The sequence below is a fragment of the Lycium ferocissimum genome, unplaced genomic scaffold (assembly GCF_029784015.1).
Source record: "Lycium ferocissimum isolate CSIRO_LF1 unplaced genomic scaffold, AGI_CSIRO_Lferr_CH_V1 ctg285, whole genome shotgun sequence".
NCBI lineage: Eukaryota > Viridiplantae > Streptophyta > Magnoliopsida > Solanales > Solanaceae > Lycium > Lycium ferocissimum.
The window spans coordinates 14,956-87,044 of record NW_026724299.1 but is presented as its reverse complement, the minus strand read 5'-3'; the positions used below and the strand labels follow the sequence as shown (position 1 = coordinate 87,044).

General features: G+C 34.7%; 5 protein-coding genes across 5 annotated transcripts; 4 read left to right on the top strand and 1 right to left on the bottom strand.

Annotated features, from left to right (window-relative positions):
* The first annotated feature begins 44,444 nt into the window (after positions 1-44,444).
* On the top strand, positions 44,445-49,079 carry LOC132043815 (glyoxylate/hydroxypyruvate reductase HPR3). The gene is made up of 2 exons (XM_059434284.1): positions 44,445-44,948; positions 48,469-49,079. Exons 1-2 carry the CDS (start codon positions 44,511-44,513, stop codon positions 48,991-48,993), a joined length of 963 nt encoding a protein of 320 aa, XP_059290267.1. The 5' UTR covers positions 44,445-44,510; the 3' UTR covers positions 48,994-49,079.
* A 139-nt stretch (positions 49,080-49,218) lies between these two features.
* Positions 49,219-50,934, bottom strand: LOC132043814 (leucoanthocyanidin dioxygenase). Its single transcript, XM_059434283.1, has 2 exons — positions 50,318-50,934; positions 49,219-50,117 (listed from the first exon to the last, which is right to left on the bottom strand). The coding sequence occupies exons 1-2, from the start codon at positions 50,824-50,826 to the stop codon at positions 49,334-49,336; spliced, it is 1,293 nt and encodes a 430-aa protein (XP_059290266.1). The 5' UTR covers positions 50,827-50,934; the 3' UTR covers positions 49,219-49,333.
* A 3,157-nt stretch (positions 50,935-54,091) lies between these two features.
* LOC132043758 (PGR5-like protein 1B, chloroplastic) lies at positions 54,092-61,030 on the top strand. Its single transcript, XM_059434224.1, has 11 exons — positions 54,092-54,416; positions 57,067-57,182; positions 57,352-57,448; positions 57,534-57,634; positions 58,097-58,153; positions 58,242-58,318; positions 58,810-58,861; positions 59,724-59,834; positions 59,916-60,013; positions 60,112-60,187; positions 60,740-61,030. The coding sequence occupies exons 1-10, from the start codon at positions 54,200-54,202 to the stop codon at positions 60,179-60,181; spliced, it is 996 nt and encodes a 331-aa protein (XP_059290207.1). The 5' UTR covers positions 54,092-54,199; the 3' UTR covers positions 60,182-60,187; positions 60,740-61,030.
* A 973-nt stretch (positions 61,031-62,003) lies between these two features.
* LOC132043783 (expansin-A18-like) lies at positions 62,004-64,154 on the top strand. Its single transcript, XM_059434252.1, has 3 exons — positions 62,004-62,359; positions 62,777-63,086; positions 63,571-64,154. Exons 1-3 carry the CDS (start codon positions 62,176-62,178, stop codon positions 63,881-63,883), a joined length of 807 nt encoding a protein of 268 aa, XP_059290235.1. The 5' UTR covers positions 62,004-62,175; the 3' UTR covers positions 63,884-64,154.
* Positions 64,155-66,497: 2,343 nt separating this feature from the next.
* On the top strand, positions 66,498-68,272 carry LOC132043800 (expansin-A7-like). The gene is made up of 3 exons (XM_059434265.1): positions 66,498-66,630; positions 67,106-67,415; positions 67,960-68,272. Exons 1-3 carry the CDS (start codon positions 66,498-66,500, stop codon positions 68,270-68,272), a joined length of 756 nt encoding a protein of 251 aa, XP_059290248.1.
* The last annotated feature ends 3,817 nt before the right edge of the window (positions 68,273-72,089 follow it).

Here is a 72,089-nt window from a genome sequence, read left to right as displayed (position 1 = left end):
GAAAAATATGTGATTTATACATAAATGTGAGCGCTCCATAAGAGAGTGCATCCTTTAGGCTGTATCTTAATCTAGCAGTCAAAACAGACCCTATGTTCGACCAGCTTAAGCAATGCATAGTATTTAGCTAAGGATCAGCTACTTTATACTATATTAACGAAATAAAGCGCTTGTTTGCCTAAAATAAAAGCATGATGAAATACAATAGACAATCAGGGATATATTGGACATCATCGCTGTATGCATATCAAATAAACAGAATCGCGGTGATAAGTTCACTAATCCCATTTACACGTTCTGAGGGTTTTGACAATAGTTTTATACAGATAGTGTATTTGCCGCTCTTCAAAGCCAGACCAGCCTATTGCTAATTCTCCATGAGTCTCATACTGCAATTAAACAACAAAGCAAAGACTTTTTATCTTAACCCAGTCACAAAATCTGGATTTTCCCAAATCAACCAGCGACAGACAGAGAGATGATAAAGAGATAGAGATCCTTACCTCTCTTTGCAGAAACCATGGTGAACTCAATCAAAATTTTGCAAAACTAAAATCCCTCATTCAACCACCAGAGTTCAGGAATTTGTTTATCTATCAAACCATTTACCTCTAGAACACAAAAATTAAAAAAATTCTACTTCAGTACGTCTCTGACTATACACCTAGCACTAAATGACGACTTATAAGCAAAATAGAAGCTTCGAGACCATTAAAAATACAATAGTAAAATGAAATAGTCTACAATATCAACTGTACATAGAAATGAAATTCAAGTATCTATTTGTGATGAAGCTAATCAACAACTAAGCCACTTGAAGAGAGATAGTCCAGTAGACATGCTTAGGTGTAGACGCGAGGTCACGAAATATAAGCAATCAATTCAGAAGAAAAAAAGATGTTTGGCAATAATTGTGACAATCAAACAGGCAGAAGTCAACCATTCAACAATCCAGCACTCAGGCGAGTTTTACGGGCTTGATGTTCAATTACCTTCATTGGTAATGAGAAATCAAACATAGCACGTAAATTTTCCAGCAAATCAACAAGGTAACATTGTTCATTTACATAAGGTTTCGGATGTTATAAATCAGTTTGATGACTATAATCAAGAACAGTTTGAAGAATCTATGCACCTGAGGCTGATATCTCTGAGACATTTTCCTGAATCATCCAAAAGGAACAACAGCTTTATATGTGGCTCTGAGGGCTCCTTCAGTAAGAATTCCAACAAGAACAAGGGTGCAACTTCAACAAAATCCAATAGGTTTTGATAATGACTATGTGCAACTCAAGGTGGACTTTTTATTTGATAATCTGCAACACAAAGAGCAAGATCATCAAGTTAGTTTTATGCAACAAGATTTGATTGGCTTAAATATTTTCACAGCTACAAGGAAGTGTGATCAAGTCTCCGTACACTCTACCCATAGTCATTCCGAATAATTCAGTATTTTATGTACATATCCCCTAGAATTGAGCTAATATTAACTCTTGGCACCCATGTTTAGACAGTGGTGGAACAAAGATTTTTACTAAGGGTGTTAAAATATAACAAAGTAAATATAACAAAGTAAATATACAAAGAAATCAAGGGCGTTCAACACATAATATATATACATAAAAAAGTTATTTTTACACAATATAATTTTTCAGCCAAGACACCCCTTTGGATGCATGTGGCTGTTTTAGGGGATTGATTCCCATTTAGTACTTTCTTTTTTCTACTTTAGTGGTGCACTCATGTCCCAAAATCCTAGATTCTCATTCTGCTCTACCCTCTTCAAACCCCCACTTGAGATTTCATTGGATATGTTGTGGTTGTTGTACAAGGAAGTGTGTGCACTCTGCTCCACTTTTTTCTTGCTTTTATGTTTTATTATTACTTTAGCTATTAGCATCATCATTTGTAATATCAGAATTCTGTGATGGTCATAAAATATTTGATACATTTCAAGTTGTTTTATACATGCTTGTCAGGAATTAGGCCTGGTGGTATATTAGGTAAAAAGAAAGAAGAAAAATTAAGGACTTACCTGAGATCGCCTCAAGGGAAACACTTGTGTGCCGATGTCCAATAGTGCATGAGAATTAATTGGAATGGAAATGCTGAAAAAACAATAACAGTAAGAAAGAACGGAATTAATTATTAATTATTAATAATAAAAAGGAAACCAACGGACAGAACTGGCCAAATTAGGAGAGGGTCTGTTTTCTAAACAAAGAAATCAAACCCGATTAAGTCCGTTTCTTTTTAAATAGTGATACCAAATCAAATCACTTAAGGCCTGTTTGGAAAGCCACTCAGGCAATTAGTATTGGATATAATTACACAGTTTAGTTTATTTATTTACCCAAGTAATTACTTGATTAGGTGAGAATTGTTGTAATTACACCCTGTAATAACATGATTACTTTCCTTTTTGTTTCTATTTTAATTTCTTTTCTTTTTAAATTTATTTTTATTTATATTCTTTTAACTTCTTCTTTTTAAAAAATTTTAATTATTTTTATTTTTGAAATACTTTTAGTTCTATTATTTATCTTTCATTTCCTTTTTTTTCTCATTCTCAACTTTTGCTTCTTGTGATTCCATGTAATTGCTCGTATTTTTTTCTTTGTTTAATTTATTCATTTAGCATAATCATATTATTATTCTAATTTTTAAAGCTACACCTCTTAGTATTAGAAAGAATGAATCATTAACAAATTTGGCATATAATGAACGATACTATAAGTAGAATTTTATTGTGAATGAGATTATAGACCTATATTTTTCCTTTCTTTTAAATTAGGGATAATTTCAGAGACCTCCCCTCACTTTTAATTCTATAACACTCACCTCCCCGTGGTTTGACATATTACACTTACCTCCCTTGTTTTGTATATTTTGTAACCAAACTAATTTATGTAATTTACTTTCTCTAATATCCCAAGATTACCCTTAAGTGGAACTTTTTCTTTTATAAATTTTAGGTTTTTAAATATAAACATCTCTCCAAAGTTTCTCAAGTTCTGGGAAGATTTCAAGCAAGTACTCTTTCGCTTCTGGTTGATAACCTTATACTAAACACAACTTTAATTTACATCATCTTGACCCTATCAGCCAAGAATTGCAAGAATTTTGCTGATAAATATTCATTCTGATGGGTTTACGTTCCTTTTTAAATATATATATATATATATATATATATATATATATATATATAAGTTAATTTCTACAGAAATATTATGTGCTTTTTTGAATTCTACATCAGACTAAAGTTTTATAATCTGTATAGTGAAATATTATACATTAATGATTGACTATAAGAATTCTTGGTGCTTTTGCATCTAATATTGGATGTAACTAATAACCAAGGCCGATTATATTAAGACCCAAAAAAAGGCTGGTTATATAATGTAGCAGACAAGTTTAGACAATTGTTTATATGGGATGATCTTCATCTTTATCTCCCTTCACTATTGAAGTTAAGATTTCTAATTAGTTCGACTATGTTCTTATTAATGAAACAAATTAAAAATTGTATAAACTGAAGTATTCATCATGGTTGAAATAAATAGGCTAACAAAGATGCACATTCAGGGGATAATGTAACTATCTCCAAAATATTTTTTCATTGTTGTAATCAATATCAATGTCACTTGATTTGTTATAAATTCAAATATGAGAAAGATATTCTTACGTTCTAAATTCTTCTTCTTACTTGAAGAGATTGCTAGTTGCTTTCAAGCAAATTATAAAGTATAAAGAGAATTTAGGTGAGCGTTCTGGTTGATAATTAAGATCACAAAAAGGTAATTTGGGAAGGTTACACTAATCTAGTCACTTAAATTAGTTTGGTTACCGAATATTCAAAATAAGGGAGGTAAGTGTAATATGTCAAGCCACAAGGGAGGTGAGTGTTATAAGATAAACGTGGAGGGAGGACTATGAAATTATCCCTATAAAGCTAGGCATAAACAAGGTGATATGACACCTCTCTATGGCCACCATACATATTTATCTTCTTTCTCATTTTTTTTTTTTTGGCTTTTCTCTATTTATTTTTTTTGTTTTTCCTACTACTCCCTCCGTTCACTTTTACTTGTCTACTTTGGACTTTTTACGTTATTTAAGAAATAATAAATGGAGTACATAATTTAGCTATGTACCCATATTAATTGATGCATATTTTTATTGGATTTGAAAAATGATTTGAAGTGAGTAATTAATACTATGGGTAAAACAAGAAAAAAAAATTGTCTTATATTGATATGTGAAAAATGACAAGTAAAAATGAAAATCTATTTTAAGAATAATGAACAAGTAAATTTATTTTAACGGCTCAGTAATAAATACTCCACTTTTCCCTTTCTTAAATTCTCACTGATGACATTTACACCTTTTTTAAACTTGGAAAGACATTTATCTTTTTTGTCAATTTTTTGCCTTTTCCCTCTCATTTTTTATTAAAAAAAGATTATTTTTCCCTTCTTCCAACATAAACAGCACATGCGAGATCTCCAACGTATGCTTAAACCTAGGGACAGATTAATTGGCATTATGATGGGTCATTAAATTGCATAAATGTCTTTTTCAATGTTTCAATTGCATACGTGTCTTTTCCATTGCAGCATGGAGTATAAGTTTAACTTCCCCAAAACATCCTCCATACATAAAATCCGTTCTTCCCAGCTTTTGAATATATTTGTGACAATTAATGCACTTAATACTAGCAATGACTCACTATATGTTACTGATTTTATTGTATTACCTCATACTCTCTCCGTTCACTTTTACTTGTCCACTTTTGACTATGCACGCCCCTTAAGAAATGATAAACGAAGTGCATAATTTACCAATATACCCATATTAATTGATGCATATTTTTATTGAATTTGAAAAATGATTTAAAGTGAATATTTAATACTATGGGTAAAACAAAAAAAAAGATTTTGTCTTGTCTTGATATGCTAAAAGTGACAAGTAAAAGTAAAAAATTATTTTTGAAATACTAGACAAATAAAAGTGAACACAGAAAGTAAGTTACAAATTGTATTGCTTACTCTAAATAATATAGCACAGTTCTTCGTTGCAGGCTAAAATTACTTTTCCTCTCCTCATTCCAAAATCTCTACTTATAAAGTTTTGTCTTCTTATTTTGTCAGCCTTCTTTCCGTTATTGGTATTTTTGTCAAATTAGGTACGCTATTTCTTTTTAGTAGTCTTATCATTGACTCTTCTATGATCGATATTAATTATTGTTCACTCTTCATGTACTAATTATTTTTGTTTTTGAAAAAAACAAATTGTATGTACTTTTTTATGTGCTACGGAAATTGTTGCAGGTAACAAATTGTATGTACTTTTTTATGTGCTACGGAAATTGTTGCAAGTTTACCGGGAGGGTAAATCACAAGACACTGAAAATTTGCAAAATGGAGATAAGAATAAGGCTGGGAATAAATTGCCGAAATCCGAATTACCGAACCGAATCGGGAGTTTTGGTAATTTGGGATTCGGTAATACGGTATTCTAGACAGATTGAGGAGTAAAATTTTGAAATTAAGGGATTCGGGTTTGGATTTGTTATGAAATATTAATACCGATTGGTACTCAGTAGTTCCCGAATACCGGATTATTTATTGAATAAAGGCCCATCCCAAATTATAACTCATATATCTAACACTAACAAGCCCATCAATAGACAATGGTCATCCTAAAGAGACCTTAGTCTTTAGTCCCCAAGATCGATTTCTGCAGTACTCTCACGAAGTTGAGTTTTTGGAATCATGAGAAGGTGGAGGGTATTTGGTGGAAAATGCTTCTTTTGTGGATAAATCTGAGGAAGAAGGCAAAGAATTGGTACATTCAGGGAATCTACATTGAGAACTAATTAATAGAAAGATTGAAAGAGTAAAGAAGATAGATTATTAACATAGTGATGAATAGCCAAGTTACAGTTTTGCGAAGATTGCTGAGGCCAAATGCTGGTCGTTGAGAAGAAGCAAAAGTCATATTATTGTTATAAAATTATGGATACAAAGATGAGTCATTAAGTTTAATTTGTGTTTTTGAGTTTCTGTGGTGCATGCCATGTTTTTGTGTTTAAAATTATATATTGACGGGAAGATTTGGAATTTGTGTTTACAAGTTATGTTGTCCAATACAATATTACAAATACCGTAGCGAACCGAAGTTTAATTTACCAATTACCGAATTACCAAATCGAACTTTTTTGATATTTACTTTCAATTACCGATTACCGAATCCAAAATTTAAAAATACAACCGAATACCGAACACCCACCCTTAGATAAGAATCTCTCGAGGTATTTTTTTCAAGGCACATTGTGGTAGAAGTTCTTTTATTTTCTTATTGTGTTTGATTTTAAAATGACTCTAAGTTTCTGATAGGAGGCAGCAACATATGACGCAAAGGAATTAACTCCCGAAGAGCTCGAAAAGAAAATAAGATAAATGTATATGTTGTTTTGGTAGTTTGATATATGTATATATTGTTACACGCACACGCATTCTCTTTCTTTTGTCTCTTCTTAAAAAATGCTAAAAAATGATGTTCATCTAAGTTCTATATCTAACAATAATTTTCATATTTATGATTTAATAAATTATAAGTAAATTATTTATCATGCAATTGTAGATGAAAATGTTAATCTATTTTATCTTTAATAAGTATATAAATTTAAATTTACTTCAATAGTACTATAAAAAGCTCGTTAAAAATAGCTTTATGACTCAATTATATCTAAAATTGACTATTGTCATTTTTCGTTCCAAGAACATGCCTATTTTGAAAAATCAGCTCTTTAGTTACCTTTTATTTTTTTTATTTTTTATTTTAAAAAAAAAACTCTTTAGTTAATATCTTCCAGACTTGAAATTTTTTCAAGAGCCGAGCAATTTGAGATGAGGCTCCTCTCCATTTCTCTGCTCTCCATTTTTTCCAAATTCTTATTTGGATGAGAGACACACGTCTTAGCTTCAAATCAATGGTTGAGATTTAGTAAATTAAAGCTAAGACTTAACCATGATTAGATAATAGATATTTTATATATTTGTTCCCAAAATAAATGGAAATCCCACAATTATAGCTACTAATTTTTTTTTTATTATATTGCCATTTACATTGTTCAAATATTCAAATATTTGTTGTTACAGTATTATTACATATATATCATACATGCACGACTGCCAAAAAATTATATAAAATTCTAGTAATGTTTCTCCAAACAGGAAGATTTAAATTTATCTACTTCTCTTTAAACTTTGAAATTTCTTTCCAAAGCATCCAAAACTAGGCTAAAAGCAATTTTTACAGGGATCAAATACTTCACCTAAAAAAAAAAAAATGCGCGACAAAATTCACTCAAGGCAAGTAATATATATAGAGAGAGAGAGAGGCAAGTACAAAGTTGCCAAAAAAAAAACATGCACGACAAAATTTACTCAAGGCAAGTAAGAAAAGTTTTTAATATATTCAGGAAAAATATAATGTACAACTAAAATAGTGGGATCGTAAGTATGTTTTGGGAACAAATATATGGTGTTGACACCCAATTTTGTCCCTCCTTTATTCCAATTTATTTCCTCGCTTTTAAATTAATTAAATCTAAATATTTTATTTTCGCTACTATTTTTACTGCTATTAATATCATTACTTTCATCTTCACTATTTTTTATCAACATTACCTTCGTTACTTTATCACAAATTTTAAATGATTCGTCATCGTTTCATTTTCGGATTTTGTACTCATTAAAATTAATTATACTTTATTTAAATCTTTACTTTCTACATACTAATTATTAATTGTTTTCATTGTACTAGTTATTAAATTAGAAGTGTAAGAAATAATTAAATTAAAGGAAAGGAAAGACCCACATTTTCAGCCAATTCATGGCCCAAACGGACCAGCCCATTATCTTCATCACCCGACCAGCCCACTACCTAAAACTACCCGACCCGGCCCACTCGTTATTTCCCCTAAAAAACCTAATGAGCGATAACCTCATCTCTCTCCTCTTTCCTCAGCCGCACAAGCCTCTCTCTCTTCTCTCCTGTCGTCTTCTTCACCTCCTCCTTCCCATTTCAAGTAAAAACAAAACCTACTTTCACCATGGCAGAGCCTTACCCTTCCATTTTCGTGCAAGCTTGTCCACATTTAGCCCGTACGCATCAAAACCCAGTGAAGCAAAACAAAGCAGACCTGTATTCAAACAAAATCTCACCATTGTGAGTAAAAACCTGACCGATTCACGTGGATGGGTTACACGTTCGTCCAAAATTCCTCCAACGTTCGATTTCCAACAGTTTTGGCCAGATTTTGAAACTTTTAAATTCAAAATCCCGCCCATTTTAAACCGAAGAAAACCCTAGAAGTTGACTATAAATATTCGTTTCATTACCCATTTGAGGAGGAGGATCAACAAGAACTCTTCAAAATACTTGCCCCTTTTAGTCACTATATCTGGAAAGGAACAGTCACTTATCATTTTTTGTTGGTTTGAAACTTTAGCTACTTTAATCGGGTTCGGGTTCATTCGAGTTCGAGCATAAATCCGAGACATCGACACCCTGTTCACTGCACCACCAACAGGTAAAAGTTTGATGCATTTGACTTACTGTTCTGTTAGGGATTCCGTTAGCATAGACAATCATGTTGCAATGTCTTGATTATCACCATTTCACTCGAATCGGGGTCTATTGGTACTGTTTGGATTCGTTAGATACTGTCGCACTTTATACACTTGTTATTGTTATATGACCTCGTTCCGGTATATGTGTGTTTGTTCGGTTTAGTCAGTTTTTTTTAGCATAAGTTTAAGTGTTGTTTGGTTTCAGTTTTCCCGTGAATCTGCGTGGACTATGTGTTGGTTTAAAATGGGATTTGCGGATGAGATCATTTTTGCGTTCTGTTGAAAGCAGTTAATGAATGCTGGGAGTCTTGTATGCATGAAACGCATTAACAGTACAGCTGGGTGTTAATCATGAAGCATGTTCATTTAAGCCAGCGTCGTTTAAATTTATGATTGTGACCATGAATGTATACTTGCCCTGTTAAGAATCAGTGGAGATTTTATTTGTAGTAATATCTAAGTGTGGTTTCAAATCTGGCTGCTAAATGAGGGATTAATTTAAGTCTGTGTATGTCATTGGTGATCTTGTTATCAATCTCGTTAATCTGGGATCATGACAAATGACTCCCATGATAGATAGGTGATATCATAGATAAAGATTAAATGTGTGAAAATCTTGTTTGAATCATGTCGTTGCCCTTCGATAAGTCGTTCTAGGATTGAAACTGTCACTCTACCCTGTAATGGCTTATGTTTCTTTTCGGCACTTCGAGGAATCTCAGAATTCTGTTTTGAGTTTAAATGAAGATTTTTATAAGGATGAATGTCAATTTTGGTTTGAAAGCTGTTTTACCTTTGCCCAGATTCTGTTTCTTTTTCTTGAAATGCCCAAATTCGTTTATTAGAGGTTGATTATTAGTATAGTATGGATAGTTTCGAAGGTCTAAATGCTTAGTTTCTCCTTATTTGAATGTGATGTACGAAACATTAGCTTGCTAAACATTCTAGTTCAATTAGGTAACACAAAATTCCTCATAAACAATTGGTTGCTATCTTGGTTGTTACACTCGATGAGCCTGCTGTTACAGCTGGTTGTTGCTGCTGAACTGCGAAGGGACAGAACACAGACCCGACTAAAGAAGGGCTGTTGTTCGACATATATATCGCTAGTGAAAATGGTTATCTTTGATGAGAAATTAGTTATTGCTTCGTTAAAAGGCTGGTCTTGCTTATTTCTTATAACCACTGATGTCCATGGTCGCTGCTTGACTGCGTCAGTTGTCCCTAGTTGTGTTTTGGTCGAGACATTCTTGTACTCCAAATAATGTGTCATGCATTGCTGACTTGGTCTGTCGTGAACTCTCCTTTTTGACATAAACATTGTTATCAATTCTGTCGGCAAACGTTATGCCTTAGTCTCTGTGATACTTCGCGTCACTATCCCTTGTTGTCCATTTCTTCCTTCTATACATCCTATGAGTGTGTATACAGGAGATATACTTTAAGTAAACATAGAATATACATGATTTGCTTATTTGTTTGAACTTATATTATATATGTTTAACCTATCATCCATCGATTGTACACTAATCCTTTTTCTTTCATTTTTATGCATGACATCGTATACGAGTCCCTCGGACTCCTCATCTCCCGCATTCGATGTTGGGCTAAAACCCAACATAATAGCCTCGGGTCGTCTCCCCTCAGCTCCGTTCGTAGCATAAATAGAAAACAAATCTGGGCCAAGGCCCAATAAACAGTGATAGCCGTGGCAGCAATACAAAGAAATTTACTGGGCTTAAGCCCAGTGACGTGAAAATCAGTGTGTGGGCCTTAATAAATGGGCCAGATCCATTTTATATTTTCCTCTCTCCTTTTGTTTAATTTGTTGTGTATTTTATTTGCTTTGTATGACTAACATCTTATCTTATTTTATTTTAGATGAACCTCTGGTAAGTTAATGGGTTTAGTGTAGTAATGGGTAGTTAATTCCACAAGTTACATTCACTTCTATTTTCTAAACTATTTATAGTATCTATAACATTTATTTGAATAATCGATTTTCAAATGGTATGCCTATATATTTTTGGGTTAAAGGGATCATCTTTTATTTTCGCCATCTTAGGAATTTCAAAACGTCATTAACACACAAAATAAGAATCCACTATATTTTATCAACATTTTCAAGATTTGCCCAAATTATACATATTTTAGCCGAAATTGGTTAAATAAAGAAGGACAAAGAAATAGAGAGAAACTTATAGTATATTTAAGAATATAAGTCTAAGCATTCCTACACCATCATATTCGTGTAACATCATTTTTATCCAAAGATCACATTTGTCAAATCATCCTTTAAAGGATTATTATTCATAGGTAAATTATCCTATTTTTACAAATCTCATTTTGAATAACATTATTATATTTTTAAGACTTTAGTAACATTTATAAACTATTTTACAAAACATTTTAAACATTTACACTTAGCCTAATTAACTTTAAGTCCGGTCGGTTAACCATTATTAATGGAACTTAGAGGATGCCTAATACCTTCCCTCTAGGTTAGTTGAACCCTTACTCAGATATTTTGGTTTCGTAGACTTTAAAAACAAATTAAATTTAGATAATTACTTTAATGATTTTAGGTGCCCTAATTCACCGTAAATAATTAGGTGGCGACTCCTTAACTTTAATTAACCCCGGATTACCGGATGTTGTAAAACTATTTTGACCCTGTTGAAATAGGGTATGACATTTAATAAATGCTACTCCGGGATCACTTAGATTAACCATAACGGACTTAGTTTAAATAGGCTTTGTATACTTGTTTTAATTACTCTATTTGCTACTAACTTGTTTTTATATCTATTAATTGTTTGTGTGATATAAATCGTTTAATCATTCGCTTTGATATAAATTGTCATCCCGTTTCACTTTTCTCCACATCCGGAAATTCACACTATCACACGTACACGCGAGGTGTGTTTTGCGCACCCGCAAATTTCTTTCAAAACCCAAATTTTGGTGAGAGTTGGCATATGCGCGCGGGGTGTCCGAATACCGTGATCGCGTAGCTTTCTCACTCGAGTAGTCCCGCTAACCTTGCGTCCACAAAACCAACTGTGCTACCAATGTACCTGGATGAAATTTAAACCAACACCCTTTATTAAGAGCATACATCTCATGACCTAGGAGGTTTAATACCCTTGCGTATTAAATCCGTTAGATGACTTTCTAAACGTCCAAGTGGGTCCACGACCCCAAGTGACATTAAATCATACTTTGTGTGCATGTTTGAAGGATAATTGTGCCTAAATATTGACTATTTGCTTTAATTAATTAAACTTTAGGAAGGAGGGAATGACTAACATTTCTGTGACAGGTATGAATCTACATTGGAGTATGTCCGTGATCCACAATCGACGAAGACCAGTGACACCACAAACTGGAGCTAGAAATTAGACGTGGGAAATTGTGTTTACTTTATTTAGATTAGGGAACATTTTATGTACTCATTTGATATGTAATAATATTACATTACTTTTGTACTTTATTTTGGGAAATAGAATTTGTTTAATTAATCAAAAGGAATGAAATGACGTATTATGGCACACTTTACCCTTCAAACAAACGTTAGGCCTACCTCTGGCACAAAGAGGTCACATGCATATTAGGACGCGTTATTGTTTGATATATTCGTGTGACGACTTGTTTGACTTTATTTGGAGACTTATTTGCTACATAACTTGCTTGATTTTATGTGATCACAAAACTAATATCATTTGCATTGTTTATGTTTCCTTATTTTTATTCCCAAAAAAGTTGATTCGTGTTGACATTCGAGATGGCTGATCATCCTTACCTTACAAGGTCAAAGACATCTTCGTTACCTCAGCCTTGGGTTGGATGGTTCAAGGAAAAGGAAATTACTATGTCCGATCCGTGCCACATTTTTAACCGTATTCGTAAACATCGTGCCCCTAGTGATCCCCTGGACTTCCGAACATAGCACTACGATTCAACAAAGATGAACATATCGCCCGCCTCGACTCAAGAGATCGAGGATCTACGCGGAGAACCAAATCGGTTAAAAACATGACCAACTTATCCGTTACACTCCAAAGTCCACCTCCCGAACCTATGACCGCCGCACCAAACCCGCATCATTTGGCCTAATATTTTCTCCCCGAAATAACGCACCTACCAACAACAACTTTCCTTCAATCACCCTTGCAAATCCACCACAATCAACTCACCAAATCAATCACTAAAGCCATACGCCTTACATTCCTCTACCCACCAACACTAATCCACCACCTACAATTACTCAACCCGCCAAACCGAGCCATTACATACTATAACTATCCACAACAACCCTTCGCCCTTACCATTACACCGAACTCTACCAAGCTCCACTAACTCCTTACCTCGCCTACAATACCCAAGCCAATTACTACCAATCCCGAGCACCTCACTATCAAAACCCACGTCCATACCAACCGTTCAAGCTCCCGTTTACCAAAATCGACCACATACCACACATAAAGCCCGTCCAAACCCGAACATCAAAAAATACCCGAAATTACACTCGGCCGCCGAACCTTTGGCTCAATTATTTGAAAGACCGAAAGCGGCAGGCGTGGTACAACCTATTGGAGGAAGATTCCCGATCCTATTCCAAAATGGTTTGATGGTTCCAAACGGCTCGTGCTTACCACTGGGAGTCGTTGGGCACGACAACGAGGGCCGCATGGCCTCAAAAACAAAGTTGAAAGCCTTAATTAAGGAAGGAGCAATCCGACTCAACGGAACTCGTCCTAATATGAACAACAATCCTTTACTTACTCACGAAAACGCCAACGTGAACATGACAACTATCGAAGAAGTTAAAAATTTGAAAGGGCCATTGCGCCAATTGGAAAGATGGAGAGGCATGTCATCAACTTTTGTTGCTTCCGTGGGGACAATCCCAAACTAGTACCAGTGAAGATTGCTACTCGCAACACCGAGACATACCGACCGTCCGGAAATGGTGCCCGAACCGGAGAGACTCAAGAATTGGACTTGTACTCATCACCGGTTCGCCGGGAGTCTTGGTAGATTTGAACATGTAGTGAACTTTTGAGATAGCACGAATCTTAAAATTGAGGCTTAAATTGTGCCTACTAAAACTTTTGTTGTTTCGCCTCATCTTTTGGAAGCTTAAATTGCAAAAACTATGAATGCATTTCTCGATTTTCCTTAATCATCTATTATTACTTTCTACTTTATTTATCAAATCTGCCGACTCTATGATTGTGACATAAACAAATAGACAACATACACCACAGAGAGTAACAAAGAAATTAGAGGACAAGACGAGATTCCATTTGAAGAAAAAAAAAAGGGGTTCTTTTAGCCATAGCCTTACTCTAAAAGATAGTCAACATATTACTTTACGTTCATCTTACATTTGAAACTCTGGTCAGTTAAATCGGGTCGGATTCATAGCGTTCGAGCACAGATTCGAGACTCCGTGTCCCCAGTTCACTGCACCCACAAGAGGTAATATCTGATCTCGTTCTTCCCTCTATTCCGACGACATTGCATTTATGTAGTAGAAAGGTCATGTCTTTAGGTCTTGATATGTTTGCGTATTGCGCGTTGATATTCTGGAAGTGCGCTTAATTTAGTTTATTTAAATCTGATTATGAATCATACGTATGGTATAAGAATATCTCATACGGGGATACATGTAGTCTGGCAGATTAATAAGTCTGATAATAAGGTGTATGAATAACCTCGATGGTATGTCGACGTCTTTCGTTTGTTCTAAAACTCACAATCATTGGATGATGCCTGGTTTATGTCGAGTAAAGGCGAGACCATTCTAACTTTGTTGGTGGAAAATTCTTGCTTACTTAGAGAAATGATGCCTCGATGTTTGCTTGTCGCCATTTTCTTATTTTATCTAAGTCTATGTTATTAGTTGTTTTTTTATTTTTATTTCTTAAGGGTCTTCTTTGGCTGGTAAGGAAATAGTGTCCTCGCTAAGGTTTAACTATCGATAGTTATATTAGAATTCATCTATAAAGCAGTCTGGAGAATCTGTCGATTATGTTTCACTGGAAATATGAAAATGGCAATGTTTATGTTATCTACACCCTGAGTTGAATAATATATCCAAGAACGTCGTATATTTGATGTTCAGTCGATTTTTATAAATATGGTTTAAGTTCAGCATTTGTCATATCATATCATACCCTGGATTTCAAGTGTTTCGTTGCGGGTTCAGTATGGTCTTAAGTTCGAATTATATGCTTGGACATGAATATAATTTTCCCTCTCTCTTTTTTCACATTTTCAACAGTAATCCGTAGTCATGAATGCTGCCCCTGCCTTTGTTTACTGAGTAGTTAAACATGCTTTAGTGCATATTTGAACGTGTATACTGCGTTAGTTGATTACTCTGAGTAGAGTTCAGTGTGGCTGGTTTCTGATTTGTTTGCAGGGAAATGTCAGTCTAGCTTGCTGTTTTGCTTGAATATTAGTTCTGTTAGACTTTTATTATAGTAAATATGGTGTCACAACTTGGTCAAATGAGCTAATAATGCTATGAATGCCTTAAGTGTGTGGGACGATCTGTTTTGACATGATGCCGAGGTTATTAAAATTGATCATGGTTACGTTTTTATCTCTCTCTAATTAAATGAAAATGGAAGTTACATGATTCTATCTTGAAAGCCATGTTTTGACCTTGTTTGTCCTGAGTAGAATTTTCATAGGTGACCCATATAGATGTTGAGGCTTCTCTTTCCGTCATTCCTTAAGCTTAATTGCTTCTCTTAAATACTACGTTTGGTGACTTATTTGTCCAACTTGCATGTTTGTTCGGATTAAATGTAAATCGTTTATGCCTTAGCGTAAATATTTAGACGTATACTAATCCTTTTCTTTTTTTTTTGTTGCATGACCACCGCATACGAGTCTGAGGGACTCGTCTTCCGCATTCGGTGTTGGGCCAAGGCCCAACGAAACATACTCCACCTCTCTGTCATCCTCTTTCTGTCGCGGCAAAGAAAAAAAAAAAAAAAAACAAACTGGGGCCGGCCAATGACGATGAACGTGGCGACGATCTAAAATGGGCTGACCCCATTTAAATTAATTTTTGTTTACTCTTCTATTTCATTTTTTTTTATTATTTATTTTATGCATTTGATTTGCAATTATATGACTAACACTTTAGTTGTTTTATTTGCTTAGATTAGATGAACCTTAGCAGAATTATTAGATTAGTTTGATAAGAGTTGATTTAAAAGAAAGCTAACAATTATTTCTATAGGTTTTATTCCTTTTGTGATTAACTATTTATAGCATCTAATATTTATGTATTCACTTGGAATAACTAGTTTACAAATAGCATAGCCATATATTTTGAGTTAATAGAATCATGTCGTATCTTAAATTTCCAAAACGTTATTAATACACAAATACGAATTCAAGGATTTTTTTTATTTTTTATAAATCATTTCTTCAAGATTTATCGAAGTATGCATATTTTTAAACTAACACAATTAAAGAGAAAGAAATTCACGTCCTTATGAAAGCAAAGCTAGATTTAGTTTGCATCTACATTATTAGTGCTATTTTAGTCAAAGTTCAAATTTGTTAAAATCTGTTACTTATATGCAAACCATTACATTTTTTAATTTACTTTCAATGGTATTTAAAGTTCCCTTTTATGCAAATTGCTATACTTACTACAAATCTTATTTTAAATAACATTATTGTATTTCCATTTGAGCATTGACAATATTTACAAGCATTTCTTAAATAGCATTATTATATTCTTTTGTCAAAACCTTAGCAACATTCATGAGTTCTATTTCAAATAGTATTTTAAAATCTTCTCTTATGCAAATTATCATATTTTCTACAAGTCTTATTTTAAAAAAAACATTATTATATGTATAACTTTAGCAATACTTATAAAAGTTATTTTCTTCCTACAACACTATATTTACACTTAGCCTAATTAACTTTAAGTCCGGTCGGATTAACCATTATTAATGGAACTTAGAGGATGCCTAATACCTTCCCTCTAGGTTAGTTGAACCCGTACCTAGAATCATTTGGTTTCGTATAAAATTAACTTTAGATAATTACTTTAATTAACCTTAGGTGCCCTAATTCACCGTAAATAATTAGGTGGCGACTCTTAACTTTAATTAACCCCGGAATTACCGGGATGTTATAAACTATTTTGACTTAGGTTAAAATAGGGTATGACATATGGAAGTAATTAATTATTCTAATCATGGTTAGAGCTCATTTTAGTTAATTAAATCTCAGCCATTAATTTTAAAATATGACACGTGTCTCCAATCCAAGCAAAAACTTAGGGAAAATGAGAGAAGAGAAATAGAGAACAGCAGGATCCAACAATTTGGTATGCACAAAATCTAGATATACATTCAACAAAGGAAAAATAAAGTTAATGAAGGTGACAGATACGACAAATGTGAACATATATACTGTAAAATCTGAAAATACATTCACAAAAAGGAAATAGTAATAGTAATAAAATTAATATGACAGTGTGATTAATATGAACATCTATATTATCAAATCTGGAAATTCAATTAACAAATAAATAATAAAATTACGAATGTGTGACAGATATGAACATATATAATACAAAATCTGAAAAATGATCCCAATCAAGGAAATAAGATTAATAAAAGGTGTGAACATATGATAAGGTATGGATTATATATGGTAGGTAGATCCTAACATCCCTATAAATTTGAAGTTCCTCCTCCATTTGCATAACATCACAAATCACAAATAACATAAAAATGCAGAAAACAATAATCCTTTTCTCTCTTGGTTTTCTGTTTCATTCTCAAATATCTATGGTCGCATCGAAATACCCTCCTTGTGACGTTTGCCAATGTGTTGGCAATGTTTGCAAAGCACCGGGAGATCCAACTCAATATGAATGGCCGGAGTTGATCGGAGTTGAGATCATGAAAGCTAAGGCTATAGTAGAACGTACCAATCCTAGGGTTACTGGTGTCCCGTTACCTGATAGTCATTGTTATCGTCTTGTCGATCCACTTTGTTGCAATCGTGTTTGGCTTTGTGCGAATGAAAAAGGTTTTATCAGAGAAAAGCCAGTAGTGGGATAGTAGACCTCGTTGGAGTGATGAGTCAATCACTTTGTTTGAAAATCATCCACAAGAAATGTGACAGTTTACTATTGTTATGTGTAATTTTTTATCTTCTAAGATCCTTCGTTCCAATTTATTTATCAGTCTTTCTTTATGAAACAGTAATTAATTTTATTTGAAAACGAGATTTGGTTGTGTAACTTATTTTTAAAATTCTATTAATAATATTTACAGACACAATACTAAGAACACGTTAAAAACTTTTATTTTTCTTGGCTACTGCCAAGAGATAAAAGCAACAAAAAATTCAGACGAAGAAAGGATTAAAACAAATGTACTAATTAAAAAGATACCTACAAAAATTATAAGAACATTTGAGCTCCCAGCACTATAGGAAAACGAAATTAGCTACGAACTTCGCCGCTAATCTATAGCTAAATAACTTGTACCGAACATAATTTTTTAATAATCTGTCGTTAATCCTCGCATATAGGACTAGCGACGGATTTTATCATTTAGCTACAAAATTTGTCCGTCGCTGAATAGGACTAGCGACGAATTTTGCTATTTGAGATTCATGAAACACCTCATATCACTAATAAAACATTTTTTTATCAAGATCACAACAACAAACGAAGGGATATTGAAAGAGAGGAGGAAAGAATTGTCAACCCTTTTTAGGAATTTACGATTCTTAATACCTTATTTTTTAGGTTAATTGAAGACGCAAAGTTCCCTGTTGACAAATCTTCTCCACAAACTATGCACAAAATTTGGGGAAAAACTAATGAATGTAACAAGTGTGACTAATGTGAACATGTATATATTACAAAAAATGAAAATACCTTCAGAAAAATGTTGATAGTGTGTGACTAATATGAACATATATATTACCAAATCTGAAAATTCGATCAACAAAGAAATAGAATTGGTAATAAAATTAATGTGAATGTGTGATTGATATGAACATATATATTACAAAATCTGAAAAATCATCCAACAAAGGAAATAAAATTAATAAAAGATCTGAACATATAATAAGGTATGGATTATATATGGTAAGTAGATCCTAACATCCGTATAAATTTGAAGTTCCTCCTCCATTTGCATAACATCACAAGTAACATAGAAATGGAGAAAACAATAATCCTTTTCCCTCTTGGTTTTCTATTTGTTTCTCAATCTATAGCCGCTATGAAATACCCTCCTTGTGAGAGTTGCTTTTGTACTGGCAATGTTTGCAAATCACCGGGAGTTCCAACTCCATATGAATGGCCGGAGTTGAGATCATGAAAGCTAAGACCATAGTAGAAAGGACCAATCCTAATGTTAGTGGCGTCCCGACTCCCGTCACCGTATGGTGGATGTACGCTTGTTCCTGAACCACTTTATTGCAATCGTGTGTTGCTTTGCCAGGATAAAAAAGGCCTTATTAGAGATAAGCCAGTAGTCGGATAGTAGACCTCGTTCGAGGGATGAGTCCATTTTGTTTGAAAATATCGCTAGTAAATTATCAACAAGAAATGTGACACTTTACTCTTATAATGTGTAATTTTATCTTATAAGATCTTTCTCGATCGTTCCATAAGTACTTTTCAATCTCCAAGCATAGCGTATTACATTCATCACCGAAAGTGTCTTTGGTCCGGCAAAACTCACTCGTCGGTTGCGGTGGCTGTACTGGCAATAGTTGCAAGAAATAACCATACGATTCCATATGAATGGCCGGAGTTGATAGGAGTCGACATCATGACAGCTAAGGCCACAGTAGAAAGAACAGATCCTAATGTTACTTTATTTCCCTTACCAGATGACCATTGTATTCATCTCACAGACTCCTATTGCAACCATGTGTAGCTTTGCCCCCATGCAAATGGTTGGGTAATAGCCATCGTTATTAAAAAGGATATGCAAACAACTTTTGTGTGAAATTACTGCTAGTAAATTGGAATTTAATTCGTCACAATCACTTCTTCTTGTTTAACTAATTGTGTTATAAGATCAAAGAAATGTGGCATTTTACTATGGTAATGGGAACTTTATTTTATAACCAGAATCCTTTGTTCCACAGTATTTTTTGTTCTTCCTTTAAGATACAATTAGCTTTTATCTAGAAAGGGACTTCGGTAGCATAAAAAGCTATATTAGTAGTAATACTTATTTACAGAAACATCACTGACTAAAGTACTCCTTGTAGAAGAAAAGATATGGAACTGATTTGGAAAAAAGTTTAGGCCCAGTTGAATGTGAATTTGCTTTAGAAGTAATTGAAAGGACGGTGGACGACTTTCTTGTCAAAAACTCAAAATATATCAAAAGCGGAACTTTAAGCTTTAGAACTCGCTAACCCTTCACTTTTTTATTTTATTTTATATACTTTTAGAAGGGAAGTACAAAATTACAAAGTTGATATTTAGAAAGTAAATTCAATTGTTGTTTGAGATATCATGCTATAATTGTATTGGTAAAAAACCTACCCGAGGTTGCGTATGAGACCCAGCGCTCGGGGTGATCAAAGGAGCCCTCACAGCTATTATCTACTCCCATTAACTCCAGTTACATCCACTGTCCTAGCTCAGAGAGCCACTGACTATGCCAACGTTGGGGATAACCTCACGTCACATCATCCGTATGTTCGGGTTGAAAAGTCTTGTTTTGGTTTCTATATAGATAACTTATCATGTAAGCTAAAGGATCCTCACTTTATCTCTTGTAACCTATCTCTTATTTTTCTCTCTGAGGCAATACATATCCGGGCTCATGATTTACCTTTGAACTTATATTTATCTTGCTTGTTTTTGTTATTTCTTTAGCTCCGCTCGTTCAATCTAACTCTTGTGATCACAAACACTGACCCCGAAAGAAGAGTTTTCGGGATTGGATATGACCTACTTGTATTTAAACCCATAAAATACAAATCTCTAACTGATTATCCGTTTTCACCGGAAAACAGTTTGGAGTCATTTGTGAGGATAGACAGTTGTGGAGTTGTCTTGATTCGCAACAGAAATTCTCCTTCCAGAAACTCTAAGTAAAGTCATTATACACAGAAAGATATGTCTAGCGGTAGCTCAAGCAATATACAGGGGCTCGAGGACACACAAATGTTGGTGAGAGGTATGAAGGATCAAGTGGAGGTCTAAGTGTCCGAGCACAAAGGGAAATCCATTAAAGAACACCGGAGCAGTAGGGATAGGACACCGCGAAGGCAGCCTAGTGAGGAGTGAAGCAGATGAGTCCTAAACACCGACAAGGCAGAGCAATCGCGCAAGCGCTCTTTCGGAAGATCGGGTCGAGCGCAATCTCAACTTAATGGGCAAAAACTGCTTAAAAGACAAGTTCCTTGACGAGCGAAGTACTGGTGGCCAAGCTCAAGGCACAGGATGAGAGGATGCAATGGATGGAAAGGGCCATGAATACCATGGCTAAGCATTCTAGGGCAGGGACTCCGACGTCATATCAGAACGTAGATAAGTTCCTTATGATCCCGCGAACTAAAAAGGCCGAGGTGGCTAAAGAACAGTTGGATGCATTTACCGAGGAGTTACTCAGGGTCGAAAGGGAAATAAACGAGCGAATGAGTCAAATCCCAGGAGCCCCATTAGTGATGAAGGGCGCAGGAGCCAGAAAGTACGGTATACTATTGTACCCTGAAAGCGGCAGCCCCCGCACCCATACCGAGGAAATTCAAAATGTCGGACATGCACAAATACTATGGTACCACCAATCTGGAAGAGCATAAAATGATATTTGAAGTAGCCGTCACTGAGCACGACCTCAAGCAGCATGAGATCGAATCAGTCATGCTGAAGAAATTTAATCAAACGCTCATAAAGGGAACGCTCTCTTGGTATACTTATTTCCCCGAAAATTCTATTGACTCTTTTGCCACCCTTGCAGATGCTTTCGTCAAAGCCCACGCAGGGGCGTGAAGGGTCGAAACACACAAGCATGACGTGTTTGCCATAAAACAGCAAGGGATGAGTTGCTTCGAGGGTTTGTGGACAGGTTTCAAAGGGAGAGAATGTTGTTGCCGGCTATCCCGGAAGATTGGGCCGCGGCCGCATTCACGGATGGTTTGAATTCAAAAAGCTCGGACGCTTCCAGGAAGTTAAAAGAAAGTTTGAGGGAATTCCCGGCTAAAACATGGAGCTAGATAAACCTCAGATATAAAAACTAAAATGCGCATTGAGAAGGATCAGAGGGTGATGGTTCCGACAAAAGTAGGCAGTTGCTTGGGAAAAAAGCCGGATCCGGGTTTCAAAACAAACGTCGTAAGTCATCGGGGACGGTTTGAGCCATATGAGGCCAGCAGGCCTTCAGGCCGGAATTTGAACAGGGGAAACAACGAGACTATCCAAGGCTTCCGTAATAGTAGTGCTGCATCCTTTAGGATATGCATTAAAAGGGGTCGGACCCCCGAGGTTCTCGGATCATAATTTTAGCATAAATGCTAAAGAACTTATCGCAATAATGAGGACGATGAAGGAGGCCGGATTCCCGGAGGAGATCCGGACCAATCCGGATAGGAGAAATACCAGTTTGTGGTGTCACTTCCAAAGCACTCACGGGCATGCTACAGAGGATTGCGCGAACCTGAGGATCGAGGTGGCCCGGCTCGCAGGAAATATATCAGTGACCAGGCCAAACTCAACCTAAGCAAGAATCATGGGCAGAAGCCGGGCGAGACACCCTAGCCTATCCACACAATTAACATGATCTTAAAGGGGGGAGGGGGGAGGGGAATGGTGAACAAGATAAGTTACACTACCCTTGAAAAATCCAAGGTGTCGATTACAACAAAGAGTCACAATTGGGACATCGCTGAGAGCAGGAGCATATCCTTCACCGACACTGACCGCGCTAGATTTATTCCTTTTCACAATGGTGCCCTAGTAATATCTATTTGAATTAAAAATTCTTTCATTAAGCGTGTGTTGATTGATCCAGGAAGTTCGGCAAACATTAGCGTCTTGAAGGAAATGGGGGCAGATGATGCAATCAACCCCACAACTAAAATGCTAACCGGGTTTAATATGGCAAGTGAGTTGACCCAAAGGGAGATTGAGCTACCGGTTCACGCCGATAGCATGAAACAATACACAACCTTCGACGTTATAAGCGGAGGCATATCTTATGATGTCATATTAGGGAGGCCATGGATTCACTCCATGCGGGCGGGCACTTTCACTTTTCATCAAAAGGTAAAGTTCCCTACTCCCTAGGAGATAGGCGAAATCAGAGAAGACTAGGGGCCAGCCCGTGAAATAGAAACCATGGCGGTAACGGCGGCTAAGAAGGACAGGATCCCTGAAATGACCCTTCCAGTCGTTATGGAAAATGTAAGGTCACCCCACCAAATAGAACTTTCACAAGGGTAGAACGAGACAGTAGAACTCGATTTTGTAAGCTTAAGAGCTGAAACTTGACTTGCTTGTGATTGTTGTTTAATTTAGATTAGAGTCCTGGTACGATGACTTTCGGATTTTGGGGATTTTGTAATAGTTAGAACTTCCGCACTTATTTCAGTATTTTATGGCATGACTTATTTCGTTTATTTGATGCTTGAATGAGTAATAACTAGTTAACTTGGTTAATATAAAATCGGACTTGAATGAATAGATGACTTGTGTGTTGGTTCGCCCATTAGGAGTTAGTGTGGGTGCCAGTCATGGCGGGTTGGGTCGTGACAATCCCAAAATAGCAATTATAGACACACGAGATCGAGCGATAAAGCCGGGGGAAAGAAAGGCGAAGAGGATATCGAGATCAGCCCACCCCTGAAGGATTCATCGTTCCGGTGGATAAGAATCTAACAAACTCAATAGTGGAAGAACTAGAACGCACGACAAGAATCCAACAACCATGATTAATTATTCTAATCATGGTTAGAGCTTATTTTAGTTAATTAAATCTCATCCATTAATTTTAAAATATGACACGTGTCTCCAATCCAAGCAAAAACTTGGAGAAAATGAGAGAAGAGGAATAGAGAGCAACCGTATCCAACAATTTGGTATGCACAAAATCTGGATTTACATTCAACAAAGGAAAAAAAAAAGTTAATGAAGGTGACAGATACGACAAATGTTAACATATATACTGCAAAATCTGAAAATACATTTACAAAAAGGAAATAGTAACAGTAATAAAATTAATATGACAATGTGATTAATATGAACATCTATATTATCAACTCTGGAAATTCAATTAACAAAGATATAATAAAATTACGAATGTGTGACAGATATGAACATATATATTACCAAATCTGAAAAATGATCCAATCAAGGAAATAAAATTAATAAAATGTGTGAACACGTAATAAGGTATGGATTATATATGGTAAGTAGATCCTAACATCCCTATAAATTTGAAGTTCCTCCTCCATTTGCATAACATCACAAATCACAAATAACATAAAAATGCAGAAAACAATAATCCTTTTCTCTCTTGGTTTTCTGTTTCTTTCTCAAATATCTATGGTCGCATCGAAATACCCTCCTTGTGACGTTTGCCAATGTTACGGCAATGGTTGCAAACCACCTGGAGGTCCAATTCCATATGAATGGCCAGAGTTGATCGGAGTTGAGATCATGAAAGCTAAGGCTATAGTAGAACGTACCAATCCTAGTGTTACTGGTGTCCCGTTACCTGATAGTCATTGTTATAGTCTTCCCGATCCAGCCTGTTGCAATCGTGTTTGGCTTTGCCCGGATGACAAAGGTCTTATCAGAGAAAAGCCAGTAGTTGGATAGTAGACTATGTTATGTGTAATTTTATCTTCTAAGATCCTTTGTTCCAATTTATTTATCAGTCTTTCTTTAAGAAACAGTACTTAGTTTTATTTTGAAAACGAGCTTTGGTTGTAAAACTCATTTTTTTTCAGATTGCGATTTAGATTGTTTCCTCTCTACGCTGATTCTGGTTTAGATTATTTTTCGAATACAGATTGACAACAGTCTTAAGAATATTATTAATTTTATATATTCTGTTAATCTACTAGAATCTTACTCTTTTGACAAAGAAGAAAGTAACTTTTTTTAGAAATAAAAGTACTCTTTTCTGAGTTATAAAAAATATTCTTTCAGAAATAAAAGAACGTTTTCCGTGATTTCTACCCCGGTTTTGGAGATTAAACATTGATAAGATTGGAGAAAAAAAAATTACTCTTTTCAGGAAGAAGAAAGTTATTCTTTTCAGAAGAGTAAAAAGTACTCTTTTCAAAAGAAAACAAAATACTTTTTAGAGATGTAAAAGTACTATTTTCAAAAGAAAAAAAAAATGTACTCTTTTTGGAGACTAAAACCTTTGTGGTTTTCTACTCCACTGTTTGGAGATTAAAATCTGCGTGATTTTCTACTCCAAGTTACAATTCAGTTTAAAGAATATAAAAACTTTACCGATGTTGTAACTTTTAATTGGCTTGAAGATATAAAATCTTCGTTCGTTGTTTATTCGGTTTGAAGAAGATAAAAACTTCACCGTTTTATTAAATCTGTTTGTGTTAGAGATTATTCGGTTTGAAGATATAAAAACTTCACCAGTTTATTCTCTGATTAAAAAAATAGGTAGATAAAAATCGGAATTTAATTTCGAAAGACGACATCAAACAAAACTATTCGGCCATGGAACAAGTTTCTCCATTGTTGTATTAATTATTGTACATGATGTTGGTGTGGCCAGCCACATCGTCGAATTAATATTATGACACCGACAAATTATGTTGATGGCACTGGTTTAATCACCAACTGATTGTGTCGTTTGAGAAAAGGGTGTCAGGCCTGTATCTTTTGTTTTGTTAGGGTTTTTCCATGATCAATCTAACCATTAAAGTGGCTAATTGACATAGAGTGCTCTTGCAAGCCATTCGTGTGTTTACTGCACATTTGGAGAGAGTACTACTCTTTACACAAGAGGAAAGTAATCAAAATGAGAGTCCTGTGGACTCTTGGGTGATGAATTCAAAGGTTTGATAATTGAGAATTAATTAATTGGGTAAGGGGTCTTCATGACTTGTTACAAAGGGGAGTTGTTATTTGGTCTAATCAAATTTGTGTTTTCAAAAGGCACGTACATATATTAATATAAAAGTGCAGATTTGTGGGGGAAAAAAATCATCAAGTTGGAAAATTTATCGTCCCTCTGATTTAAAGTTCGTGCAAATGGAGCACGTCACAAAACATGTGCTTTTCTTCAAGGATGAATCAATTCAAGAAGAAAGCAGCAAAAATCGGGTTCTACTTTCTTTGCTATGCTCGTCTTTTAATTTCTACTCTGTATGATTTATGAAATTCAGTTTTTATAAATGTTAGTGTAGATGTGTATTATTTGATGATCTCAAAATATATTTTATTTGCGTGCCATAAAATCAATTAGTTGGTATATAATTTGATAGCATACTTGAAATATGTGGAATATTATTTTCAAGACAGTAAGACATGAATTAGGCTTACATTAATACTTGAAAGTTGTTCTAGTGATAATGAAAGTAATATGTGTTTGGCTCAAAAGTTAGATGAAACTCCCTGAAAAGCTTTTGTTAAGCAAATTATTTTGCTTTTAGGTGTACGCAAAACTTTTGAAATCTGTCCAGAACTTTTACATCTTCTTTGATTCCTAGACAGTCAGTATATTTGGGGTTAAATGTCTATATACAGAGTATTTCATCTCATGTAAAGCGAGTGATCAACGATGGACGGAAGTTGAATTTATTTGACAAAATTGCAACGGCAATTAAAAAATGAAATGAACAATAGGCATCTTGTTTCATACTTATATTAAGGCTAATTCATTTTCCATCTCAATTAAGTATACTGATAGTGGGTAATATGTTTTTTATCTATTCCAAATGTGTCAGTGTGACAGGTATTTTGACCATGTCGAATGAAAAATATATCATGCAAGTTTTAGCAAAATTTGGTGACTTTCTAACAAGTTTCTGCCTTACCTTTATATGGGTAATATAAGAATTTTCTTGAATCTATTTGATAAAATAGAAAGGTTGAATTATAGTTGGTAGAACCATTAATAAAAAAAAATTGATGGCCTCATGCCCTAGTTGGCAGAACCATAAAAAGAAATGATGGCCTAAATGCTTTTAACAATTGATTTAATTGCTCCAATCTGACAAGTTGCTGTTTTGATAGTTGAAACTGGAGAACTCTGTCATGTCATTCTTGCATATCATCTTGCAAATGAAATCAATCACGAGATAAGACACTTCAAAGGAATTGTTAAAACCACAAGCCACATTTGGTAATAAGAAAATTGTTTTGTGTCATACTCTGTCTCGTATAATTACAGGATAACTGAAGTGGCTTGATGGAAATAAAAGTTGGGTATTTTGTGATGCTTTCTGAGAAAAAACAAATGTTTGACACCAGTTAAGTATGATTGCTTAGCATGAAGTTTGGTCAACAAGATTCTAACGTCAAAATGTTTGAGGGCATTTTTTTTATATGCATGTTAACTTAGAATCACTAATGTGCATTTTGATTTGATGCTATGGAGAGAAATTCTTCATATGCCCTTTAATTTTTAAGTTGCCCAATAACAGAGTACTTAATTATTTGAAATGTGGGGGCTTCCTGACTTATGATAAAGTCAATATTAGACTGAGTGGTTAATTTGGAATAACAAGAAATATGGAAAATGATGGCATTCTTGTATATTACGCCAAACCAACAAAATCTTTAATGGATTTTTGATATGGTGGTCGTTGAGATTAATTAGTACCATTGATAATTGGTTATATACTTGTTCAGAAGAGTTATGTTCTTTTATGAAAGGGTGTCACTAGAAATGTTGTGACTTTTCATGAAAATACGTGTTTATTAAAATACAATTATCTGTATTGACATGGATGTTGGTGAAAGGCTACCCCTTTGTCTATTGTTTGATAAATATTACGTTCAATTAATCATTGATAATAATGAATGCCTTGTTAATAATTTCTTGTTTCCCCTAGAACTTGTGGGATATCCTTATGACTTCCAGAATAATCAATCGAGTGCCTATAGGAAAACACAATTTATTCCATATGAAAAATGGAAAAGAAGAAAGCCCAACTTGAAGTACTTCAAAGTGTGGGGGTGTCTAGTTAAAGTGCAAGCTCCTAAACCTAATAGGGTGAAAACGAGACCGAAAGCTGTTGATTGTGTTTTCGTAGGATATGCCACCAATAGTAAAGGCTATCGGATTCTGGTTCACAAATTAGAAAAGTTCGATAGAATCAGAAAATGTTGACTTATTGACATTATTCTATTATGTCAACCCCACGATATATGTCCTTGGTGGTATTGACATGGTATGCCCTTTGTGGTATTGATATGGTAGTTAGTGAAATATTCACATAACTCGTTCTGTCTTGGTAAGGACTAGTTGATCGAACTACTAATTTGATAAGGTTGATCATATGTCTTTGATTATAGGTCGTGTTCATTTCGTGAACAGATGTCACTTGAAAGGTTGTGATTTTCATGATAAAATGTGTTGGTTGAAAGACAACTCTTGGAAAAGACAAGACGGTTCATTAATGTATAAATTTATTGTTTTATAAATCGAAGAACCAATTGATGATAATGATAAAAATCGACAGTAGCTTGGATTTTCACATCGATGAATATGCTATTAGTTGGATATTTGAAGAAGTAGACTTACAAGAAGTGGAATGGTTGAGAAATATATATATTTTTTCTTAAAAGGTTGTGGCCACAACTGATGTCAACCATCCACAAATATCATGATGTCACTTTAAGTGTAGTCAGTGGTCTGCGATATATCCTATTTTATAAGTTTTATTTTGCAGCATAATAAATATCCCACGGTTATTGAGGGGTATAATGATGCAATTGAATCACTGGGTCAGCCAAATAAAATCCACAAGTGGATATGTTGTTACCATTGGTGGAGGAGCAATGTCTTGGAAGTCTTCCAAACAAACTTATATCGCCCGCTCCACAATGTAATTTAAGTTCATAGCTTTAGACATGATCGGTGAAGAAGCTGAATGGCTCCAAAATTTCTTGAAAGATTTTCATTCTGGCCCAAACCGTTGGTACCAATATGCATACATTGCAATAGCCAAGCAACAATAAGAAGGGCAGGGAGCATTATGTATAACGGAAAATCTCGTCACATACGACGGAGACACAATACCGTTAGAAAACTACTCTCTATTGGAGTAATCACTATTGACTATGTAAAGTCTAGAGATAACGTCGCGGATCCGCTTACAAAAGGCTTAACTAGAGCGGTAGTTGAAAGATCATCGAAGAGAATGGGTTTAAGGCTTAGGACAAGTCATCATGGCGGTAACTCTACCTAGCAGACTAGAGATCCCAAGAGCTAGGTTCAAAGAGATCAAACAAAGTTATGAATGACGGTTCGACATTGTCAAATAACTCAATCCATTCTCGTGATGAAGACAATGTTCAGGAACAAGGATACAACATTAAGGCTTTTTAACTAGTTAATAAAGCTTAAGTTGTTTAATGGTTTCTAAGTTTGGCAGGTATGACCAAATAGTGTATCTACATGATGACACATTTTAGGAATCACCTATGTGAGTGTGAAGTGTAAGCCGCTTCAAAGAGAATGATAGAAAAAGCCCATTCTCTATACACTCATGAAACCAGGCGGTGTTCATGGCTGAAACGAACACAACCGTGAGAACCATAGATGGCAAAGGTTGATTGTTTGACATGTGGTTGTCTAGGTATAAACCAAAGCTCGACGGTTCAAAGATATCAAATCTACCGATTGACTGAGTATATCCGACATATGTTCACTACGGAAAGTTCAAAGGGAAACCTACTTTTCCAGATGCAATTAATCCTTGCTTGTAAATTACACACTTGTCCATGCATTTCTTAATCATAGAGTCATTCCCCATTCATGTGGGGGATTGTTAGGATTTTCTTGATTAGGTGTGAATGGGAAAGGAATAGTTGTGACTTTTCTGATAAGGTACAATGACACCTGTTCATACTATCCTTTGTTGGCTATAAATACTTAGTCATTCCATCAGATTTTACTTACGAAAATTCTGATTGTCTTCTTCTTTCTTCTTGCACAATAAAAAATTCTAGTGTGATTTACAGCCTTCGAGTGGTTCGCCGTTCACCGGAGTTTGAAGTATAGCTACGTTGGTGAATTAATTCGTTCTATCCTGAGAGGATATATTCCATAACCTCGGGTACTTGAGGGGAATAATTTCCTTAAAGAAATACTGTGAATTCAATGGGGTCGAATTTATTTTCCTTTCTTTTCAGATTGCGATTTAGATTGTTTCCTCTCTACGCTGATTCTGGTTTAGATTATTTTTCGAATACAGATTGACAACAAAACACATATTATAAGCACTGATTTTTGCGAAGGTCAACGATGAAATAAAAAAACAACAGGTCAACAGGTCAAATATAAAAGAGAGAGCTAATAATCTGATAAGCTTCCTATGGTAAATCTCCTTGTTGTTCTACAATCTGTTAATGATGAGGTCAATGTGACGACTGACCTGTCGTGTCCACAATAAATTTTTCATATTTTTGATGTTTTTGTACATTTTTCAGGGTTCCTGGATACCGTCTCAACTCTCATGCGTATGTCAATATTTTTTGTCATCCATTTCTGAAAAATATTGTTTCTTGATTCTATAAACTTAATCTTATTGAACTGTTCTCGCATACTAATTGTGTGGCTATGTTTCAATGTTTGATTAAATGGAGGTTTGATAACTATTGAAAATGGTTATTTAACATTGAGTCGCATATAAGGGAATATTTGCTCTATTTTTTTTCTTTATTGAGTCGTAAAAACTATAATGCAGAGAGTATAATATAGGAATGTTAATGTATGAATTATGTATTATTGGATGTTTGTTTTATGGCTTTATTGATTGTGTATTCTGAATTATTGTTAAAATGTAAAAGCATTTAAAGAACATCTCATCTCATCTCATTTTTCAAACTAATGGTAGGATCTATATATATTATAAAGCTAGATATAAATAAGGTGACGTGACACATCTCTATGACCACCATATATATTTATTTATTTTCTCCTTTTTTTGGCTTTTCTCTATTTTTTTTTCCTTACTACTTTTATCTATCTTTGTAACAAACTGATAAAACAAAGTACGTTCTATGTTTTGATGATTGTCAAACTACTGGAGAAATAGAGAGAGACCTGGTTCGCGATTCGCCTTCTCTCAGTACGTCAGACGGCTAAGAGAAGAACAACTGTAAAGCTGTACTGCCAACTGCACAACTATACAACAGTGCTTGGCCCATGCTTTGAGTCAAACATGGGATTGTGTATTTTGAATTATTGTTAAAATGTTAATGCATTTAAAGAACATCTCATCTTTGAAAATAATGGTAGAATATCATAAAAAGCTCGTTAAAAATTATGACTCAATTATATCTAAAATTGACTATTGTCATTCTTCATTTCAAGAAAATCCCTGTTTTGAAAAATCAGCTCTTTAGCTACCTTTTATTTTTTGGAAAAAAAAAAAAAAAAACACTCTTTAGTTACCATCTTCCAGATTTGAAAAAATTACAAGTCATAAGAGCAATTTGGGATGAGGGTCCTCTCCATTTTTCCCAAATTCTTATTTGAAAGAGAGACACATGTCCCACTTTCAAATCAATGGTTGAGATTTAGTAATTTAAAGCTAAGACTTAACCGTGATTAGATAATAGATATTTTATATATTTCTTCCCAAAATAAATGGAAATCCCACAATTATAGCTACTAAATTTATTTTTTATTATATTGCCATTTACATTGTTCAAATATTCAAGTATCTGTTGTTACATTATTATATATATATCATACATGCACGACTGCCAAAAAATTATACAAAATTCTAGTAATGTTTTTCCAAGCAGGAAGATTTAAATTTATCTACTTCTCTTTAAACTTTGAAATTTCTTTCCAAAGCATCCTAACTAGGGTAAAAGCAATTTTTATAGGGATGAAACACTTCACCTGCTCGGATAACTGTAAAAAAATTGACATGATGGTCAAAGATTACAAGAAAACTTTACTCAAGGCAAGTACAAAGTTGCAAAAAAAAAAAAAGATGCACGACAAAATTCACTCAAGGCAAGTAAGAAAATTTCTTGATATATTTAGGAAAGATATAATGTACAACTAAAATGGTGGGATTGTAAAAATGATTTGGGAGCAAATATATGGAATTAATTAATTATTCTAATCATGGTTAGAGCTTATTTTAGTTAATTAAATTTCAGCCATTAATTTTAAAATATGACACGCGTCTCCAATCCAAGCAAAAATTTGGGAAAAATGAGAGAAGAGAAATAGAGAGCAGCCGGATCTAACAATTAGGTATGCACAAAATCTGGATATACATTCAACAAAGGGAAAAAAAAAAAGTTAATGAAGATGACAGATACGACAAAGTGAACATATATATTGCAAAATTTGGAAATACATTCACAAAAATGAAATAGTAATAGTAACAAAATTAATATGAACATCTATATTATCAAATCTTAAAAGTCAATGAACAAAGAAATAATAAAATTACGAATGTGTGACATATATGAACATATATATTACAAAATCTGAAAAATGATCCAATAAAGGAAATAAACTTAATAAAGGTGTGAAAATATAATAAGGTATGAATTATGTATCGTGGGGAAGAGCCCAACTATATTCAGATTTGCGCTGCGTAGGACCCATTCGTGGCGAAGCGCTCCCTACCAAGAATTTTTTCATATCCAGGACTCGAACCCGGCGCCTCCGGTTAGGGGGGAACAACGGATGGGGCTGCTCCTCGTTTGTTGCAAACGTGTGCTGATTTGCCCGGTTGAAAAAGACTTTGTTAAATAAACACCAATAGTTGGATAATAAACATCGTCGAGGGATGAGTCAAATCATTTTTGTTTGAAAATTATTGCTAGTAAATTGGAGCATAAATTGTCATGACCATGTACATCTTCTTGTTTAAGCTTTGTAAGCAACAAGAAATGTGACCTTTTATTGTTGTAATTTGTAATTTTATCTTATAAGATCCTTTGTTTCATTTGATTTATCACTCTTTCTTCAAAAAACAATAAGTCGCCTTGGGCAGAAAATATTTGACCCCTCAAGAAAGAAAAAAAAAAAATTGGTACAAATTTGAATTGGTCGAATCTTAAAATAGCTATGGACACGGGATTAAGATAAAAAGAGGAGGGGGGGGGGCGTCAGGAAAAGTGGTATATTGCTCTTGTGAGATTATTTGTTCCATTAAATTGTCATCTTTTTCTTTTTTTAATTTATCGATTGTTATTTTTATTTTGAAGCTAGAGATCTTTATCATACTGTAAATCGTTTTCTCTTAAAAGTCTATTAATAACGGTACATGATAGGAAATTCATTAAAACTTTTCTATTCTCAACTGTTGTGAAAAAGTACTATACATCGGAGTAATTAATTATCCAATCCACCTTTACTGGTAGGTTCTTTTATTCAAACTATATTTTCTCAATTTTCATTCGCTCTTTTATTTTTCCTTTTTTGGGGGTTCCATATTTATATTGAAGTTCGACAAAATCAGAATTCGCATAAGGAAATTTCACATTAACGCCTCTAACAAAGGCAAACATCCGAAAAGATTTTACATTCAATAGGAGTCAAATACTGAAGTCAACGCTGACACCTCGAATTTAAATACTACTCCCTCCGTCTCAAAATATCTATCACATTTTTCATTTACACGCCCATTAAGAAATCATTTATAAGGGTGTCATTTTGATTATTTTACCGTCTTAATGTATTTCATCATGGTCTCTCTCCTCAATAAATATTTACTCCATTAATGATGAAACCTCCTAAGTGTTGGTATGTGAACTCACAAAATCAGCCTATTGATGTAATTAATACAAGGGTAAAATGGAAAAAAGTTACTTAATTTTGCCTTGGATAAATAAAACGACAAATACTTTTAAGAATGACGACAAATATTTTGAGATGGAGGGAGTACTTAGGAGCACAGGCGGAGCCAGGATTCGAAGCTTGTGGGTTCGGGGTTTTAATTCTTTAAAGTTACTGGGTTCTTAATTAATAATTTATACATATTTAACAAAAATTCTAATACAAATATATGGTTCGGACAAAAGCTACTGGGTTCGGCCGAACCCACACCCCTGCTTAGGAGTGATTTTCATTCACTCTCAGAAGTGACAGAGAACTACTATTGTAGGAGGCCAAAGAAAATGACGTATAGTCAAACCTCTCGATAACAGTATCTTTGGGTCCGAATTTTTTTGGTTGTTATAGAGAATTGTTGTTATACACCTATAACAACATTTGTCATTTAAACAATAGTTGGCTGTTATAGGCAAACAAGAAGCATAAAATCTATTTTTAAATTTTTTAATGTTGTAAAAAAATAACAAATTATTTAAATTTTAAATCTCAAAGATATGAATGCTTCACTAACTAAACATTAAAGAAAGTTAATAGAATTTTAAGAATTTCAATAAATTAATAACTGAATATATAAAGTCTTAAGCTTTATGACACACATTTTAAATCAACACTACTTGAAAATTAAATTCTTTCAAGATTCATGGGAGAAATTTTTATTGTAGCTTGTTTTGTAGAATTCAATCTCTTAGTGGTGATATAACGGTTGAATTTAAGAAGATTTGCATCTAAACTTTTAGCAAACAGGTACCCAATTGCTTTCCCTTGAGGGGAATCTAAGAGTTGAAGTGTTGAATTTTTTAACTCAGTCCAAGTAACAATATATTGAGGTTCTTCGTTAGCACTTTCAGTGCCGTCTTCGGCTTTCATATTCTCTTATTCTTCCACTCCAATGACTTGGGTAATAATCTCTTTCATAAGTGAAAGCTTTAATGATAGGAAGTGTTGCATCAAACTCCACATATGTATTCATATGTAATATTCTGTCATATATATAGTATATTAAGGTATCAAATTAAATACTTGGTCAAAATCTATACTGCTTATTATTGGTAATCATAGATAGCTGTTATATGGGGGTGATTTTACATAGAGCGTACTGTTATAAAGTTGGTTGTTGCTGTTATAGGTAAAATGCTATTATAGAGAAGTAAAATATAACATAAAAAATCGGTTCCAAAAAATCTTAGCTGTTATAGAGAGGTGCTGCTATATGCGGATGCCGTTATAGAGAGGTCTGACCGTAACTTTCTTGCTAAACCAGTATGATCTTCCATACTGTTTTGTCTGCTTCTTCTTCTTCAATACTTACTCCATTTTAATTAATTTATTTTATCTTTCTTTTCATAATAAATTATCTTTTCTTAATAAATTATCTTTTCTTTTTACAAGTCTTTAATTCCAACAGCAGCAGCAGCAACAACAACAACAACAACATATCCAGTATAATTCCACGAATGAAGTCTTGGAGAAGAGAGTGTACACATACCTTACCTACTTTAAGATGTAGATAAATTGTTTTCGATAACTCTCAATTCAAGAAAAAACATATCAAAGCAGATCAAAATAAGAAATTACGGGAAAAATGCAACCATGGCAAAGAACTATAAAAGCAAGATAAATCATTCTGAAAAAAAAAATAGTAACTAAAACAGAATAATATAATAATCAAAATACGAGACAGTAACTGTTATCAAAGAATTCCAACTTTCCTTATCGTATGTTTACAAACCACAAAATTAAAGTGTATTATCTCTGATTTAATACCACCAAATTAAAAGTTTTCCTTACTTTCTTAAACTTTATATCAAATCAAAAATAGACAAAGAAATTGTAAAGAAGGAGTATATAGTTCAACATTCAATATTTATTTAAATAACAAAAAAGGGAGGCTCATAAATATACGCACTCCAAAAAAATCAATTATTGGAACTGAAAAATGGCTTCTTCAAATCATCAACAACCACTAGAAACCACCAATCTCCAACTACTTCTCCTCCATCACTATCCTCGATTCAAAAACCTCTTCTTATCCAAACTCCAATCCCGTTACCATATTCTCGACACACTTGAAGAATCTGACCCATCATTTCTACTGTCACGCCTCGAACCATGGCCTGGGCGTAACACGGCACTCGGTGCCTGATCGAGTGAACCACATGGCTTGCTGAATCATTATGACATAACATGTGAGGAGTTATAACGTGAAAACATGATGAGCCTTTATAAATCATAATAAGTCATAAATATTTAATAAAAATACTTGTGAAAACATGGATGTGGAAAATACCATACTGAACCAAAATGGCTATCCGACTCTGAATATCTGACATAACATGACTGACTAAATAATCTTTGAAACCTCTATCATGAGTCTGAACTGGAAAACATACTTGCTGGGACAAGGCCCCCAAAGATACCTTAAATGCATAACTAATCATAAAATAAAGAGTTGATTAAACCCCGAATGAGATGGGGCTCACCAATAAGCTGATAAGTCTGAAGTCCTACTGAGCAGGGGCATCGTCCTGTAAATCTGAATCTGCATCGTGAAATGCAGGCCCTCGAGCAAATAAAAGGGGACGTTAGCACATTGAATGTACTGGTATGTAAAGCAACTAAATGAAATAACATGGGACATGGAAATAACATGATAAGAACTGAAGCTGAAATTGAAACATGATCATGGATGTGAATATATATATATATATATATATATATATAACATGAATAAAACATTACAAGTAGGGAGAGCAATAAATATAACCGACAACATGGTCTGGTACATGCGTCCTACCAGCAGAACACTCACACCTTGCCAGGAAATGAGATTTAATTATAACATGAAAGGATCCAATCATTATGAGAAATCGTCCTAAACATGGGTGGAGCGATCCTCATCCTACAGTGGCTTACGTAGTTTCAAGTTGCTTGAAGCCTTCTCGGTAATTAGTGCAACTCCCAACAATATGAACATGGAAAATCGATGGCACTTGCTGCCCATGGTTTTCATAAATCATAACTTGCATGTATATGGATATCATTTCATAATATTCTTGCATGATAATTAACTTGTAAAACATGTAGAGTATTTCTTGAAAATAACATAATAATTCATTACTTGCATGTAAGAACCCATGAAATGCAAAGTATAGGTCTTAATGGATTACAGACGGATTCTCAATAACCAAAACGGAATATCAAGAACACAATGATGGATTAATAATAATTCAAGCATAGTATAACATGGTACATGGATCTAGGGTTATCATGAACATGGCTAAAAACCCTAGTTTTCGTATAATTTCGTACTTTATGGAAGAAGTGACGTGGGGAAGAACAATGATATTCCCACACGTAGATAGCAACCCTACATACCTGGTAGTGCTCCAAAAACTTGAGAAAAGCCTGAATCTTGAAGAAGAATTCCAAAAGCTTTGAATTTGAAACCTTAAGAAGAGCTTTCACCATTTTTCATAGCTACTGTTCATAGCTCAAGCCACACATCTCTAGACCTCCAAATCCGCTCTTCACCGTTCATGTTTTAGAACTATATATTATGACCACTCAGTTAAAATTTGGGCTCGATCCAACGGTTAACTTATCGGCAAAAGCCAAATGAATATGACTGGTTGGAGTAAAAGTCTACATAAAATACTAGGGTTTTCTCTAACTCTTTACAACTCTTGATTTTATATGGTAACGGGATGGTTGGATTTATTCTAGTGTTTAGCAACGATGAAATCTTGTAGAATACAAAGGTTCTTGATTAAAATATTTACCTTGGAAAAAACCTTAGGAAACTAGATTGCCAAACCAAACTCTTGAAGGTTTCTTGATTTTTCTTAATTGCAAGAATGAGTTTCTTGCGGTTCTTGAAAGATTGAATTGCCTAGGTTCTTTAGAGATGGAGGTGGAGAGATAAATAATAGTCTCTTAGGGTTTAAAATAGTGTTATGGACGTTTTTACTTCAAAAAATAATAAAATAAAGAGTCCCAATTCGAGTAGGAAAAGGCTCAAAACGTAACCCAAAATCTGAAAATTCTGCTCCAACCAGCATTAGTAAAATAGGCATAACTCTTAGCACAGAGCTCCGTTTGATCTTCACAAGATACTGTTGGCAAGATATTTCAAAGGGATACAACTTTCATATTTTAAGTTTTCTCAAATTCTCAACAAATCAAGGGGTTACAGGTTCCCGAAATAAGCCTGTCGATCATTTTCGCAAAAACGCACAAACTTTCAAATTCTCCGCTAAACTCTAATGACACTAGTCTAACCTTAGTTCTAAGATACGGGATGTAATAGACTTGATTAGTTTTCAAGAACACTTTCTACACCTCCCATCTTGGTTCCATTATATTATCATCTTACGAATCAAACTTTAGCCCAAAGGTACGAGGTGTTACATCTACCCCTTTTACCCTTCCATCATTTCAATGTTTTAGTAGTTTGATTTGTCATTTCATGCCGTTCATTTTTCAATTAGAATTAGGGCTAGGCATAAATACCGAAAATCGAAAAACCGGACCGAACTGAACCAAACTTCAAAAAATCGAAACCAAAAGAACCGAACCGAACTAGTTTGGTTCGGCGTTCGGTGTCCACCTTCAAAAAATCGAAACCGAAATAGCCGAACCGAAGTTTGATAAAACCGAACGAAGAACCGAATGGCCACCGAAATTTAATACATTAACCAAAAAAATTAAAATAGTCCAGGTCCATTGAGTTTAAGCCCAAAAAAAAAAAAACAATTGAACAAACCCTCTTTTGCTTTTGTATTCCTAATTTTCCACTTCAGTTGAGAAAATCAAATATCCTTAACAAAGGAAGGTGACTAGGATGTGTCTTTAGGATTAATGTATGTTCTTTATGTGTTTTCTTAGTTATTCTTCTTGTATGTATATAACACCTAGTAATCCTATAACATGGTTATGGTTTTACTTTCTTGTGTATCTGTTTGTTTGATTTTGATTTCAATTTATCGGTTTATGTTTTATTGCTTTTGAGAATATGAATTAGTGTAAATGGAATCGCATCTAATATCATAGCAAAAAAAACGAATTGAAAAAATCGAAAACGAACCAAACCGAACCGAACTTAAAAAAATCGAAACCGAAAGAACCGAACTGAACTAGTTTGGTTCGGTGTTCACCTTCAAAAAACCGAAACCGAAACAGCCGAACCGAAGTTTGATAAAACCGAACGCCCACCCCTAATTAGAATTGATAGAATATTTTTTTGGCAAACATTTGAATAATGTTATGGCATATTAACCTTTATACAAACACGCGTCCGTGATATTCTTACAAAATGTATGCTTTTAGTTTTTATAATTAAATTAAATTAAAATATTAGTACTATGAAAAATATATATCAATTTTCGTTTGCAATTTTAGTTACAAATATATAATTATTAATTCAGATATTTTCAAGAATAAATATATATCTTAAATATCTAATTTAATGTCATTTATGAAGGCACATATTTTTCAAATTTACCTTTTAATTTTTGATAGTTAATTTTTATTTTTAAAATTTAATTAAATTGCGTGTAAACGTTATGACAAACAAACAGACCATCATAATTACCATACCGCGTAATTACATGGGTGTACACCAAATTATGATGTATTATCTCTAGTTTACGACTACAAAATTCAAAAGTTTTCTTTAATTTCTTAATTTCATCTCAAATCCAAACTAGACAAACAAATTGAAAAAAAGGGAGTATATAATTCAATACTCCCTCCGTTCTCAAAAGAAGGGAGTATCAGTTAACTTTAGAATCAATATTACTGCTTTTCCTATTTCAAATACTAAATTTGTAATGGTAATCCTATTTAATGACGAATTCATATTTTTAGGATAGAAATGTTAATTCGAGTTAGATTCATAGACCATATATATACTCCATTTTATCATCTCTCTTTAACGTTTTGCTTCCTAATTGGAATATAATAATGTTATTGCTTGTTTAAATGCTTAACATATTTTCTTTTTATGGTGTGAACATTTATATTACAAAATCTGAAAATACTTTCAACAAAGGAAATAAAACTAATAGAAGGTGATAAGTGTTAACATATATGTTACAAAGTCTTGAAATACATTTAATAAAGTAAATAAATTAATAAAGAGTGATGGGTGTGAACACATATGTTATTTTGAGATACATTCAACAAAAGGAAAAAAATTTACTAAAAGGTATAAACATATATGGACCATCTATGTGGTAATGTATCCTAATGTTCCTATAAATTTGAAGTTCTTCCACCATTTGCAGAAAATTACAAACAACATAAAAATGGAGAAAATGGTAATCCTTTTCTCTCTTGGTTTTCTATTTCTTTCTCAAATATCTATGATCACTTCAAAATACCCTCCTTGCCTCAATTGCGATTGTACTGGCAATAGTTGCAAAAGATCAGGAGATAAAATTCCATATGAGTGGCCGGAGTTAGTAGGGGTTGAGATTATGAAAGCTAAAGTCACAATAGAAAGTACCAATTCTAATGTTACTGCTGTCCCACTGGTTGATACTGAGTGTATTCGTATTCACGATGTGTGTTGCAATCGTGTATGGCTTTGCCCAGATGAAAAAGGCCTTGTTAAAGAAACACCAATAGTTGGATAATAAACATAGTGGAGGGATGAGTCAATCATTTTTGTTTGAAAATTGTTGCTAGTAAATTGGAATCTAAATTGTCACCATGTACATCTTCTTGTTTAAGCTATAGGCAACAAGAACTGTGACATTTTATTCTTGTAATGTATAATTTTATCTTATAAGATCCCTTGTTCCATTTTATTTATTGCTCTTTCTTTAAAAATGATAATTTTATTTGAAAACGACATTGAGTAGTCACCTTGGTTAGAAAACACTTTACCACTAAGGAAAAAGATGCCGGTACAAGTTCGAATTAATCGGATCGTGAAACAACAAACAAGTATGGACATAGGATCAAAACAAAAAAAGGCATCAAGAAACATCATGTTTTACTCATGTGAGATTATTGTTCCATTTAACTTGTCATCATTTTATTTTTTATTTTATTAGAATTAGTTAGTTTTTTGAAGCTAGAGATCTTTTATCATATAAATCGTTTACTCTTAAAAGCCTATTACTATGACGGAACACGATAATGGAGAATACATTAAATACTTTTCTATTCTCAACTATTGTGAAAATGTATTGCCACCCAGTCTATCACATGGGAGAAATTAATTCTCCAATCCAACTTTACTGGTAGGTTCTTTTATTCTAAATATATTTTCTCAATTTTTGTTCATTTTCTTTTTTTTCTCTGTCACTCGATGTTCGGGTTTAAAGCTGAATCTCAGATTAAGATGAAGCTATTTTACCATTCCACCACAAGTTCACAAATATTACCGGCGATTTTTATTCGAGAAAATGACAAAATTGTCCTTTAGGTTGAGGATAGGTTCAAAGTAGTCCCTTAAGTATGTACTAAATATTTTTGGTCTTTTAAGTTTGTCAAAAATTAACGCGTTTAGTCTCCGTCAAATATTTAATAACTCTATCTGTTAGATTTAATGAGAACTATGAAACTTAGTGGGACTCACATTTAGGGATACAATTATTATAGTTTTTAATATATATAATTATTTGTTTAGTTTGCTACAACGATAGCCCTTGAGGTGCAATTATTATAGTTCTTAATATATTTAATTATTCTTTAGTTTGCTACGACCCACGGCCTTTGAGGTGCAATTTCTGCTATTTTTTATATCATTTTATTGTGTAGTGCAGTTTTTTCTTTTGCTTTTTTTTTTTTTAAAAGAAAGATTTGACGGGACTTTTTTGATGTTTAAGGTTAAACATTTTTTTCCCACTGTTTTCGTGAAATTTAACGAGCATGAATTGTTAAATATATGTCGGAGTCTAAAAATATTACTAGTAATTTTTGACAAATTTAAAGATAAAAAAAAAATTGGAGATTATTTTGAACCTAAAAGACAAGGGATCATTTTTGTTATTTCCTCAATTTCATTCACTCTCAAAAGTGACAAATAAAATGATGGGAGCACAAAGAAATTGATGTACTTATTTTGTCTCTAAACCATCTGTATCTTCCGTATTGTTTTATCTGCTTCCTTCCTTATTAGGTACTCCCTTTGTCACATGTAGGCGTGTACAAAGCAAATCGACAAACCGCATCAAACCGCTAATCCAAATCAAACTGAGAAAAAAATTTGATTAATGGTTTGGTTTGACTTGGTTTGGTTTTAAAAAGAAAAACCCGAACACTATTGGTTTGGTTTGGTTTTAACTAAAAAAAAGTCAAATCGAATCAAACCAACCCGACATTACATTTATAAAATTTCAAACATATTTTATACATAAAAATATTTATTTATAATGTAATTTATAGATGTTTCTTTAACTTTTTCATAGTTTTTTATCTTTTAACATATTATTTCAAGCTTGGAATTAGATTTTGAATGATCCAATAAGTTTTATAGCCCAATGATATTAGTAACTCAAGTAAAACTCAACCAAAATCAAATCAATACTAATGCTAACAAAAGTAATTCATATCTAACACTGGAATGACAATAATGTTTATCTATTCTTTAGTTTTATATTAGTTTAGAAAGTGAAAATACATTACTTAATTTTATTTTTTTCTTTAATATCTAGTCATGTAATTAATACTTATTAGCCGTATTTATTTTAGCATGACTTAGGATTTTTAGATTATGATCATTTTCAACATGCCTTATAGCCATATTTATTGTAGCATGACTTAGTACTTTTAGATTATGATCATTTTATTTTATGCAATTTCATTAATTTTTTTCGTTGAATATTTTAGCACAATGTCATATCTCATCTCACGTTTTGTGTTATTTTCTTAATAAATATCTTAATTAGATAGTCGTATCTTACTATGACTAAAAAAAATATTTGAAGTACAAGCTATATGCTTTGTATGAAGACTTTACCGGAAAAAACCCGAAAAACCCGAGCAACCCGAAAAAACTGAGAAAACCCGAGGTTGAAAAACCCGACTTTTGTTGATTTGGTTTGGTTTATAGATTTAAAAACCCGATGCAATTGGTTTGGTTTGGTCTTTAAAAAACCTGAACCAACCCGGTCCATGTACACCCCTAGTCACATGGTACCGTTCAAATTTTAAGAGTCAAATGGTGTAAGTTTAATTATAAATTTGGACATATAATTTTTATGTTGTTTAAAACAAAATTTACATATTTAAAAATTACATAAAATATTATACGTCACAATAATTAATAATTTAAAATATTTAAAGATATATGAAAAAATTAGATCGAGAAAAAAAAACTCGAAATGGAAAAAGTGGCACGTAAATGGGGACGAGCGAGTATATTACTCTAAATAACAAAAATGGGAGGCTCACAAAATACGCACTCCAAAAAAATCTGTTTATAGGAACTGAAAAAATGACTCCTTCCGATCATCAACAATCACCAGAAACCACCAATCTCCGACTACTTCTCCTCCATCGCTATCCTCGATTCAAACCCCTCTTCTTACCCAAACTCTGAATCCGTTACCCAATTCTCGACCGGCTCGACGAATCTGACCCATCATTTCTCCCCCTTTCTACCCTTCCATTATTTCAATGTTATAGTAGTATCGATTTATCATTTCACATTGCATGCCATTCATTTTTGAATTAGAATTGATAGAATATCTTTTGGCAAACATTTGAATAATGTTATGGCATTATAGTTATAAACATTCACCTTTATACAAACTGATAAATGTATGCTTTTAGTTTTTATAATTAAATTAAATTAAAATATTAGCACTATGAAAAATATATATCAATATTTCTTTTACAAATACGTATGATTATTAATTAATATATTTTTAAGAATCAATATATATCTTAAACATGTAATTTAATGTCAATTATAAAGGCACATATTTGTCAAATTTTACCTTTTAATTTTTGATAATTAATTTTTATTTTTAAAATTTAACCAAATTGTGTGTAATTAAGTTATAACAAACAAACAGACCATCATAATTATTATACCGCTTAATTACTTGGGTGTACACCAAATTATCAGGTGGCTTTCCAGACAGATGTATTAGCTATAGTTTACGACTACAAGATTCAAATATTTCTTTAATTTCTTAATTTCATGTTAAATCAAAACTAAAAAAACAAATTGAAAAGAAGGGAGTATATAATTCAATACTTCCTCCATTCACATTTACTTGTTCACTTTGAATTTTTTACACTATTTAGAAAATAATAAATAAAGTGCAAAATTTACTAATGTACCCATATTAATTGGTGCATATTTATATTAGATTTGAAAAATAACTTGAAATGAGTAATTAATACTATGAGTAAAACAGAAACAATAAATTGTCTTATATTGATATGCTAAAAGTGATAAGTGAAATTAAAAGCCTATTTTTAAAATACGGAACAAGTAAAAGTGAACAGATGAATTAGGCGTTTGGCCATAAGAATTATTCACTTTATTCCGGAATTTTTTTCACTTTTTTCACTTTTCAGCATTTGGCCATAAGAATTCCGAATTCCAAAAACTTATTTTTCAAAAAATTTCACTTTTTCACTTTTGTACAATTACATTTCACCAAAAACTATAATTTTAAAAATTATGGCTAAACACAACTCTAACTCCAACTCCAAAATTTCAAAAAAAAGCAATTTTTTTTTTTTTGTTTCTATGGACAAACGGGGCCGAAGTATTTAAATACTCCTAACAAAAATGGAAGGCTTACAAAATACGCACTCCCAAAAAATCGGTTATCGAAATTGAAAAAATAAAAAAAAATAAAAAATGGCTTCTTCCGATCATCAGCAATTACTTCTCGTCCATCGTTTTCCTCGATTCAAAACCCTATTCGTATCCAAACTCCGTACCCGTTACCGAATTCTCGACCCGCTTGATGAATCCAACCCATCGTTTCTACCCCTTTCGGGTTCGGTTCGGGTCATGCTGTGTGTGGGTCCTACTCCTGTAACATCGGAAATACTTGATAAGTATCCTTCATTGGAGTGTGTTGTTGGTACTAGTGCTGGATTTGACCATTTTGACCTTGTTGAGTTACGCCGACGTGGCATCCGTTTAACTACTGCTGGTGATTCTTTCTCTGATGACGTGGCGGATCTTGCTGTTGGGATGTTGATTGATTTGCTACGAAAGGTCTCTGGTGGTGATAGGTTTGTACGTGGTGGTTGTTGGCCTGTTAAAGGAGAATTTCCCCTTGGTTCTAAGGTCTGTTTTGTTTATTTTATATGCTGGAAAATTCATTATTGTTTGATTCTTGATTTCTCCAATACAACAACGACCGCATGCTACGGCAGTTGTGCATGTACAGAACATACCCGCGGCTACGCGTCGGGAGCACGCCCACTATAGCAGGGACGAGCGTTCAATCAACAATGCGGCATGGCGGGAGCGTATGCACCCTGTCGATCGAGGAGTGGCACGTATCTCCTGTGCATACGCTCCCGTCATGCCGCATTGTCGATCGAACGCTCGTCCCTGGTATAGTGGGTGTGCTCCCAACGCGTAGCCGCGGGTATGTTCTGTACATGCCCAACTGCCGTAGCATGCGGTCGGGCGCGTGATGCTCAACGATGTCCATATGGATCAATGGACACCGTGCCATCCACATGTGCTCACCAGCCCTACAAAACGCCGGCAGCTGACCCAAAATCTGATCATACGGCGTCCATATGAAAGCCTATAAAAAGAATTCAACTAGTTAACAATAAAAGACTAACAAACTAATGTTAAATCAAAAAAACTTACCTCGGGCGCCGTCATGAGGTCTAACTGATCCCTAAACGGGAGAATGACATAGTGCGTCTCCACACCTCTGGTACAGCCTCGCGACCATCTCCGCGCGTATGGCATTTCCTCATCAACATAGTCACCGGGACGGTAAGCAGCTATGGGCTGAAAAGGTCTCAACCTAGTCCACACCATATCTGTCATAGGCATCAAAAAATTATTTATCAGTCGTCGTTTCAAAAAAATATATTTAGTGTTTTATTACACATACTTAAATATATTACCTGAAGAAGAGGGCTAAATGTAGCGACCTCAAGCTTCTCGCCCATAGAGGCTCGATCAAATCCTCTGTACATGTAAGGCCGGCGGCGCCCAACGGTAACATCCCGGTGGGTTCAGATTCTCAATAAAGAGCAGATACCTCATGCTCATATCCGCACCCGACGTGTTCGGGAACATGATGCCCCCGAATATGATGAGAAGATATAAGCGAGCACGTCGGTCAACATCAGCCTGAGGCGTCGCCTCGCCAATCGGATGCTGTAGATCTATGACGCGCAAGTGAGCATGGAGGGAGGACCGCAACAACCGACTCTGTCCACGTATATCCCTCTACTGAGGCACGAAACTAGTGAGCCTAGTCAACTCCTGGCGATACGGCAGCTGCAGAGGCTCCACTCTATACAATGCCTGTCCATCAATCTGTAAACCATAAATCACCTGGACATCCTGCAGGGTGATGGTAGCCTTGTTAGTGCGGAGATGAAATGTATGGGTGCACGCGGTCGCCAGTGCTCAATCATGGCCGTCATTAGAGCCCTATTGTGCACAAGCTGACCAACCTCGATGCATCAGTAGATACCGCCCCGACGTAGTATATTTATGACACGAGGATGTGGGGGAATAGCCTCTAGAATATCCCATGCTGAGTCCCCCGAACGGGTACGGATCACTCTACTATAGGATACCGATGCATCCCATACATATTGGGACTTATGCTCATGCTGTAGATAAAGTACCCCTCTGTTGTCGAAGGGCCCCGGCTCCATGGAGGTGTCCTATCTGTTTTAGGCATTTTAAGTTAATCATTAATGCATGAAGTAAGGATTAAAGTGGTATATTTTTTACGCATTTTAAATTAATCATTATTTTTTTAATTAATCTCTAATACGTAGTATTAGTTATTTAATCTTTTATCGAGAAATTATACAAAGGATTGAATCCTAAACTAAGGATTTTCAATTTCTAATTAGCAAATAAATTAAAGATATAAAGATTAACAATTAGCTAGCAAACAATTGGCATATAATTAATAAATAAACAATTAACTAACTAATCAAACAATTAACAAATTATTAGCATATAATTAATAAATAAACAATTAACTAACTAATCAAATTATTAACAAATAAACAATTGGCTTAGCAAAAACTAAATAAATAATTAGCTAGTCTAACAATTGAAATAACTAATTTAACAAATACTTAACTCATTAATCTAACAAATACTAAATAAACAATTAACAAATTAAAAACGAAAAAACGGGCTGGAAACAGCCCCATTTTGCGCACAATAAAAGTGCGTAAAAGTTTCTTTTTTTGTCAATATCCGCAAATAATACACAATAATAATGCTTAGGTTAATAATGTAATAGAAAAATCGTAGTAAAATACCTAGATTGAAGCTTTGATTTTGAGTTTTTGAATTGAATTATACGCTGCTTTATTGCGAAGAAACTTGTTTCTAGACTTCGATATACCAAAAATATTGAGTTTCGGGTTGGAAATCAACAAGAACATGATGTTTTTGATCGTGTGGGACCTCGGACCGCACCTTTAATGGCTGATTTTCTTTTTTGATCGTGGGAGACCAGTGGTGGGGAAGAAGGAGCCCGGTATATTTAAGAGCTTTTATGCACAGAATTTGTGCGTAAAAGAACTTAAGTATAAATGTACACTTTGGTCCTTTTACGCACAGATTCTGTGTATAAAGCCTATTTTGGTTCTTTTTTTTTTTAATGGGTTATTTTGGTTCCAAAAATTTATTTTTGGGTTACAAAAATCTTGGGCTCGTAGTAGTGATGTACAAAAGATCAAGTTTGAATTGCATCAAACTTTTTTGTTTTTGGTGCAAGCAGATTTACCTAGAGGAGACTGAATCCATAATTGAAATCCTAGGCTCTTGTTAGATTTTTGGATCAGTTTTCTCACTTTTGCTGTAAATATGGTTTCAGTGCAACCTATGCACTAATTAAGTTAATACATACCAATGTTACATTTAAAAAAGAAAAAAAAAAACAAAAGAAGTGGTTTTCTGACTCTCTCTCTTTTTTTTTTTTTTTTTTTTTTTTGTGTGTGTGTGTGTGTGTGTGTGTGTGTGTTTGGTATTTAAGCAGAAAATAGTATCCCAAAAACATTTGTATAATCTAGGCTATCAGGGTGGAGGATGAGGTGTCGCGGTGGTGAGGATGGGGGCTATGTGGGTTGGGGTGGGGGTAGGGTGGGGAGGAGATAATTAGTGTAGAATGCCTCTTGTGGAACTTGTTTTCCAAGAGAATATTTTCCAAAAAATTTGACCAAGGAAAATTGGAAATAGAAAATGTTTTCCTCCATACCAAACACACCATAAAACTTATTTTGTGCAAAGAAGAGTTATAGTAATTTGCAAAAATTTTATATTGCAGAATTCCTAAAGGGTGTCTCTCTATTAACCAGTGGATCTGAATAGAGTGAAATGGACAAGTGGCTGCGGATTGAGGAGTTATCCATTGATTTCCATATTAGCCTGGGTGCAAAACCTTAATAAGAAGTTGAGTTTCAGCGCTTTAAAAAAAATTGAGTTCAATAAGATAGAGTAAATTGTGAACTTCTAAGTAGAAAATAGACATTTTTGTATATGGTTTCTATGTAATTTTACTGAAATGCTACTTAAGCGGGTAAAGGAGTTGTAGAAAATGACAAGATGATAATGTACATAACATGTTTTTTTTTTTACACAGGTTGGTGGAAAACGAGTGGGCATTGTAGGTTTAGGGAGCATTGGTTCAAGGGTCGGGAAGAGACTTGAGGCCTTTGGCTGCAGCATCGCATACACCTCAAAGAGGATGAAGCCTAGTGTTCCGTTTCCTTTCCATTCTAATATTCATGATCTTGCAATTAACAGTGATGTTCTAATTCTTTGTTGTTCTTTAACAAAAGAAACACACCGCATGGTTGACAAAGACTTGCTGACTGCCCTCGGGAAGGACGGTATTGTCATAAATGTTGGACGAGGGGCGCTCGTTGATGAGAAGGAACTGGTTCAGTTTCTGAAGAGAGGTGAGATTGGTGGTGCTGGTCTTGATGTTTATGAAAACGAACCCCATGTGCCAGAGGAATTGTTTGGATTGGATAATGTCGTGCTGTCTCCACATGTTGCTGTTTTAACTCCAGAGTCTTTTGAAGCACTTGAAGAGCTATTCACTTACAACATAGAAGCTTTTTTTTCAAATAAACCCTTGCGGGCTCAAATTGAATATGAATGATGGAATTTTCTCTTCGACATGTAAGCATACAGTTCTTTTATCAGAAATTTACTGTTGTGATCAATTTCATTAAGTTTCTGCGCCAAGTTGAGCGTCACTTTACTCTCCAACCAAAAATGCTGAACATGGGAAGAAATGATGTGTGTGTGTCTGGGGGCGTGGGGGGTGCAGAGAGGACATAATAGTGCAGCATCGAGGTCCGGGGGGGGGGGTGGTGGGGTCATATTTCTTGTTTCTTCAATAAAATAATTGTAGTTTTATTGATGAAAGCATCCAAGGGGACGCAAAGCAGTACAAAAAATAGTGTTGCTCTATTTAGATAGTATGACAACAAGAGAAACTATTTAGATTCTTCAGCAGCAATAACCTGATTATCCTTCTCGAAGACTTTGTGCTCAGCAGCGGCATCCTGTTCATCCTTTTTGACGGCTTTCTGTTCAGAAGCAGAATCCTGATTGTCCTTCTTGACGGCTTTCTGTTTACCAGTAGAATCCTGATCGTCCTTCTTGAAGACTTTCTGTTCAGTAGCAGAATCCTGATCATCCTTCTTATATACTTTGTGGTCAGCAGCAGCATCGTGATCATCCTTCTTGAAGAGCTTGTGCGCCATATGCTGTGCAAAGGTGCGAGGTGGGAATCTAGGTGGATCAGCCTCGGTGACAGTTTCAGATAGGGGCTTAAGGATGATCTTATCCTTTGGCGGCTCACAGAAAATCGCCCATGAAATCCTTACTTTCTCTTTGTTTACAACCCCTCTGTGAAGAATGCTCTTGTACTTTCCATTGCTTAGGATTTCAAGGGTATCCCCAATGTGCATGATTATGGAATTAGGCACACACTTTGCAGTTACCCACTTCCCTTCATAGAAGAGTTGCAAGCCGGGCACCATATTGTGGAGGATGAAAGTCAGTGCACTCACATCAGTATGAGCTTCGACGCCAAGTGCTAGTTCTGGTTGGGGGCATTTAGGGTAGTAGTTAATCTTCATTTGAAGCAACAGGTCTTCCATGCCTCCAACTTCCTTCTCTAGTCTTCCTTCTTCCAGTCCCAGTCCAATAGAAAGCACAGCTAAAATCTTTGTTGCTAGATTCCTTATCTGCTTGGCATATTCACTTGTTGCTGGACTGCAAATTGGAAATATTTAGTTGTTAGTGAAGTGGTAAAAGTCCCTGGCAGAAAATTTCCTGTTACCAATGCTGGTGGAGGTAGTAGGTTATCGGTGGATTAGTCGAGGTGCGCAAAAGCTATAGCCCAGACACCGCCGTTATAAAAAAAGAAAAGATTGAAATTTTTTGCAAGCATGACATTATGTAAAGAAACTTACATGTAGTCGGTAGGGGTTTTAGGCCAGATGGCCAAGTTGTGCTTGTCCTCGGGGAAAACACAATGGAAGAAATAATCCTCCCACTCAAGCTGACCAGAAGCACTATTTGCTAGCTTGCTGCCATAGCCTTGGACATTGCCAGAGGTTTGATCATTAGCATACTTCTCCTTTTCTTCAACAGGTAAATCAAAGAAGGTACCTCCGGCAACCTTAACACGATCAATTACCTCATCCGATATACCATGGTTTACGAGGTGCATCACACCCCATTCCATGGCTGCTTTCTTCAACTCTTGGTGGCATCTCTCGCGAATTTCATTGTCTTCTGAGTCGATTTGTTTAAGATCAATCGTCGGTACTTGAGGTCCTCCTTTCTTCTCTTCCTCAAAGATGTTTCCCATTCCATTTAACTCTTCTTGTGGCCTCACATACTCTTTAGGAATGGCCTGGATTCCACTTTTAGCCAAGCTTTCAACTCTTGAAGGGGTTGGAACAACTGCACTCACCATCTTTGTATGAATAAAATTAATTCCTTCTCTTGCTTTTTCGTTCTTTCCCTTTATATTAGATTGGTGATCTAGCTGAGGTTTATATATGGATGGCAAAATTGGTAGCTCTTATGTTGACTGTAAGATAAAGCTTAAGCATTCAACCACCATGCATGCACGTGCCTCATAGCTAACCTGGTTTTGGTTAATTAAGGTTTTCAGTTATCACACGTTGGGATAGTTTCAGTTTTACCGCTCAATTCTCGATGCCTAAAATTAGAATGGTGGTTGGGTCACAATTTTATGATATTATTTTGTAGAAACAAACGACTGGTGGCTGGAAGCTAGACCTCCATTTTCTCCCTATGCTGTTTTCCATTGACATACTTGTTTTAGTTTAGTTATATTCCTTAAAAAGATATTTAATTGCCTTAACCATAGGAGAGTTTTTGTCTAAACTCTCTTCGGTCTCTTCTGATACATATTTAATTGGCAATCCACTAATTGTGGAATTGTAAGGGTGGATTTGGGCCCCAAGAGTGTGAGCTAGTGATCAACGAAGTGAATTGAGAACGATGAGGTTTCAAATTCAAAATACAACAAACAAAAACACTAGGTAGTTTCTTCCTATCTGTCCAACTCTTGGTGGATAGAATTACTCGGTATTTGTGATAATGGAAGATAACAAGTTACCCATGGAATTGATCGAGGTGCGCACAAGTTGGTCTGTACACTACGATCTACGGTTACAAGAAAAATGATAAGGGTGTGGATTTGAAAAATATAATTAATGATCTCATACTTTCTGACATCAAATATTTTGAAACAAATTCGGTTTTTCAAAATGGCTAATATTTGAGACTGCAGGAATATACAATAATTATCAAGTTACTTGAAAGTCCATTACGAGCACCTTTTTATAATAGGGCAATTTGCACGATTGTCCTTATTCGGGGGTGGTTTTTAATTTTTAAGCGCTCAATTCTTTGATGCTTTAATTTTTTCCTTTTTTAAAAACCCATGGGTTTTGATTTGAATTTTAACCAAAAATTAAAAAAAAAAATCACAAGACAGAGTTTGTTAACTTATAACGCAGAGTTTGCCTTCAGTCATAAGACTTTGCTTTCAGGCATAAGGTAAACTCTACCTAGAGTTTAAATTCGAAACTCTGTCTTGCGAATTTCTTTTTTAATTTTTTATTGCGCAGGAGTTTAAACCTAGAACCCATGGGTTTTTAGACGAAAGACAAAAATTAAAGACCACCTGCCTAAGTGCCTTTGAAGGACAATCAGCGCAAAAATATGTTTATAATATGTTGGTAACATAGGAAAAAAAGGAAGTATCCTGTAACAAACTTGTTAAAATTGTCTTTCATATTGTGTGTATATGTATAAGTTTTTAAGTTCAAAAAAGGAATACTTATACATCATGGACACGGCAACTTCTATGCAACTAATAGAGTGCTAGACAGCTAGAATAAGATCAAGAAATAAACATATTGAGCAAAAACTTAGATTCTAATGTTCTTCAATAAATGATGTTCACCAAAACTACGGGCCTATGTTTCAGTTTTTGACTGACAAGAATGTCTTGACAACTTAAAACCCAAACTTTTGAAAGACAAAAGTTATGGTTTAACATTTGATGAGATTGGTAAAAAAAAAATGTATAGTTGATTCGTCAATAACTGATATTTCTAATCTTAGTAACTCTACTGGTAGCTAGAACTTAGAACCATCTTCATTCCAACTATTACAGCTAATCTTTCTAATACATGATGGTTAATATATTTATTTCCTAGAAAAATCTGTTGAAATAATAATTTTTTAAAGAAAAGATAGACGTGACTGTCTGATTCAGGTTATATTATAAAATGATAGCTAATTCATAGTATCAAAAGATCATCACATTCAAAATCTTTGATTTATTTTTCGGACTATGAACTGTAGTAGAAATATGTGTTTTCAAACAAGTTTATAACGAAGCCTAATAAATGGTTTGGTTAGTACTTAGTACTGATGATACAGTAAACTTTATCATTAATATATATTTTGTCTCTCAAAGTTGTAATTAATAAAGAATCGATTACAGAAGGTCACACCTTAAAGATAAATCTAAAGTTCAAGGGATTATTTCTCTGGGTTTAAACTTGGTTCGGCGAGAGTTACTCTACTAACTCCAATTTTCAAACTAAAAGACGTACTATAACATATAAAAAAAAAAAAAACCTTTGAATCTTGTGATATTAAATATATCATGTCATTCTGTTAAAAGTGTCATTGAGGTAAACTAAAACTGCTGAAATTAAAAACTAACTAAATATAAGAATATGACATTCTCTTTAAACATATTAAAAAGGAAAGTTACGACAAACAAATAGCTATATATTTGATCTTTCCTTTTGTTGATAAATTAAATCAAATGAAGATAAATGCTATTTACATAAATTTGAAACTTTTGATAGAATAACCTGTATTTTAAAAGTTAATAATGGGCTCCTAAATTGAAGTTAGAAGCCAATGGATTGCAATTTCAGCCTACAATTTTTGTAGTGTAATATTCACAACTCAGATGAGAGTATAAGACCTCTTCATCTTCTTCCTTTGCTTTCCCTTCATTCACACGCTCAAATAATTTTTAAATTGCCTGTCCTATTTTTACTGGGAAATATTATTATTCATGAGTAAATAGTTCCTTTTTCTATGATTACCATTTTTTTTTCAAAGATCTCCTGAATGCGTTAATTACAAAAATTTTAAGTGCATAAATCTTATTTTACAGTTTAGAAAGATCTCCAAATTAAACCAAAAAATTAGATATTTTCAGTACTCAAAACCACATGATTCTTTAAAACAGAAGGAATATTTTCACTCTTTTAAATTGGTAAAAGTTTATTGCCTCTGTGTTATGTCAAAATCGCCCATGTATACAGAGGGTTATACATATATACCTCTATTCATTTTTGCAATGATCCCTTTTAACTAATTTTCTCCAAATTATGTTGTAGCGTTATAGTGTTTAGTACGATGTTGTGAGGATCAAAATGGTCGTGCCAAACAAATCCCACGTGACAAACACATGAATCCGCGTGGCAAGCAACTGTAGGCTCCTAGATTCTGGTGTTCAGCCACAGGAAGCTGAGGTGGCGAATCCTGTAACATCAATAATCAATAACTAAACTGAAAGATTTAGTTGAAGGTAAATAAAGACAGAAAACAATTAATTTCCCCTCCACACAATAGCCTTATCTTGAATTGTCATCTGTTGCCACTCTTTCCCACCTCTACCATAACCATCACACTCAAGATTTTCCCACAATGCAACAGCTTCTACTACTACTACTAATTTTACTACCTTCTTTTCATTTCTGCAACCTCCATTTTTGCCACCACAAATGGCCACCAAACTTGGCTTTAGCATAACAAGTTCTCGACTATTTCATGCACCTTTTAAAAGACCAGTTTTTTCTGCTTCTTTACCTGCTGCTTCTTCATCTTCATCGTCATCTTCTTTACCAAGGCTGCCATTGATTCCTTTTGGTGCTAGCAGAAAGCTGTCTATTCGAAAAAAGTTGTTGATTCTTTCACCTAAGGCTACTGCTGACCAGTCAGGTTAGGTTTTAAAGTTTTCATTTTGGGTTCTACTACTTATTGTGATTAGTGGATTATCTTACTGGAGATCAAATACTTTTGGGCCGTGGGGTGTGGGCAGAGCTAAAATATTAGGTATGGGTTTGGACGAACCGAATAACTTTTGGTTAAATCCTATATTTATATTAGGAAATCCACAAGAGATGTATGAATATGATATTATTTCGCTTATGTCCCTTCAGCTAAACTTAATCGACAGTAGCCCAAATATACAAAGATATGTATATGCGTATAGTCTATGCATATTATACGTATAATATATGTATATTATATGTATAGTATATGTTTATTTAGGTATAAATGTATAAAATCTATACATTTGCTAGCTATTTTGTTAACTAGATCACCCAAAGGTATTAGGCTGTAATTATCCTAATATATATTTGATTATGAACCCACTAACTACAACGAGCTATGGGTTCGATGCCAAATTCAGAACCCATTTTCAAATTCTGAGTCCATCTCTGATTATTCTTTAGTTTATATTTATCAAACTGGTCAAAAATACTCGTCTACTATACCTAAAACCTTAATTATTTATCCAATAATTATATTTTTGGGGTCAATGATACCCTTGGGGAGCTACTAACGGTTAGCAAATGGTCGTGTTTGCCATTGATCTTAAATGGAGCTCTAATGAAGTAATTTGAAACCATGCTGAAAGGTAAAGAGGTAATTTTGGACTTTTTTCTTGAAGTATCTCGACACGTGGAATCCACTCATTTTATCATGGAGTTCCGTTTAAGTCAAGGGCAAATACAAGATTATTTGCTAACAGCAAGAGTATGATTCGCTAACGTATAACGAAGAGTAAAGTAAGATATTTCGTATAGTATAGGGGGGAATTTGGACCTTTTTTCCCAAAGTATTTTGACACCTAGAATCCACTTGATTCACTTCAGAACTCCGTTAAAATCATGTAAAAATATGAGACAATTTGCTAAAGCCAAGAGTATGAATATCCACAGAGTATAATGAAGGGTGTTAAGTTTGGACCTTTTCCCTTTCTTTTATTTCTTTTACTTTTATGATTGTCTTAGAGAATTGTTCAATTGATAGATGCTTTGAATCCAAGTTCAAATACTTTAGCTTTTATAGGTGCTACTCTTGCAATCACCTCTGTAGGATGTCCTCTATTTTCTTTTACTGATGTTATTATGTGCTTGTTTATATATGTTGTGGATTAGCCTAGCATGAAGTAAATGTATCGTATTTCCAAAAAGGGAATGATCTAATCATAAATAAAAGTAGACTCTTCTCAAGATAGCTTTATTTACTTTCTGTCAAAAAAAAAAGAACATTTCAATAGACTACTTCTAACAGGTCCAGTTTTAGTGAAAAAGTTCAACATTTCTGCTTCAATGCCAAATTGCCAAGTTTCAAGATTCAAATTTTTTTTCAGTACAAGGGAGTATTTGCCTAACTGAGAAATTCTGTTTCTCTCTTTCATAGAGTCGTAAAGGCTTGTAGATTGTGAAACACTATGTAAGTAACACCAGCCAGGTTCGTAGTGGATACCTGATCGTCAGTTGCTAGGTTAATAAGATAGCTAATGCAGAAAGCGTATATGCTAATAAAATTAATAAGTCACCAGGTAAGTAGATATAACTATGACTGCCCACGTGAACTTGCTTACATTGCCGGTCCCAAGACCAGATAAAGGGAAGGAGGGTTACGACAAGCTGGCAGCCACATAAAACTAGTCAATTTATGATAATTCTCATAATACAGAATTGTAAAAAATAGGCTTGGGTTCCATCACATTGCGACTTGGATGTGAGGAGTTTAAATTAAGAAACATGGTCCATGAGGATTCATATTGCCGACCCCAACTTTTTTGGGATTAAGAAGTAGTTGTTGTAGTCACCAATCTTAATAACTTAGAAAGGCATCTAAGATAATCCAGCCTTTATGAAGTGAACTAGGCAAAGAATGACGACAGTGGTTAAGCAGAATAACATATTCAACTCCTAGTTGAGTAAGTTTGATCAAACTTTTTTTGATAACCGTGGTGTCTGTGCCAGCTCGCACCTCGACTAATTCCACGGGGTACCTGCTACCTCTCACCAACAATAGGTATTACGTAATTCTGTTATCAAGGCTTAGACAGATGGGAAGAAATCACCTATGTTTTTTTGTCTGGTATTTGAACCCCAGACCTCATGATTATCCTCCCACTTCATTGGCCACTAGGCCACACCTAGGATGCAAGTCTGATCAATTACAGCGAGACCAGGGTTTTTTAGTAGCAAGATTATGTCAATTGAGAGAATATAAGGAGACTTGCAAAAGTTAATGCCATCTAGTCTTCCATACTACTCAAATAGATTTTACAAGCTTCTGCTGCACCTCAGGAAAATAAACCTTTTTCTATGATCAATTTGTGGTGAGGCAAGATCGCTGCAAAGATAGGTGATTCACTGTCAACCTACCTTACTAACAGGAGTAATAAAGAGGAGGTCAGTGTCGACAATTAACGAAGAGTTGATCATACAAACTGAATATTTTCTATTTTCTTTTTCATTTAACTTTTTGGGTCTTATCCAAATTCTCCATTTCATGGTCGCACATACAATATTACATTCACAAAACCTCTTTATTTTGCTTCCAGGTCAGGTCCAAGGGGATGAAGCCGAGGACAGTAAAATCTTGCAGTATTGTAGTCTTGACGGGAAAGGAAAGAAATCTATGGGGGAAATGGAACAAGAGTTCCTTCAAGCACTACAAGTAATGAAGCAAATATTTTCTATTCATTCCCTGGATATTTATATTTTTCGTAATGATCGAGTCTTGTGTATGCAGTTTTTTCTTACCGCTTTTGATTGTTCCTTTTAATTGCTTGTTTTCGCTCCCCTGTCTAACAAACAGAATGGCTTGTTTTGGCTGTATACCACAGTCATTCTATTATGAAGGAAAGGCCATAATGTCGAATGAGGAATTTGATAACCTCAAGGAAGAACTAATGTGGGAAGGAAGCAGCGTTGTCATGCTAAGTATAGAACAACTTCATTTAATCGTCTAAATTCTTATAATGTGATCTTTGTATAGCTTAAATGACAGCAATTCCTCTCAATGTAGGTGCCGATGAACAGAGATTTTTGGAAGCTTCTATGGCTTATGTATCTGGGAATCCCATTTTGACAGATAAAGAGTTTGACAAGCTGAAGTTGAAACTTAAGGTGCTTGCCCATTGGTGATTATTCTTATATTAGTGTTTCATTTATAATATACCAGATGAATATTAGCTTGGTACTGAATGTTATTATAAAATACCCCTTTACATTACGTACAAATAAAATATACCACAAGTGTAAGAGCAAGGTCAATATTATTTTGAATTTTTGCCTGTTGGTTAAATAAAGTGACTGTTTACATGGTATAAGCTCAGGTTCTGGAATATCAGTAATTATCTGGAACTTTCTGTTGGTATCAGGTTATTTTAAGCTTGACCGGTAACTAATATGGGATTATTCCATTATCACAATAAAGGCTATTCTTCTATTTATTATCCCTATGAACATGGACATGGCAAATATTCTTTGCTACTTTTCTTTCTTGCTCGCGTATGCATTTTTTTTAAAAAAATATCTCATTCTTATGCCGTTTTCACAATTTTCTTTCTTATATCTCGTAATTTCTAGATGGATGGCAGTGATATTGTGGTTGAGGGTCCACGGTGCAGTCTCCGTAGTAGAAAGGTTTGTCCTTCAGTTTTTCCATTTGCACTACAAGGATTTGCCGTTGTGTATCCTCGTATAAGCCTTTGATCATATTTACTTCCTGCAGGTTTACAGTGACCTTTATGTTGATTATCTGAAGATGTTCTTGCTAAATGTTCCTGCAGCTGTTGTTGCGCTTGGATTGTGAGTAGCATTTCTTTTTCTCTCGATACTTCAACTTCAGAATTGCATTGTTTGCATAGTTTCAAACAACAAAAGATGGCTTGTCCATTTCTAAAAATGATAGTAATATTCAAAATATTCACAAAAAATGTTTACTTTTGAGCTAAAAAAAGGAGAAAACTTGAAATACAAAGTGTAAGGGTCGGTTCTTACTTGCTTTTGTTTTTATAATGTCAATTAGACATTAAGTTCGAAACAGTGAAAGAAAAGATGAAACACAGACATCCAACTTCATAAAGAAGGATAACTAGCTCTCCTAATGGTTCCATCAATTTTATAAATTCAATTTACAACTTTCATGCTTGTTTTGATGATCTTCACACTTAGTGTCAAAAAAAATGAAAGGCAAACAAGATAGCACCATATGTATTGTTTTTTTTTTTTTTTTTTTAGCTCAGAAAGCAACAATCCCATATTTCTTTAATACGGTTTATATGGCTGCTTTATTGCAGGTTTTTCTTCCTCGATGATTTGACTGGATTTGAGATCACTTATCTTTTGGAGGTAAATATCTTTTTGAGACCATTCCCTTTCTTCTCATTTTCTCCCTAGTTGAAGTGATTAAGTGCAGAATATTCTGCAGTAGCTTGGTCAAAAAGTTGGGAATGTTTCATTAGCTTTAGCAAAGTGACAGGAAGTTGGAAGATCTCAAAGCATGAGACAATACTAACATGGGAGGTGATTCCGGATGGATTTGAAATAACATAGGAGAATGTCTCTGAATAGATTGATCGAGGCAATATATGGTAAGTTAGGAGGTCAAACTAGTTTCTCAAAAGGATTGGAAGGACGAGTGGTGTTGCTAATTACGCCTAATCTTTGTGAGAGGACTTAATAATAACTACACTCTTGTGCAAAGTCTACAGTAAAGAGTGGTTAGTTGAACACGCTTCATTGTAAATTTATACAGTATATGTAGAAAATTATACTAAATATATAGGCCAAAATTACTTTTGCGTACACATATATTATATTTTGAACACCCTTAGCAAAATTCCTGAATTTGCCATGGTATGTGGTACCATATATGTATCCATGTTAATTAACCTTAGGTTTCTTCCATATGACCACAATTGATCTTCATTCCTCTGCACTAACCAATTTTCGTATTTAAGTCATCGTGATGCATCCAGACCTGCCTACGGGTGCCAGTTCAGATGTCATATGTTTTTGTGAACCATAAGACCATATTGTGGCAGGCCTTTTTAGTGACAAGAAACTCGTATAATTCAACTGGTTCCTTGTCCATTCCTTCTTAATCTATGATTGTTTCTACTTGTCTTAATGGTTCTTTGCGATTCCTGGACAAAACTGACTCTAGTCCTATTTCTTTCTCTCAAAAATATACTGTGGTTTGTTTTTGCAGCTTCCAGAGCCATTCAGCTTCATTTTTGTGTGGTTTGCCGCTCTGCCCTTCATATTGTGGCTATCCTTTACAATTACAAATGTTATCATTAAAGATTTTCTGATCTTAAAGGTATAAGTTCATAAGCTTTCTGTATGATGATGTCAAGGTTGTATATATTTGAAATTAATGCACCATAAGCTTAAAATTCAGGGGCCCTGTCCGAATTGTGGAGAAGAAAATACTTCCTTCTTCGGTACCATATTATCCATCTCTAGTGGAGGTAACACCAACAAAGTGAAATGCTCAAAGTAAGTCTAAAAGTGTCGACGTCTTCTAAGGAATTTTATGATCATTCTCTACTTGATTTATATCTGCATAGTCTAACCATTGATATAATCTTTCTCAGTTGTGGTACGGAGATGGTCTATGATCAAGGAACACGCTTAATCACATTGCCGGAAGGAAGCAGCGCATGATTCTAGGTACCTATACTCTGTTATTGTTGCTTAAGGAAGAAAGAAAAGATGCTTACGTTATTTTAAGAAAATCTACCTTGGACCTAACTCATCATAAAAAGTAAAAAAAACGCTTATCTTAGTGAAATTTTCACCGGTTGTCCCTTTTCTGAACAGCTGTTTAGTAAATGACCCTCTTTTTATTTTTGCAACTTATGGACCTTTTAGACCATGGTCTAAAGATCCTTTTGATCAAACTGAAAATCTTATGAGAAAACATTAGACTACGGTCTAAGATTGTGTAAGTTATTGCAAACATTTGACGACAGTCAATGTTTTGTCGGCAGGTTGAACAATATATGAGCAAATATTAGATCCGAATCTAAAGTTGTTTGAAAGGACAATTTTCCAAGGGCTATATCTGCATAACTTTTAAAAATTAGAGACAATCTAAATGGTGACCTAGAAAGGGGATTTCCGTAAATCGGCCCCTGTTTTATGTATAGATGTTGCTATTTTTGTGGAGACAAGTTAAACTGTGAAACCATGATGCAATGACAACTTTACTTGTAAATGCAGGGTGATTATATGTGTGAGACATCTGCAAAGAGACTGCACTAACACCAGTTTGCATGGGAGAGGGATCATATCAATGTACATCATCATGAGGGCAACTTGTAAAATAAAAAAACCATTTCTTATGTTAAAATGGTGGATGCTTTGCAACTTGCAGTATGTCAACATGTAGTTAAGTAATTTATGTATATACCACAGGCCTAAAAGTTTAACAAATTTTAAGTACAGGAGATCATGCATATTTTGATTCAAATTATCAAATTTCCTGAATAGAATTGAGTCCTTTCTTCAGCTTCCCTTGATGTTTTATTGAATGCCTGATGCAGAGCAAGCAATTCAAACAAGGCGATTCAAAGAAGTACGATAATATACCTGGAATCTGAACCAATGATCTAGAGAAATTTCTGGACCTCCTTTGCCACTGCACTATAACTTTTCTTTATGCAAAATAAAATCACTTTGGCCTATTTATATATTAAGTATAATTTTTTGACGAAGAGGATTCAATTGAACCCGTCTCTATCTCCTTACCTGTCCTTGCTCGTAATAGTTGAGTCAGTACACGACCTCGTGGTTATAACTTGTGGTGTTAAAATATGATTCATTGTCGGTGGCGGATCTGACCATGGATTTAAGTTCGAATGTTTTAGGGTCAACCCTATATATGTTTGTTGTTGTGTGTGTATAACGCGCGAAAAGCGGGTATAAATAGAGTTCAATACTTCAATAGATATTTCAAAATTTACCTCCAAGTCAAAACCTACCGCGTCTAAAGTTTAGATCCGCTGTTGCCACAGATAATACTCTTCAAAGAAAAGAAAAACAAAAAGACCAATTCAGTTGCACTGAACCATATGAAATTATACTTATTTTTCTCCCCATACTGTGCTTGACACGTATCCATGCATACCAAACTCTATCCTCCTTTTATTATTTTCTTAATTAATTATTCCTTCTATGACTCTTCAATATTTCTTGGAGTTTTTTGTCTGAGAGATGCAAGACATGCAACTAATCATAAAAAAATTCGGCGAATTTTTAATCAACTTTAAGTTCTGTGTTAGACTACATTCTTAGAACATTTCTATTAATATTAAGAAAAAATCAATCTAGAAACAGGTACGGCGGTCTAAGCACCAAGTACCATAAAACTTGCCCGCACGTTGCCAAAAAAGAAATGTAACAAACATTGTAGTTTGATTAATTGGTATAAAGATAAATAAATTTTAGAACAAACTAATTGATCTTTTTATTATAAAACAGTTGACCTTATAGCCTAACATGTTCGTGGGGGCACGAAGGAAATATTCTCTTATAATCCCTTAGACACAAACTATAAAAGGACCAAATTTATATGTCAATTTCATCATAGCAAAATTGTCTTGAAGTGTAACGTTCCATTCCTTAGGAAAGATCTAACTGAAGAGAAACAAAAAACAATGGCATTTTTCAACTACAAATGGAGCTTGATTTTCTTCATCATTGGATCAATGGCACTTTTTCACCAAGCAAATATGGTTGCAGCCTACTATTCCACCCCTAGCCCTGCTAAGTTTAAAGCCATGCCTTGGAAGCTTGCTTATGCCACGTTTTACGGAGACGAGTCTGCTTCTGAAACAATGGGTGCGTTACAATAGTCAATTACTATGTCTTTATCAACTTAGTTTGACGACTTCAATTCTACGGGCCATCAGCATATTGCAACCTTTTCCTACAATGAGTTTGATATTTTTTGAAATTTTAGTAATTTTTAACACAAATATCCACATTCCTAGCCAAAAATACTGGATTTAATTGAACTCGTGATTATATGCTCCATCAGCCATTGAATTTACCTTATATGTATACTTACAGAGTTACAGTTTAGAGATTTGATACATCAATTAAATAGTGCATTTTAACCTGTTGTAGTAGGTTATAGTCTTATTTTCCAAGTTACGGGTCTCACTTGTTACATACGCTTATTCATAATTATCTTTTAAGTGATCTAATAGTATAAAAATTCATTTGCACTAATGAATTATTTTTGTGGTTTTACAGGTGGAGCTTGTGGATATGGGAACTTGTTCAATTCAGGTTATGGAACAGCAACAGCAGCATTGAGCACTGTGTTATTTAGCAATGGATATTCATGTGGGCAATGTTTCCAAATAATGTGTGTGAAGTCAAAATTTTGTTACAAAGGGTTCACCACTATTACAGCCACAAACCTCTGCCCACCCAATTGGGCCCAAGACTCGAACCATGGTGGATGGTGCAACCCACCACGCCAACACTTTGACATGTCTAAACCTGCTTTCATGAAAATTGCTCAATGGAAGGCTGGCATTGTTCCTGTTTCGTATCGCAGGTATGTAACAAAATTTCTACATCATCAAATCACTTAACAATAGGCAGCACGTAAAATGATATGATAGTGTAAAAATTTATATACAAGTTAAGTTCCACATGTTATGTTGTGCCGCTATCTCAAAATCCAATCAAATTATAATTAGCTTTCAATAGTTTTGCGATATAAAAGCTTAAAACTTTATGAGCATGAATTATTCATTTCATTGAATTTATCAAGATCGAAGAACCAATTTTGAGGATGATTAAGCTTCCTCTGGTAGTAAAGTACCTCTATTGTTAGCCGGTAGGTTGGAGGTTCGAGTCATGTATTTTTAAGAAATTCTTTGAAATTTGCACGTTGTTCCTCTACATAGCTAGTAGATGGGAGGTTCGAGTCATGTAACTTTAAGAAAGTCTTTGAAATTTGCACTTTGTACTACTAAAGATAATCTTACATCATTAATTTCTTGCCACCAACATGGCGTACTTCTTTGTAATTGTAGGGTACCTTGCATTAAGAAGGGCGGTATCAGGTTCGCGTTCCAAGGAAACGGTTACTGGTTGTTGGTATACGTGATGAACGTTGCCGGAGGGGGTGACTTGGCGAGCATGTGGGTGAAGGGAAGCAAGACAGGGTGGATAAGCATGAGCCACAATTGGGGAGCATCATACCAAGCATTTGCAACTCTTTCGGGCCAAACTCTGTCTTTCAAGCTAACTTCCTACACATCTCATGAGACTATTATAGCTTACAATGTTGCACCCTCTAATTGGCGTGTAGGCATGAATTACCAAGCCAAAGTCAACTTCCGTTAGTCATGTAATTATTAAGCATCAGCTTTAGCTGATTAGTCGGATCAGTGAGTTTTAGAGATTTTTTCTAAGCTTTCTGGAAGTCTCGAGTCTTAACCAAAGGCAGTAATTTTTGCCTTCACTTTTTTTTTTTTTTTTTGTACCCTTCTACTATGTAGGCGCCCTTGAAGGAGTGGTGCTGCGGTCTTTTTTCCTACAAAAGTCTTGCTGTGGTTTTTACAGCAATCTTTAAGTTTAGTTTGTGATCTTGTACCTAGTCTTTCATTGTTGAAAGGAATGTATTGTACGGCTGGAATAGAACTATAATTTGATCAGAATAATTGCTATAAGCTCTTTTTCAAGTCTTACATTGCCGTGACACTCAATTTACGGGCGGATGTAGCCTTTCTACTACGGGTTCACCCGAACCCATAACTTCCAATATGGAGTATATGTAAAAACCTACTAAAATCTCAATAAATATTTGATCTGAATCCATAATCTTGAGAACGATGTCTTTAATGCTGAGAATCTTGAAAGTTGAACACATTTTATTTCTATCTTGGATCTACCCCGGTACTCAAATTAGTGAAAATGAAGACACTAATTAAAGATTGGTTTTCAGGGCCAAAGAGTTAAGGAGAATCACAGCAAGCAAATTCTAGCAACAATGAATCAATTATACTATATTTGTTAATTTATGATCACTAGAAGGTATAAGGAGATAGAAAGGAATATGATGTACCAACTAATAATGGAACAAAAATGCAGAATTCTTTTTCTTCCCTCTTCTAATAGTATTAAGCATGGCGTTTCTCATTTATCAAGAAATCAGTAAGAACTTATCAAGAGAAAATTATTGAATATACTCGAGATGTATGACAATTGAAAAACAAATGCTTAATCATCTAATTATAATTCCTCATCTAATTGTCTTCCCTACCAAACTGAAGGTATAATATCAAAACTAACTTGAGAATCTAATCATATTCTTTAACACAAGTATTTACCTACAAAATAACTTTATTGTAACTCGATATAATTAACTAATGATCACAAAAGTTAAACCTGCGCCATTTATTTCAAATTAAAATTCCTACGTGTAAAATGATGCGCTTTTTGCGGAGACAAGTTAAACTGATAAACCATGCTGGTCAAACTTTACATGTAAATGCAGGGTGATTATATTATATGTGTGAGACAATCTGCAAAGAGATTGCACTAACACCAATTTGCATGGAAGAGACATCATATCAATATGTACATGAGGAGGGTTGCAACTTGCAGTGTGTTGATATGTAGTAAAGTAATGTATATATGTACAACAGGCCAAAATTTAATAAATTTTAAGCATAGGAGATCATGAATGTAATTTTATTCAGATATATTATCAAATATCTTGAGTAGAGTTCAATCCTTTCTTCAGCTAATTACATTTATACTTTATTGAATGCCTCATAATGAATGGCGGCACAAGGAATTCAAAATAAGCAGATTAAAAAAGATTACAACGTCACACTTGGCTTTTGACCCTTCTTTACCACTTCGCTGTAATTTTCTTTATGTCAAAGCGATTTGACAATTTATGTATAAGCCGAAAAAAAATCATCTTAGTCATATTTATATCGTATAATTTTTCAAAAAAAAAAGATATTCAATTGAACCTTGTGCATGTGTCCTTAGCTCAGCCCCTGCTCATTATGGTTAAGTGGTACCCATACACACCCTTGCAGTTATAACTTGTGTTAAATTATTTTTCACTATCTGTGGCGAAATATTCAACCGTGGGTTCACGTTACAATTTTTAGGATCAACCCTGTATTTGTATGTTTTGTGCGTTTGTAACTCGCGAAAATTAAAGCAAGTATAAATAGAGTTCTAATATATATTTCAAAATTCAGTCCAACTCAAAATTTGCCGTGTCTAAAGTTTAGATCCGCCACCATCCACATTTAATACTCTCCAAAGAAAAATAAACCTATTCGTTGTATCCATGCATACCAAACTCTATCCTCCTTTCATTATTTTTCTTAATTAATTATTCCTTCTTTGACTCTTTAATATTTCTTGAAGTTGTTTGTCGAACGAGAGATGCAAATCATGCAACTAATCATAGCAAAATCCGGAGGACTTGGAATCAAATTTAAGTTCAATGTTAGCCTACATTCTTAGAACAATTCTATTACTATTATTAAGAAAAAATCAATCTATAAGATAGTACGGCGGCCTAAGCACCAAGTACCATATATAAACTTGCTCCCACGTTGTCAAAAAACAAATATAGTACAACAAACCTTGTAGTTTGATTAAGTGGTATGAAGATAAAATAAATTTAGAAATTGCAAAACAATTGACTTTAAGATTTTTTTTTTTTTTATTTTATTTTTTTTTTAATAAAAATGTTGACTTTATAGCCTAGGACGTTCGTGGGTGCACGAAGGTTACAATATTCTCTTTATCTCCTTAAGACACAAACTATAAAAGGCCTAAGTTTATAATTCAATTGATCAGATCAGATCAAAATTGTCTGAAGTGTAACATTTCAGTCCTTAAGGAAAGATCTAATTGAAGAGAAACGAAAAAAAATATGGCATCTTTCAACAGCAAATGGAGCTTGATTTTCTTCATCATTGGGTCAATGGCACTCTTTCACCAAGCAAATATGGTTGCAGCCTACTATTCCACTCCTAGCCCGGCTAAGTTTAAAGCGATGCCTTGGAAGCTTGCTTATGCCACGTTTTACGGAGACGAGTCTGCTTCTGAAACAATGGGTGCGTTATAACAATTATGCCTTTATTTCAAATTAGTTGAGTTGGTTATGTATTAATTTTTATATCGTAGTTTGACTACTTTTAAAAGCCATGAATCGTATTACAACCCTTTTCGTTTAACGAATTATACACAACGTAACATAAAAACATTGCTAATTACCTAGAGGTAGAAAACCCTCAATAATTTGGTACTTTTCAAAATTTTAGTGATTTTTCACACCTCCTTGCAAAAAATACTAGGTTCAGTTGAATGCATTGATTATATGCTTTATCTACTGCTGAGTTTACCTTATATGTATACTTATAGCGTAAAAATACTAAATACATTATTAGTGTATTTTAACGTGTAGTAGCAGGTAGTTCGTCTTACTTTCAAAGTTATACCTAATCTTACTTGTTTCAAACAGTTAATTGTAATTATCTTTTAGGTGATCTGATAGTATAAAAATTTACTAACTGACATATGATTTTGCAGGTGGAGCTTGTGGATATGGGAACTTGTTCAATTCAGGTTATGGAACAGCAACAGCAGCATTGAGCACAGTGCTATTTAGCAATGGATATTCATGTGGGCAATGCTTCCAAATAATGTGTGTAAAATCAAAATTTTGCTACAAAGGGTTCACCACAATTACAGCCACAAACCTCTGCCCACCCAATTGGGCCCAAGATTCAAACCATGGTGGTTGGTGCAACCCACCACGCCAACACTTTGACATGTCTAAACCCGCTTTCATGAAAATTGCTCAATGGAAGGCTGGCATCGTCCCCGTTACGTATCGCAGGTATGTAACATAATTTTTACGTCATCAAATCACCTGAAAAAGTTATTGAGAAAATAAGCAAAGATATAAAATTACATGATAGTGTAAAATTGTTTATCATCAATCCAACATTTTATATATGTTATGGCACTATCTCGAAATTCAATCAAATATAATTAACTTTGTATAATTTTATGATGTAAAAGCCTGAATTTACGAGCATGAATATTCATTTTGTTGAATCTAATTAAAGAATCAATTTTTAAGACGATTGAACCTGTTCTAATAGTTAAGTACCTCTACCATCAACCAAAGAAGTTAGAAGTTCGAGTCATGATTTTTAGAAATTCTTAATTTCATTGAGTTTTAATCAAGATTAAATAATCAATTTTGAGGACGAATGAGCTTGCTCGGTAGTAAAGTACCACCACCATCAACCAGTAGGTTTGAGGTTCGAGTCATGTAATTTTAAGAAATTCTTTGAAATGTGCACTTTGTTCTTCTAAATCTAATCTTGCATCATTAATTCTTGCCTCTAACATGGTGTACTTCTTTGTGATTTTAGGGTACCTTGCATTAAGAAGGGCGGTATCCGGTTCGCATTCCAAGGAAATGGTTACTGGTTGTTGGTATACGTGATGAATGTTGCCGGAGGTGGTGACGTGGCAAGCATGTGGGTGAAGGGAAGCAAGACAGGGTGGATAAGCATGAGCCACAATTGGGGAGCATCATACCAAGCATTTGCAACTCTTTCAGGCCAAACTCTGTCTTTCAAGCTAACTTCCTACACATCTCATGAGACTATTATAGCTTACAATGTTGCACCCTCTAATTGGCATGTAGGCATGAATTACCAAGCCAGTGTCAACTTCCATTAGTCATGTAATTATTAAACATCAGCTTTAGCTGATTAGTTGGATCAGTGAGATTTAGATATTTTTTTCTAAGATTTTTGGAAGTCTCGAGCCTCAACCGAAGGCAGTATTTTTTGTCTTCACTTTTTTTTTTTTTTTTACCCTTCCACTATGTAGGCGCCCTTAAAGGAGTGGTGCTGCGGTCTTTTTTTCTACAAAAGTCTTGTTGTGGTTTTTACAACAATCCTTATATAAGTTTTATTTTGTGATCTTGTACCTAGTCTTTCATTGTTGAAAGGAATGTACATTTCATGTACGGTTGGAATAGAACTATAATTTGATCATATATAATTACTATAAGTTCTTTTTTTTTTCTTTTTTTTTTTTTAATTCAAGTCACCATTTTATTCATTGGAAGAGAGTGGGAACAGAGTTTGAGGAGGAAGATTCCTCCTTTCAGCTTGAGGGATCGACATGCCAACCCCTTTACATGTTTGTTGAAACAAAGAGTAAAAACAGAAGCATCAAAACTGACTATTTCTACTACCTAGTCTACGGTGGGTTGTAACATATTTCCTTCGCCGTCAGTTGGCGGACTCGAAAAGAAACCATCTCCATTTTGTCCAGTTGTGTTAAGCCCCTGACTATCCTGGGCAACCTCTCAAAGCTTGGAAAGATTAGCCTCCTCTTATGTATTTGACTAATTGTTTCCAGCTTATCTGCTACCCGATTTGCTTCGCGAAAACAGTGTTGGATTTGTATCCCATTTTCTTCAACTCTCCTTTTTATATCTTCCACTGTTTGTGCTATTCTCCACGGTATTGTAGCTTCATTTTTTACGCACATTGTGAGCAGTTTTAAGTTCGCTTCCGCCACCAAATCATTTATGCCATAGTCCAGACTGAGTTTAAGCCCAATTAACAACGCCTGGCTTTCGGCTCAGTTACTGGTTCCAGGGCCCAAGTAGATCGAGAAGGCTACTATTGTATTTCCCCTACTGTCCCTAATGATTCCCCCAGCTCCACAATTTCCCATCTGGCAACTTCTATCCGTATTTAGCTTGTAAGCTCCTTGTGTGGGTTTCCTCCATCTTATCACCTTGTAGATTTTTGTGTTCATCGATCTATCCACCACGTTCTGTAGTTGCTCCCATGACCACTGCGTTTGAACTCTTCCGAATCTCTAACTCACCAAATCACATAGAGTTTACATAATGAGCATACCTGATCTGTTTGTAGAAGACTTCTCTACCCCATATTTTGCTGCATTTCTTGATCTCCATAGCTCCCATGTAATTATATCCGGTAACACCTTTACTATGTAAGCTGCTACAATGTTTAGAGGTCTGTGCTTCCACCATTGCATCAAGATCTGTGTGAGAGAGAGCCCTGTTGTCAGAATCCCAAATAACCCTGCGAAACTCGACCAGATGGCCTGTGCAAATACTCCCGAGCTAAAAACATGCTCTGAGTTCTCCATTCTTGTGCTAGGAGCTGAGCAATAATAGCACGTTGGGTTCACGCTAATCCCAAGCTTGCTTACTTTCTCATCCGTAGGTAGCCTGTTGGCGGCTGCCCTCCATGTCACGAAGGCCATTTTAAAAGGAGTATGTTTCTGCCATATGTTGGAGTAGACTTGATTTTGTTCTCTCCTTTGTCTCACCATCTCCCACGCTGAAGAAACCATGAACTTCCCACTTGTTGTAGCCGTCCATATGGCCTTGTCACTCCTCCCTGTGTTGAGATTTATTGCTTGTAGCAATACTTCTTCTTGAGCTGCAATAGGGATTTCTATGTCTAGAGATGCAAACTGCCATTCTTCATCTCTATACATAGAAGCTAAGGTAACATTTCTTGGCTTTATACCTTCTTCTAGGTGTTTTCTCAGCGCCTCATTTCTGGTCCAATTGTCATACCAAAAAGACACATTTCCTTCGCCTGGTCTCTAAATTATATTATCTTCCACCTCTTCTTTGATTCTAGAGAGTTCTTTCCAGTGTTGGGACTGACCTGGGTACTAGTTCGCCATGGTGGAGTGGTTCCTGCTGCAATATTTAGCCATCATAAAATCCTTCCAAAGTGGTACTGTTCTTAGATTCCACCAAGCTTTTGCCGTGAACGCTTTACATACATCATGAATTCGTCGGAATTGAGCACCCCCTTCTTTAAAAGGGTAGCACAATGATTTCCATGCTATCCAGTGGTGTCTATCATTACCATTTGCTCCCTTCCAAAAGAAATTTGTAAAAATCATCTCTATTTGCTTTAGAACTCCCTTAGGAGGTTGCACTGTTGCCAACAAATTGGTAGGAATTGCTTGCAGCACATGTTTAATTAAGATTGCCTTGCCCCCCGCTGAAAGAAATCTAGTCTGCCATCCTTTCATTCTACCTGTCAATTTGCTAATCATCTCCGAGTAGTATGCAATTTTTTGCTTCCCAACTATGAGTGGGCATCCCAAATACTTCACCAGAAACTGTTTTATTTGCATTCCAGTTATCCTTGTTACCACATCGTTTATCGAGCTCAACGAAGCTTTGAGGGCTAACATTAGACAACTCTTCTGTTTATTTATTCTCTGCCCTGAATAACTTTCATACCTCTGGAGGGTCTTCATTACTAGCTTCAGAGATCGCTTGTGTCCACTAGTAAAAATGATTATGTCATCTGCAAATGATAAATGGTTAATCTGGGGACCTCTCTGTCTCATGTAAAATCTAATGTATCCGCTCCTCCTTTGTATATCATTCAACAACACTGATAGAAGTTCACCACTCAGTACAAACAGTGAAGGAGATAACGGATCTCCTTGTCTCAAATCATTTCTTGAATTGAAAAAGTCATGTCTCTGCCCATTTACTATCAAAGAGTACCAGTTGTTTGAGATGTGCCTACGAATCATATCCACCCACTGCTCCGAGAAACCAAGTTTTCTCATAATGTTGAATAAATATGGCCAAGCAACTCCGTCGTAAGCTTTTGCCATATCTAGCTTCATTACCACATTCCTACCTTTCGTTGGCTTCTTGATGTCTCTTATGATTTCTTGTGCTAAAAGTATGTTCTCCGAGTTCGATCTCCCTTTTATAAAACCTGACTGGTTGCTGGAAATTATTCTGGGCAGTATATTGACTAGTCTAGTCATTGAGGATTTTTGCCAGGATCTTGCTAGACATATTACACAAACTGATTAGTCTGAGATCAATTAACTGTTGTGAGAAATCTACCTTTGGTATCATCACTAGGCATGTGTGGGTGAAGAACCTTGGTGGGGATGCTCCTTTGAAGAATGCTAGAACAGCGTTAAACACATCTTCCTTGATTAATTCCCAGCACTGTTGATAAAAGAGTGCACTGAGGCCATCGGGTCCTGGTGAGCTATCAGGATTTATTGAAAAGATACTGGTTTTAACCTCTTCCATTGTTGGTAGGGTTGTTAAAGATGTCATTCTCTCCTTGAGTTACTCTTGGTTGGAGGCAATTTAGTAAGGAAAGATCCTCCACTGCTTCACCATGATTGAAAATCTTTTGGAAATGTTGGATTGCCGCATCTACTATGTCATGGCTACCCTCTCTCCAAACTTCATCATTTTCTTGTATTCTCTGTAGGTTTAGCCTCTTCCTTCTCCCTTTAATCACACTATGAAAAAAGGCTTTGTTTCTGTCGCCCTCCTCTAGCCATTTTGCCTTTGCCTTCTATTTTAGTATCGAGTCTTGTAGCTTCAGGAATTGGTGATATTTAGCTTTAAGCAGATTCAAATCCGATCTCTTCGCAGGATTGTTGTTAGCAATGAGTTGATTCTCAGTATCTTCTATTTGTTTTTCAAGCCTCTTTGGTTCCT

Excerpts from the sequence above, each read along its gene's own strand:
- LOC132043800 (XM_059434265.1), top strand. The coding sequence starts at position 66,498 with ATGGCACTCTTTCACCAAGCAAATATGGTTGCAGCCTACTATTCCACT. Across the intron at positions 66,631-67,105 it reads GTCTGCTTCTGAAACAATGG|GTGGAGCTTGTGGATATGGG; the intron begins GTGCGTTATAAC and ends ATGATTTTGCAG. Across the intron at positions 67,416-67,959 it reads GTCCCCGTTACGTATCGCAG|GGTACCTTGCATTAAGAAGG; the intron begins GTATGTAACATA and ends TTGTGATTTTAG.
- LOC132043815 (XM_059434284.1), top strand. The coding sequence starts at position 44,511 with ATGGCTTCTTCCGATCATCAGCAATTACTTCTCGTCCATCGTTTTCCT. Across the intron at positions 44,949-48,468 it reads AATTTCCCCTTGGTTCTAAG|GTTGGTGGAAAACGAGTGGG; the intron begins GTCTGTTTTGTT and ends TTTTTTACACAG.
- LOC132043814 (XM_059434283.1), bottom strand. The coding sequence starts at position 50,826 with ATGGTGAGTGCAGTTGTTCCAACCCCTTCAAGAGTTGAAAGCTTGGCT. Across the intron at positions 50,118-50,317 it reads AAAACCCCTACCGACTACAT|TCCAGCAACAAGTGAATATG; the intron begins GTAAGTTTCTTT and ends TCCAATTTGCAG.
- LOC132043758 (XM_059434224.1), top strand. The coding sequence starts at position 54,200 with ATGGCCACCAAACTTGGCTTTAGCATAACAAGTTCTCGACTATTTCAT. Across the intron at positions 58,154-58,241 it reads GCAGTCTCCGTAGTAGAAAG|GTTTACAGTGACCTTTATGT; the intron begins GTTTGTCCTTCA and ends TACTTCCTGCAG. Across the intron at positions 59,835-59,915 it reads AAGATTTTCTGATCTTAAAG|GGGCCCTGTCCGAATTGTGG; the intron begins GTATAAGTTCAT and ends CTTAAAATTCAG.
- LOC132043783 (XM_059434252.1), top strand. The coding sequence starts at position 62,176 with ATGGCATTTTTCAACTACAAATGGAGCTTGATTTTCTTCATCATTGGA. Across the intron at positions 62,360-62,776 it reads GTCTGCTTCTGAAACAATGG|GTGGAGCTTGTGGATATGGG; the intron begins GTGCGTTACAAT and ends GTGGTTTTACAG. Across the intron at positions 63,087-63,570 it reads GTTCCTGTTTCGTATCGCAG|GGTACCTTGCATTAAGAAGG; the intron begins GTATGTAACAAA and ends TTGTAATTGTAG.